Source organism: Mytilus galloprovincialis, chromosome 2 (genome assembly GCF_965363235.1).
Source record: "Mytilus galloprovincialis chromosome 2, xbMytGall1.hap1.1, whole genome shotgun sequence".
In the NCBI taxonomy this organism is placed as follows: domain Eukaryota; kingdom Metazoa; phylum Mollusca; class Bivalvia; order Mytilida; family Mytilidae; genus Mytilus; species Mytilus galloprovincialis.
The window spans coordinates 14,483,362-14,544,489 of NC_134839.1; the positions used below are offsets into that span (position 1 = coordinate 14,483,362).

At 33.2% G+C, this 61,128-nt stretch overlaps 1 pseudogene; it reads right to left on the bottom strand.

The window, feature by feature from the left end:
- Nucleotides 1–32,722: 32,722 nt before the first annotated feature.
- LOC143061993 (prostaglandin E2 receptor EP4 subtype-like) lies at nucleotides 32,723–38,854 on the bottom strand (annotated as a pseudogene).
- Nucleotides 38,855–61,128: the final 22,274 nt, after the last annotated feature.

Sequence of the window (61,128 nt, forward strand, 5' to 3'; positions counted from 1 at the left end):
TAATACTTGATGTATATTTAAAACAATGTTTTCTCATACATAAACTATTAACATAAAGCGTAAATACTTGTCTAACGAAAGAATTTATATGTTTACCTCCTCGAATTTCATTTTTGAAAAAACTAAAATATTACACATATTATGATAAAGTATTACTACTTTATATTCCATTTACTTTTGTTTAAATATATAGTTTTTACAGTAGTTAACAAGAATATAGTATACACTGTTTTACTATTGAACCTCTTCATCTATTGACGAGTTTACTATTTCATAATTTGATCGTTGGGATTCTGAAATCTTTGTCTACAAGAGGAAAACAACGAAACAACAGACACGCTGAAGTGAACAAAAACAAAAACGACAATGCAACACACATTGAAACCAACTGCTATTTTCCTGACTTGGTACAGGACATTTTAATACAAAAAATGGTGGGTTGAACCTGGTTTGTCGGCTAGCCAAACCTCCCGCTTTATGGTATTGTTAAATATAACACTAAAATGATAACATATGACAGGACTACAGTACAAATAAACACAAGAACATAACGGACGGTTATTGAAATTTTGGTCTAAACTAAGTCCTAGCTTATTAAAATCTTTCATTTTTACCTGCTCTGTTTATAAAATTGTTTTGTCTTGGGTACTGAATAAACGGGTACTGCTCAAAATACCTTTCATAAGAATGAGTATAAGCACATGGTTGATACACGCAATTATCGTGGTAATTAAATGCATATTACATTGAATACAGATACAGATAGAAGATGTATATAAAGCAACCATGGTTCAGGGGAAATAATAGCACAATAACATGCTGGGTCCTATGACAAAATATAATTTCAATCCTACAGCACACTTGATCTGATTGTTTGAACTTAGTGTATGAGTATTCAAGTAATTCTTGAAAAGAAAAAATACGATGATGTGAAGTGCAATATATACCTCGGTATATACATGCATCTGTTCAGTTGCATATGGTATCAATTTGGTATTTGTTGCTGCTGATTGTACGTCGGGTCCTACATGAGGAGAAGATATGCCTGCCCTTCCGGCGCACATGAGATCACCCCCAGTTTTTGGACGGGTTCGTTTTGCTTAGTCTTTAGTTTTCTATTTTGTGTTCTATTGTTTGTCTTTTTTAGCAATGGCGTTGTCGGTTTATTTTCGATGTACCAGTTTGAATGTCCCTCTGGTATCTTTCGCCTTTCTTTGCAAGGTTCTTGTAAAAATATATCTCCTTTTTCTACGGAAGAGCTGTGTGGATTGACAAACAGTAAAGTCAAACCAATATTCCTCTCCTTCAATATTTATTGTTGAAACCTTACAGTGATATTTCTATCCAGATCAGCATCAGCCTTACTTTACTGAGATGGAGATTGAAAAGTAAATAAATACTTTATTGAGTTACGGGTTCAGTAGAAAGAGTAGTTTGAGATTTGAGAAATGGTTGTATTAACATGAGCAAAACTACGGGTGCCACATGTAAAGCAGGATCTGCCTACCCTTCCAGAGCACCTGAGATCACCGCCAGTTTTTTGTGGTTCGTGTTGCTTTTCTTTAATTTCTATGTGTTGTTAACTATTATTTGTCTGATTGTCTTTTCGTTTTTAACCATGGCATTGTCAGTTTTTTTTATCTATGAGTTTGATTGTCCTTTATCAATTCTAATTTGAATGAAATCTTTTTTTTATTAATGGTTTATTTGATTTCAACCTGAAAAGTTTTGATGGAAAATTTGACATTGAACTTTTAAGAAGCAACCTCAAACATATTTTTTGTCCGAATGGGGAACATTATCGCTAAGGAAGAAAGGTTCCAAAGCTCTATATTTGTATAAAATGTATTTGATAAAGCGTTGCTGATACTGTATATGAAAGAACGTACTGAGACAAGATACCTAAATGGTTAAGATAAAGGCATTAATAACACTTTGCAAGTTTTTTACTGTAGTCGTATAATCATGACTTTGTTGATCGTGGTTGTATAAATATAGACCACTGATATCTTTCCGTATGTCGACGCAACATCCTGTTCATATTCTATGTTCTGGATTTCAGAGCACACCATGACATCCTTGTATTTCACGATTGTCGTCAATAATTGATGGTCAGCGTAAAAGTGCATCTCCGGTTTGTGTCCGGCTTTGTTTTGTTCAAAGTTTGAAAACAAATTTGCACACTCTTTTTTCTTTTTAGAAAAATGTGAAAAATTATTGTGTCTTTTATTATTATTTATTAATTAATTCTAAACTATTATATATCGACCGTTTTCACTACAGTTTACATACGGAATTGTAATTTTCTTTTGATTAATTGGAAATGAATAGGTTAAGATTTGAAATCATTAATCGAGAAGCAATTAAGAAAAAAGAAATGATTATTTCTCGACAAGTCATTCGTGTCTATCAAAGATTCAAATAGTAGTTTATTCGTTCACAAAGCTTAATGTGTATTTGTAAAACTAATTTTCCGCATCTGATAGCATTGTTAGATAAGGGTACTATGAAGCTTGACTATCTAGTCTCATTTCTGCTTTCATGAATCGACATTTTGATGTCTTTTAAATAAACATTTTTCAAAAGGAACACATTTTTTTTTAATTGTGACGCAACACAAAGATAAAACAAGACATATCCATCAACTTACTACAAAAAAAACCCACAAAAAATACTGTACTCCGTGGAAAATAAAAAAAGGAATGTCCCTTATCAAACACATCAAACGAATGGATAACAACTGTCCTTTTCCTGACTTGGTACAGGCTTTTTCTTATGTACAAAACATTCATATTCTTCCCATACTTAATTTTTTTGATTTTCAAATTCATATTACATCTAATGCACATGTTAAATTTTTGACAGAATTTAAAGTGATATTCTATCCAAATACATTTCTAGTTTGTATTGTATAAAATATTTCTGAGTGTAAGACTTAAGAATTACTTTCGCTACTGAATCATACTCATTATGCAAACTATGCCGATGATGTATACTTGCAAAGGAGATAGTAGTTACTAATCACTTCGTTTATTTATCTGATGGAGTCTTCATTATACCTGATATTCCGAGTAAAACTCGACATTATCGCAAGATCAAAACCATTAACCAAAGATATCATACTATAGTTTATTCATAAAAACAGTAAGATATGACTTTGTTAGTTATTCATTATTCTCAACCAAAGCAGAGTTTGGAAACAAACGTATTCATTTCGTTTGATGGTTTAATTTAAAAAAAATTCAAGGATTCACCTTTCAATACTAAATTTTAAAATAACAATTGTCATGTCAGCAAACTGTAAATATAGTGTTATGTACACACCACAGAATGCGACAAAAGCTAAGAACCATACAAAGTTTGGAACACATGCACACCGATAGACTGAAAAATAATGCGTCTTGGTGTTCGTCGTTGTTCTTGTTTGTCCGGCTTATAGATTTGTACGAACACAGTATCTTTGCATAATGATTGTAAACTATTAAATATTACCACAAGCTTCTAGCAAGTCTCTTACGATCAAATTATGTAATTATGTAAAAGCTGCATGGTATATTCAATCTAATATAGTCTCAAACCTTTATATGTCATTGTATTATACTATAATGTTCCCTGCTGTCTATTCATGTTGTATTTTATGTAATATATTTTGTTTATTTTGCCATATCATGTATATGCTTTTGCATTTAATTATTCATTCATTCATTCATTCATTCAAACGTTTAAAAAGGTGCTGACGAATTCCATCAAGACAATGTAAATTTCCGTGAGACCAATACCCATTACGTTTAGTAGATTCTATTGACACGACAAAGTGGTCAAGTTTAGCAAAGCGTGATTTGTGAACTATTATTGGTGATAAGATTTATGACTTCCCAATTGGTATACTGTGATAGATTGACCATTTACTTTATTCTTTTCAATAACATTGCTAACAAAAACAATCACAATTAGCCTAAGAAACAAATGCATTTGTCTTATTTGGGCAAAAACATTTGTGAAATATTCCGTTTGCGTACATGAATTTTGAGCTGATCAAATGAAGTTGTATGTCGTGCATATCTTGTTTGTTCTTATATCTTATAAGCTAGTACACGTGGTTGTGAGGGGAAGCATTTTTTGAAAGCAAGAGTTGTTCTTTAGCTGCAAGAAGCATCCATTTTAAAGAAATACAGCTTAAATTTTTTTATCCATGAGCATGAATTTGTATTTCAAGCTTAGGAATTAGGTAAAATCGACTATACTTTGAAATTTCGGATAGTCGACGCAAAAATGTAATATGGAAAGCTCAAAATCAGCGATAACCAATAATTGTTAATTATTGTTTTTAACTGCATGCCATTGTTAAAAACTTCTTACAAAACATTTGTTTATATACCATAAAATTCGATATCAGCACATTAAGTAATTGTTGTCTGATGTGGAAGCCTGTCAAATTTCAACTTTCGGTATATACTAGTCTAGCCTCTCTTTTAAATGTCAATCATATTTTCCCCCACATAAAACTGACTCTGAAAGAAATGTATAATAGAAATAAGATGTATTCAGATCATAAAATTTGACGTAACGGTTTAAAGTCACTGTTTAGTTCAGAATATGATGATCATCAGTACAGGTTGAATTCGGTTAATTACACGACGTTGTATAATATTAAATGATAGTTTTGTAATCATTAATCGTTCGTGGTATGCACTTTGACACGTTTTTCTCAGAAAAAAAGACTAAATAGTCGATCCGACCATTTATCATGCTGTTGAAAATTGCAACCATAGGCATGAAACAGTTACTTTAAAATATATACGTCTTATGGGTTAAACTGAACCATTAGATACTAAATTGGCAATTAAATTAACGCGCCATAAGGTTGTTTCGTCATACAAAAGTCTAAAGAAAAATTGCCAAATTTAAAAGAATAGATTTACATGTCAATTTGTGTTTTGTAGTCAATATCTTTTATATAGAAGCATCAATTATCAAGAAAATAAGTCTCTCGGATGCCATTGAAATTTCCTACCGTTTTGCTGGAAGACTTTCCGCCAATTTTAACATCGATACATTAAACCAAAATGTTTAATTCGAACATACATTTTGCTAAAGGATGCATTTGTTATACAACTCTGATATTGTCAAATGAATCGCATTATACTAGTATTGTTTACCTCTTTAAGGTTACCAACAAATGTTTCATGTGTTGATAATATTGTAAGAGTTTTGAACAAATAGCTTATTGAACGATAGCCTTAATTGATTTTCTATTTGGTTGACATTTTATACTTATCTAATTAGTTATCAAAGGTACCAGGGTTATAATTTAGTACGCCAGACGCGCGTTTCGTCTACACAAGACTGATCAGTGACGCTCATATCAAAATATTTATAAAGCAAGAACAAAGTTGGAGAGCATTGAGGATCCAAAATTCAAAAAAGTTGTGCCAAATACGGCTAAGGTAATCTATGCCTGGGATAAGAAAATCCTTAGTTTTTTCGAAAAATTCAAAGTTTTGTAAACAGGAAATTTATAAAAATGACACACTATTGATATTCATGTCAACACCGAAGTGACTCCTGGCTGGTTATACCCTCGAGGACGAAACGTCCACCAAAACAATCCTTATATGTGTTTTTTGGTTAGAATATAGTATAGAATTTCAAGGTAATTTCACATTAATTCTAAAAAAAACCCTGATAAATTTTGATCCCGTGAAAAATCGAAACAATGAAACAGAATATTTCAATTTAAAAAAAAGAATATGATTGACATTCGTTATTAACATTTTGAATATCTACCATTTTTGTATTGTCTTTTACTATATTGTGTTGTCCTTAAAGAATTTGAAATCTGCATAACATTGAAATTTATTTTTCTAATTATGATACCAAAATATATTTGATCAAACTACAAAAATCGTCTTGACCATGCATGTACATACCCCAGTATAACATTTATAGTAGGATATTAAGCAACAACCAATCAATCATTCAAACTAAAAATGATTTCTGCAAATCACCTAACTTAAAAGATCGTCAAGAAGCAAAAACAACTAGCATAAAAACAATAGACCGATATGAGAGTACTCGAAGTTATTGAAGCTAGTTTTATGCCAATTACTATAACTTATAAATAAGTTATCATTCTCCCAGACTACCGTTTTTTATTTACAGGGACTACATACTGTGAGAAGCTGTAAGCTTCCGTGAAGTAGGCGTAGTGAGTTATCGAACGGACACTTATTCGCGATCAAAGAAACAACATTGCTGGCGGATAGAAATGTGCGTTTTTTGTTTTCACTTAATAGAATGTACTTTAACTTAATTTTGTATTAATCGGATTTTTGACCATCACATGAGATCAATAAACTTTTGCTTAAAAACACACAATTTTGAATTTTTTTTATAGTATTCTATTCCTAGCGACATAATGATAGTTAGCGTTTTAATGTCATGCGTAAACATGGTACATATTGTGTTTAACGGCTTGTAGCAAAATAAATGTTAGGAGAAATACTAGTTTGTCGACTATATATTTTTATGAATGCAATCATAAAATTAAGAAAGGAAATGGGGAATGTGTCAAAGCGACAACAACCCGACCATAAGAGCAGACAACAGCCGAAGGCCACCAATGGGTCTTCAATGTAGCGAGAAACTCCCGCACCCATAGGCGTCCCTTAAAAAATATGTATACTAGTACAGTAATAATGGACGTCATACTAAACTCCGAATAATACACAAGAAACTAAAATTAAAAATCATACAAGACTAACAAAGGCCAGAGGCTCCTAACATGGGACAGGCGCTAACGTGCGGCGGGGTTAAACATGTTTATGAGATCTCAACCCTCCTCCTAAACCTCTAGCCAATGTAGAAAAGTAAACGCATAACAATACGCACATTAAAATTCAGTTCAAGAGAAGTCCGAGGCCGATGTCAGATGATGTAACAAAAGAAAATAAATAAAATGACAAGATTACATAAATAACAACAGTCTACTAGCAGTTAACTGACATGGCAGCTCCAGCAGACCTCAATTAAAACTGATTGAAAGATTATGTCATCATCATTTGAATAAAATCACAATCCCTCCCGTTAGGGGTCTAGTATCATACTATCATAAAATATATGAGAAGAACATAACCCGTGTCATGCCAACAACTGTTTTTTTTTTAAATAAATATTTTTAGTTCCGATGCAAAGACTCTATAAGTGAATCAATATTAAAGCCAAAATATGCAATACAACAGTATCGTAACTATATCCCTTCTTAATAAGTCTGTTTAAAGGTTTTGGAAGCTTTTGAGGTGAATACTGACATGTTTTGCTTTGTAAAGAATATTACCATAAAAGATTGGATGTGAAATACCTGAACGTATAAGATGTCTGCATGTTGAGTTTTATTTACGAATTATTTCCTTATACCGATGATAAAATTTAGTAAATGTTTTGACTAGTTTGTGATATCGAAAACCCTGGTATAATAATTTTTCAGTAATACATAAATTTCTCTCGCTAAAATCGAATGCGTTGTTACATACACGAGCGAATCGTACAAGTTGAGATATATAAACACCATAACATGGTGACAAGGGAACGTCACCATCTAACAGTTATCAAAGGTACCAGGATTATAATCTAGTACGCAAGACGCGCGTTTCGTCTACATAAGACTCATCAGTGACGCTCATATCAAAATATTTATAAAGCCAAACAAGTACAAAGTTGAAGAGCATTGAGGATCCAAAATTCCAAAAAGTTGTTCTAAATACGGCTAAGGTAATCTATGCTTGGGATAAGAAAATCCTTTGTTTTTCTAAAAATGGAAAACAAACGATAGGATATGAAAAATCATTCTTTTATCATACATTTTTGTATTAAGCTTCCCGTTAATGATATAGATATCAAGATCGAGGAAAGGGCAGTGGTCATTGTTAGTATTAGCTTTATTTAAAATAAGTTCAACAGGATAAATTTCTTTAGTACACATACTGATGTCGTCATTATTGGGAGCCAAAATATCATACAAATATCTAAAAGTATTGTTAAATTTTTGTATCAAATGTTGTTTCAATGGGTCTTTGCTAGTTTTTGTCATAAATTGTAACTCATAACAATACAAAAAACAGGTCAGCAATAAGTGGTACACAGTAAGTCCCAAATGGAATTCAAATAACTTGACGATATACGTTATCTCCAAAGCGAACAAAGATGTGATCAAGTAAAAATTCAAGCGCATATATAGTATCAAAGCCTGTCCAATTGACATAGTTCTTTTGTTTATTGCTACTAAAAAATGACTTGAAAGAGTTTGAATATATGTACTCGCATTCTGACTTTTTAAATGCCCAGTTAATTAGGGATGTGATGTTTTTCTGAATAAGAATATGAAGCAAAGTGGTATATAGGGTAGAAAAATCAAAACTTCGAACAGATTCAAAATCACCAATATATGCATGCAATTTATCAAGCACTTCCAACGAGCTTTTGACACTCCAAAAGTAATTAATTCCACTAATTTCAAAGGCCTTATTTGAACAATTTATTATCAGGTTTTTTATTGTACCAAGTGTACTAGTAAGCAGAATAGACAATTTAGTAGTGGCTTGAAGATGAAATAAATCTATATTTGTAAGGTTTGTTGTGTAGCTTCGGAAGCCAGTACATAGTTGGGACTTTCATTGTATTTGGTTCTGCTTGCAAAGAAGTACCTAAAAGTTTGTGTTTGTTACAGATGTTGTTTTCTGAAAATGAAGTCAGTTGGAATGTTGGTGAATTCGTTATTTCCTTTTACAGAACCTCAATATAAAATTTACGCCAAACAATAATGATATTATTAGCAGCTTGATCAGCCGGGACAAAAACAAATTCCTTGGCTAGTTCTGTTAGTTTTATTTGATACGCGAAATCATATTTCTTTTAGGTAGAAGAAACGAATTGCACTATAACCAAAAATATACAGAACAATAATAAAAACCTTGGCAACACAATACGAACCTTTTAACAGATTGCTCACGAATCCAGAAATCAGAAGAACCGACTGGATAAGGACACATTGGAAAGTCTGTGCAAATTAAGAGAGGATTTGAGAAAAAAATAAAAGGGAGAAAATATCAAGTTTCTTACAGCACATCGCAATTTGGCCACCATATATAATGTATTGGTCAGAAAATAGCGTTCATATTTGGCACGACCTTGCAAAAAATGGCGTCGTTCATTGGGATGCCACTTGAGGTATTTTAAGTCAAAGCGATGACCAATGGAAGTACTACTACTATGAGTTGGCGTGCTCGAATCCATTTCCATGACGACCATCAAAAATAGTACCAAGCACGATATACGCCTTCCATTCCACACCTTAAATTCGCATTTGGCTCTTTGATATTAGAAGATGTGAGAACCACACCAATACCACAGCAAGTTACCAGTGACAGAAGTCTGGTCTTCATACAGGCAGCACTGTCGCAGTTTAACAACGAAGATATTAATACTTTTAGAAGTCGATCATTTAGAATTATCAACGGGTGTGATAAAGATGGAGACTAAAATGGCATTTATCTCATTAATAAGTTCGTTCCAAAAAAGAAGTTGCTTTTGCTAACTACAAGTAAACTTTGAATTTTGAATGTACTGTCATTGTGTCTTGTTAAACTCGTCTTTACTGACATAAATAATAGAAAGAATTCATGCCATTTATTCATTTTTTTATCAAAGTAGTATACTAGAAAAATATGGAATATCTGGATATTCTACAAAAGAAAAGTTCATCACTTGGATTAGAAGATATGGATTTGATGAAAATGTGCACTGACAGCGAGTATACTACAGACACGGAAGCATTACAACTGTTTACAGAAGACCAGAACCTAGATTTTCTTACAGAAGAAGATTTTTAAAGTAGGTCAACACGAAACGAGTTTGCGTACTTGGCAGATTCTATTTTGACAGAAGTTAAAGCCGAGATCAACCAACAGTTCTTTATTGAAGTTCCAGAAAATAAGAGATATTTTCCAGTTCTATAGCTCAAAAGATACACTAGTTATACATGCCAACTTTACCATTGTGGTCAAATCTGTTACTAGGGGATTTGTCAAGGCATGGTACTTCAGCAATTCATTCAAGTTTTCGTCCACCTGTAATGCTTATTCGAGGAAATGCGATAATTGAAAAAAGGTTTCAAGTTCTAAAAGTCATACATCTGCATGGCAGGAACACAAGGTGAAAAAAATAAATCAAGGACCGACCGATCTACAAAAAACAACGTAGACGCGAGTTAGGACAAGAGAAAACCATCTACAAAACAGAACCAACTGATAAGATAATTCCAAAAAGCTCTTACGCAAAAGCAGATTAACATACTGATAGAAGGAAGCAAAGTGAAACCCAAGAAACATATTTAGAGTGTATTTCTTACTTACACAAACGGCTAAGCGAGCACATGTTTTGATCATTTGTTTCTGAAATACGTTTGCAAAGTTTTCATAAACTTTGTCAAACTATCATGCACTCGTTAAAAATGTGTCATGTCTACAGTTACAGTTTCTACAGTTTGTTAGTCCAAACGCTACATTTGTTTCTAACTTCAACCTTGGATATCAGTTAATTATAAGAAAACATTGGAACAATCTGCTAAAAGATAAACAATGCAGTGAAATCTTCATCCTAGTGCTTGTTAAAGAGGGACAAAAGATACCAGAGGGACAGTCAATCTCACAGATTGAAAATAAACTGACAATGCTATGGCTAAAAATAAATAAAAACAAAAAAAAAAAAACAGACAAATAATAGTACAGAATAATTACATAGCGTATAAACGTAACAAAAATATCAAAGAATAAGTTGGTAAATCAAGGTAGTAGATGCAGACATTAATGGTATTTTTCTCATTAATGGGATAGATAAAAAGCAGTTGACTTGGATAACTACAAGTCAAACTTTGAATTTGGAATGTACTATTATAGTGTCTTGTTAAACTCTTCTTTACTGACAGAAGTAATGGATATTCATGTCATTTATTATATTCTTTTATCGAGAGTAGTAGACCAGAAAAATATGGAATATCTGGATATTCTACAATAATTTTATTTTGGATGTAACGCGTCTTCTGATTGGCTGACGTTATTATGTTATCAGCCCATATACATAATTTAAGCATGTGACCGTGACGTCATCAACGTCTTTTTATGGTTTAATAAGGTTTAAAATGGAATTTAGAATTAAATTATAATTAAATTATAAGAAATGACTGTACTACTATAAAAAAAAAAAATGTGGTGCACACTGTTGAAATAACCCGCTACGCGCGTTATTCAGTGTGCACCACATTTTTTATGTTACTTCGAATAGACAGAAAAAATAGTACAGTCATTCCTTGAATAGACAATTCCATTACTTGGATTAGGATTTGATGAAAATGTGCACTGACGGCGAGTATATTACAGACAAGGAAATATTACAGCTGTTTACAGAAAACCAGAAGCCAGATTTTTCTTACTAAAGAAAATTTTTAAAGCAGGTCAACACGAAACGAGTTTGCGTACTTGGCAGATTCTATTTTGACCGAAGTTAAAGCCGAGATCAACCAACAGTTCTTTATTGAAGTTCCAGAAAACAGGAGATATTCTCCAGTTCTAGCTGAGAAGACACACAAGTTATACATTCCAACTTTACCATTGTAGTCAATTCTGATACAAGGGGGCTATGGATTTTTTTTTCTGGACAAACTTTTTTTTTCCAAAAAAATCCATAACCCCCCCCCAGAAAATCAAATGGTTGCTGCCTTATCAAGGCGCTGTACTTCAGAAGTTTATTTTAAGTCTTCGTCCTCCTGAAATGCTTGTTCGAGGAAATGCAAAAATTGAAAAAAGGTTTCGAAAAGACATTCTGCTGCATGGCAGCACCACGAAAAGATTAGATGAAATTTCAGTAAAAATCAGATTATAAAACTACTGTCCAGTTTTAAAATCTGTAACAAACAAAAAATCAAGGACTAACCGATCCACAAAAACATTAGAAGAAAGTTGGGGAAAGAGGGAACCATCTACAAAATAGAACACACTGATAGGAAAATTCTAAAAAGCTACTACACAAAAGCAAATTAATATGACAGTTGTGTGTGGACAAAACAAAGACATAAAAGGTTAAAATTTCACAAATAGGGGTACAGCAGTCAACATGGTGCACAAATCTTAATCACTAAAAAAATAAACAAATATGTCAATAAAGAAAAACAAAAAGACATATAATAGACAAAATAAAAACCGAAAGACAATAACACAAACAAATTACCATAGCACAATTACGGATTTATAAGTATTGATCCACTTCAAATGGCTATTACCATAAATAGACACAAATGAAAGAACACTAAACAAGTATTTTTTTCTAATATGACATTTATCTATGGCTTTGGAATCAAAGCGATAGAAAATGTAAAAAAGAAGATGTGATATGATTGCAAATGAGACAACTCTCCACATGAGACCAAATTAAACAGAGAAAAAAAAAACCAGCTATAAGTCACCGTACGGCTTTCAACCATGAGCAAAGCCCATACCGCATAGTCAGCTATAAAAAACCGAAATGACAAGGTAAGACAATTCAAATGAGAAAACTAACGGCTTAATTTATTTAAAAATTGAACAAAAAACATATATGCAACACATTAAAGAGGGACGAAAGATACCAGAGGGACAGTCAAACTCATAAATGGAAAATAAACTGACAACTCCATGGCAAAAAATGAAAAGGACAAACCGACACACAATAGTACACATGACACAACATAGAAAACTAAAGAATAAACAACACGAACCCCATAAACTAGAGGCTCTAAAAAGCCTGTGTCGCTCACCTTGGTCTTTGTGAATATTAAACAAAGGAAGCAGATGGATTCATGACAAAATTGTGTTTTGGTGATTGTGATGTGTTTAATTTATACATCTTACTTTACTAAACAGTTTTGCTGCTTACAATTATCTCTATCTATAATGAACTTGGCCCAGTAGTTTCAGTGGAAAATGTTAATAAAAATTTACAAATTTTATGAAAATTGTTAAAAATTTACTATAAAGGACAATAACTCCTTAGGGGGTCAATTGACCATTTCGGTCATGTTTGACTTATTTGTAAATCTTACTTTGCTGAACATTATTGCTGTTTACAGTTTATTTCTATCTATAATAATATTCAAGATAATAACCAAAAACAGCAAAATTTCCTTTACATTACCGATTCAGGGGCAGCAACCCAACAACGGAATGTCCGATTCATCTGAAAATTTAAGACCAATTCAAGCCAAAAACTGCATTTTACCCCTATGTTCTATTTTTAGCCATGGCGGCCATCTTGGTTGGTTGACCGGGTCACCGGACACATTTTTTAAACTCAACACCCAAATGATGATTGTGGCCAAGCTTGGATTAATTTGGCCAAGTAGTTTCAGAGGAGAAGATTTTTGTAAAAGATTACTAAGATTTACTCAATGGTTAAAATTGACTATAAAGGGCAAAAACTCCTAAAGGGGTCAACTGACCATTTCAGTCCTGTTGACTTATTTGTAAATCTTACTTTGCTGAACATTATTGCTGTTTACAGTTTATCTCTATCTATAATAATATTCAAGATAATAAACAAAAACAGTAAAATTCCAGAAAATTACCAATTCAGGGGCAGCAACCCAACAACGGGTTGTCCGATTCATCTGAAAATTTAAGGGCAGATAGATCTTGACCTGATCAACAATTTTACTTCACTTAGATTTGCTCTAAATGCTTTGGTTTTTGAGTTATAAGCCAAAAACTGCATTTTACCCCTATGTTCTATTTTTAGCCATGGCGGCCATCTTGGTTGGTTGACCAAGTCACCGGACACATTTTTTAAACTCGACACCCAAATGATGATTGTGGCCAAGCTTGGATTAAGAGCCAGTCTGTGATAAAACCATGCAAAATGGTCCAAATCCAAAATATTCCAATCAGACTGATATTTTGGATTTTAGATACCTTATATGTAATAACTATTTGTGCAAAATATTTTGAAAAAATATTCAGCCATTATTTGTGTATGCCGGACATTCGATAATTGTCCATTTCTGTACTGACAAATGGCCGTTTTAAGCGTATTTTAGAGTATTTTGACATGATTTTTTTTTCTTTTAGAAAAAATACAGCTTAATGATAACAAATATCTTAACAAACAACTTAAAATGAAAGGAAATCATGATAATTCAAAAAGTTGTGAGATTTCTCAATACCCCTACTGACAGGTTGAAACTGAATGGTTTTGAAAAAGTGCCGATTCAGCAAAATTTTTATATTTTGAAAGGCTTGAATCTTGTAAGATCATGTTTTATTTTCAATAAAATGTAATATTTCATGAAGCTTAATATATATTTATCTACAAAATGCAAGAAAATGGTGCTCGGCAAATGATACCTTCTACGATAAAATAATAATTAAAGATAGGCGTGATGGCCATTTTGCCGATTTTTAAATTTTTTTATCTGTTTCAATAGAAACTTTTCAAACGTATGTTATAGTCAAAATATAAGAAAAATAATGACTGAACTAATGTTTACTGGTTAAATTAATTGAATAAACCAAGTTTAACTTAGTTTAAATTAGAAAATATACTAAAGGAGTAAACCTGGGAAGACCGCTTTTTTGCATTTTTTGCCCATAAACTGAGCATTTTTACAATATGTTTAAATTATTAACTTATTCAAAAGAAAATTACTTTAGTAACTTAAAAATGGGCTGTTTTATTTACAATACTATGCACACTCATCAGGTAATATCATCATGAGTTCTTCACAATTTTAGCATTTTATAATAGTCTAGTTTTTAGACGCTTTTTGTCTAAATTCAAAGTGGCCACAATTGAGTTCAGTCTTAAATTTTTGAAACATGTTGTATTTGATAATGATTCATAAAACTGTTTAACATATAAGAGATAGAGACTTAACTTGAATGCAACCCCTTGCAATTTAGAGAAAAAAACTATCATAAAAGTACTAAAAATTCTAAGCACGTCTCCTTCAGATAAAATCTGGGTATTTTCGTTTCTAAAATAGTATGCAAATGAAGACAAAATTGTACAAACTACGCAGCCTTGTACATTCATGTTATTTATTTCCAGAAAAGAGGAAGATTTAATAGTTTTGTGCATTTCATAGAATTGTGCCTCTTACCTAGAAAAGTGCTATATTTTGTATATTGTGATAAAGCTTCATGTCAAATATAAAGAGACTACTCCTAGTAGTTCCTGATAAAACTGCAACTGAAATTTTGTGACGCTGACATGAACCAGTTAGTATCCCTATGTCAATTCTGGGAGAACAGTGGACATAACAGTAATGTTAAGTTCCTCCTAAAATTAAATCTCTAGCAATTTGAGGCTTGGAAATAAGATATGTAAAATACAGTTGGCCTATTACTACCAGCTGAGACAAACACAAATATTTCAAATTGCAATAAAATTTATTTCATAACCACATGTAATAACCAGATACTCTACAGGGCGCAGCTTTATACGACTCCAGCGGTCGAACTCTGAACAGTTGGGGCAAGTATGGACACAACATTTAGGCTTGATATAGCTCTGAATTTGGATTGTGATTAAATATTTGACACAACAGAAGGAGTGTGGTCTAAGAACTTAAACTTAAAAACTTAAAAAAAAAAATTTGACATTTACCTATTATGGTCCAATATCCAAAATCTTAATTCATGGTTAGATTCAGCATATCATAGAACCCCAAGAATTCAATATTTGATGAAATCAAATAATGTTCAATTTTAGACCCTTTAGACCTCAATGTGGACCAAATTGATAACCTGGCCCAAATATTAACAATCTAAATGCATGGTTAGATTCAGCATATTGAAGAACCCCATATATTCAATTTTGTTGAAATCAAACAAAGTTTAATTTTGGACCCCGATTTGGACCAACTTGAAAACTGGGCCCATAATAAAAAATCCTAGTACATTTTTAGATTCAGCATATCAAAGAACCCCAAAAATTAATTTTTTGTTAAAATCAAACTAAGTTTAATTTTGGACCCTTTGGACCTTAATGTAAACCAATTTGAAAACGACCAAAAATTAAGAATCTAAATTCACTGTTAGATTTGGCATATCAAAGAACCCCAATAATTCATTTTTTTTATGAAATCAAACAGTTTAATTTTGGACCCTTTTTGGCCCCTTATTCCTAAACTGTTGGGACCAAAACTCCTAAAATCAATCCAAACCTTTCTTTTGTGGTCATTAATGTTGTGTTATAATTTCATACATTTCTATTTACTTATACTAAAGTTATTGTGCAAAAACCAAGAAAAATGCTTTTTTAGGCCCTTTTTGGCCCCTAATTCCTAAACTGTTGGGACCAAAACTCCCAACATCAATCCCAACCTTTCTTTTATTGTCATAAACCTTGTGTTTAAATTTCATAGATTTCTATTTACTTATACTAAAGTTATAGTGGGAAAACCAAATGTCTTTGGACGACGACGACGATGACAACGAAAACGTCATACCAATATTTTTCAATTTTTGCGGTTGTATAAAAACAAATATACACAGATAAATGGTTAAACTGTTGAGCAGACATACAATTACCCAGCCATGTCCACTTGTATTTTTGTCCATCTGATGAGTTAAGCCTTTTTCAACTGATTTTTATAGTTCGTTCTTATGTTTGACTGTTATACCACTGTCCTAGGTTAGGGGGAGAGTTGGGATCCCGCTAACATGTTTAACCCTGCCACATCATTTATGTATGTGCTTGTCCCAAGTCAGGAGCCTATTATTCAGTGGTAGTTGTCTGTTTATGTGCAACATATTTGTTTTTCGTTCATTTTTTATATACATAAGGCCGTTAGTTTTCTAATTTGAATTGTTTTACATTGTCTTATCGGGGCCTTTTATAGCTGACTATGCGGTATTTGCTTTCCTCATTGTTGAAGGCCGTACAGTGACCTATAGTTGTTAATGTCTGTGCCATTTTGGTCTCTTAATTGTAGACAGTTGTCTCATTGGCAATCATACCACATCTTCATTTTTATATTGTCATTATAATGGTTAGATTTTACTGTTATATACATGTAATATTTTGGTGGTCTACCGTAAAGTAAAACGTGCAAAATGGTCTAAATACAAGTTTTTAGTCATGAATGAATATGATGAAGGTATTAGCAAAAAAGAGTAAAAGTTTGATAGATCTGAAAATATTTAACATAATAAAGTCATCAATATCTATTTAAACTAAATATTAAACAATTTTGCAGCATTAGAGTTGATTTTTTTTTTATAAAAACAAGCATTCTGTGAGTAATACATGGCAATACATAGTCCCCAACCCGTTACAAATTCATTGTAATGGAACAAAATTTTAATTTGATCTATAATTTGTCATGGTGTAAACTACAAAAAAATATCGAGACAAAATCTTCAAGAAAAACGACAAAACTTGTTGAATTCTGACTATCTAAGTGAATTTTCTATGTCCAAAGACCACAACTCTGCACGCAAATATCAGACTGGAACAAAATTGAATCATTCCGATTGAACAGAAATCTTCTAATGAATAAGTATTTCATCAAAAATTTAATTCTAGAGAAAGGGCTTCAACTGAACAAAGAGAAAAGCTTAAAGCGTGAATAATGAATTTGACCTGTAACTTGTCATAATAAATCACTAAACCAAATATCAAATCAAAATCTACAACCACAACAAAGTCTGATTTGCCGAACTGACAGATAGACAGACTGACAGACAGACAAACGGAGTGCAAACCTAAGTCTATTTAGACGTTAGCCGTTAAGGGACTAAAAATCAAAATCTCAAAGTATCAACAAACAGCAAAGAGATGTTCTTTGGAGAGGGAACATTCAAGATAATTTTGGAAAAGCTTTCGATTTTTGAAGAAGGGTCACCTCACATGTCTTTCTTTTATCTTGATTTAATCTGAGATATAAATCAAAAACTTTTATATGGCACATTATATATGCACATATAAACTTTTTGCGTAGAAAAAAAAGGCATTTTTTTACATACGCTCTAATAGACACAACTTTCTAATCTAGACACTCAATGAGTGATTGCCCCTATAATTGGTTGCATTCCAATCAAAAGAGGAAGATTTTTTGAAGTACAAGTATGTTGACAACTCTGTTTCATATAACAAGCTTTTTAAAAGACTGTCATCAATTGAAAGTATGTGAAAACCAGGTGCTCCGCAGGGCGCAGCTTTATACAACCGCAGTGGTTGGACCCTGAACAGTTGGGGCAAATTAAATATGGTCACAATGTTCAAGCTTGATGCTGTCTGAATTTGGATTGTGATCAAATTTTTGACAAAATAAAGGTTTTTGTTACAAAATAAATGTGGTCAAAGATCAACAAATCTATTTGCACAATACTGTGCAATTGAAGATTTCTTCTTGAAAATTTTCAAAATTTGAAATTTGAAAAATTTTGAAAAAAAAGAAATTCCTGAAAAATTGTTAACAAATCCCCCCAAACTTATTGAAACCCCCTTTAAGCAATAACCCTTAAATACAATCCCATCCTTTCCTTTATGGTATAGAACCTTGTATTACAATTACAGGGAGATCCATATATTTAAACCCAAGTTATTGTTTGAAAACTAGAAACATGCTTCTTTTTGGCCTCTTATTCCTACATATTTTGGGCAATTAATCCAAAACTAAATTCCAGCCTCCCCTTTGTTATATGGAGCATTGTGGTACAATTTGAGAGAGATCCATACAATTACACACAAGTTATTGTCTTGAAACTAGAAAAAATGCTTGTTTTTGGCCCCTTTTTTGGATCTTAATTCCTAACTTTTAACCCATAACCTATTTAAATGAATCAAAACCTTCTACTTGTGGTTTTAAACACTGTAATACAATATCAGAGCAATTGAAATACTTATACACAAGTTATTATCCTTAATCGTTAATAACTAAACGGTTGGGACCATCATCCCCAAAATCGATCCAAACCTTCCTTTTGTGGTATTGAACCTGAAAAAAAATAATAAAGATCTATACACTTAAACTAAAGTTATTGTCCGGATATAAGTCTACTTTGATCAGTTTTAGTTAAAATATTAAGGGGCAAAAACTATTACAATTAGTGCATTTTACAGATATTAGGGAGCATTTTTTTACCAATTTCCCAATATTTGCCAGGCTAAATTTTTTTACTTGTCTTAGAACTGATATGAACCTTTAAAAACATCCTAAAAGTTGAAAAAAATAAATATGATCTTGAGAGAAAACACCTACTGAGTACATGTACTACATGCAAGTTATCTAATACATCTGTTGCACGCACCTCTCTGGCAACCTGCCAAAAGGTAAAAAAATGTCAAAATGCATTTTTTCTTTTTTTTTTATAATGTTCTATGCAAAATATAACAAGATAATGCTATATTTAAGAGATATATCAATTATCCAGACCTTTAAAAAGTAGCTAAAAATGGTGGTTTTTTTTTGCATTTTTTTTTTAATAATTCCCAAATATGCAAATAAGGCTGTTAAATGGAAAATAGTGTGAATTAACAAAAAAATTTTTTTTTATCTTAACTCCTAAATACCCAAAGATTTTGGAAATATATATAATGTTGCCAAGTTGTAACTACCAATTTGGACGAAATTTGAGATTTTGCATGGTTTTATGGCAGACTGGCTCTTAATTTGTACTTTTTTAAAAAGTAGTTTCAGAGGAGAAGATTTTTGTAAAAGATTACTAAGATTTACTCAATGGTTAAAATTGACTATAAAGGGCAAAAACTCCTAAAGGGGTCAACTGACCATTTTAGTCATGTTGACTTATTTGTAAATCTTACTTTGCTGAACATTATTGCTGTTTACAGTTTATCTCTATCTATAATAATATTCAAGATAATAAACAAAAACAGTAAAATTTCCATAAAATTACCAATTCAGGGCAGCAACCCAACAATGGGTTGTCCGATTCATCTGAAAATTTAAGAGCAGATAGATCTTGACCTGATAAACAATTTTACTCCAGTTAGATTTGCTCTAAATGCTTTGGTTTTTGAGTTATAAGCCAAAAACTGCATTTTACCATGGCGGTCATCTTGGTTGATGACCAGGTCACCGGACACATTTTTTAAACTAGATACCCCAATGATGATTGTGGCAAAGTTTGGTTAAATTTGGCCCAGTAGTTTCAGAGGAGAAGATTTTTGTAAAAGTTAACGCCAGACGACGGACGCCAAGTGATGGGAAAAGCTCACTTGGCCCTTCGGGCTAGGTGAGCTAAAAACTAGGGGTGATCTCAGGTGCTCCGGAAGGGTAAGCAGATCCTGCTCCACATTAGGCTCCCGTCGTGTTGCCTTTGAGATAACAAATCCGGTAAATAGTCTTATTCGGTAGGTCACATTTATGAAAGGGAAGGCGATTGTAGTTACGACGTAAGGAACATATCCGATATCATTTGTGAAACGGTTATTCCATAATGGTCAACCAACTCGTGATGGCGTCCGTAAAATTTACGAAGAGATGATTTCAACTTCACCATTTGGAACTCTTGATTTAATAGCTTCTTTGTGAGCAACAAACCTAAACGACAACCACTAAATTAAAGGCTCCTGACTTAGGACAGGCACAAACATACAGAATGTGGCGGTGTTAAACATGCTAGTGGGATCCCAACCCTCTTCCTACCCTGGGACAGTGGTATAACAGTGAAACATTAGAACGAACTATCCAAATCAATTAAAAAAGGCTTAACTCTTAATGGGTATATTAATACCCACGCTACGTCAATTTTTAAAGACCCAAATGTTGCAAAACATTTGTCCAACTTCCATGACAAATATGTTGTTGCCCCTGCAGATAAAGTCCCAAACAATATCGTTTTAGTGTGTACATGTCATTACATAAACTGCTTGATAAATTAATTAGATATTGACAATTCACTTGGAAACTCAACATATACCCTCACGACACTTACCAAAGAGGAAATCCTGGATAACCATAGGTCTGGTCTATGCTCCTTTGGAAGTTCAACCAAAGATGAAGAACTGGATCTTCCATCACTGCATTGGAAACCTAAACTACGTAAGTGTCCTTACAAACAACGGTGTATTACTGGGTCTTCCAAGTGCTCCACGAAACGTCTTTCTAAATTATTAACATCTATTTTATCAGCAATCAAAGCCGGACTCCAAAGTTATTGCGAAACTGCCTTTTCCAAGGTAGCGTGATTCAGATGTGGATTCTAATAAAATCCAAAGATCTTTTAGAGTACATACAATCTAAGACTCTCTCATCTTGCAATAGTACTGAAACATTTGACTTTTCTACACTTTACACAAGTATTTCCCTTTCCAAACTAAAAGACAAATTGAAAGAGTTGGTATTACTTTGTTCCTTAAAAAAAATAGCGAACGTAGAAACAAGTATCTTGTCTTTGGGAGGTCCTACTTTGTAAAGAATCACTGATTCAAATAAAAAATTCTCTGAAACTGACATTATCAAGATGCTTGATTTCTTGATTGACAACCTAAGTGTTACCTTTGGAAGACGTGTTTTTCAACAGACTGTCGGAATAACAATGGGAACCAATTGTGCCCCTCTTCTTGTCGACTTGCCTCTTTATTATTAGGAGGCTGACTACATATAGGAATTTCTTATTAAGAAAGATAACAAGTTAGCAATATTCTTGAACTTTACGTTCCGCTATATAAATGATGTTCTCTCACTAAATAATTCAAAATTTGGTGACTATGTCGAACGAATCTATCCCATCAAACTGGAGAAAATGGATACTACAGGACTTACATCTAGAAATTGCCAATGAGGGTTGATTAAAAACAAAATTTTACGACAAAAGAGATGGTTTCAGCTTCCAAAATGTGAACTTTCCATTTCCATGTAGCAACATTCCAGCAGCACCTGCATACGGAGTATATATCTCCCAAATGATACGATATTCCAGGGCTTGTATTTCCTATCATGATTTTCTGGATAGAGGATTGCTACTCACAAAGAAGCTTTTAAACCAAGAGTTACACATGGTGAAGTTGAAATCATTCCTTCGTAAATTTTACGGACGCCATCACGAGTTGGTTGACCGTTATGGAATAACCGTTTCACATATGATATCGGACATGTTCCTTATGTCGTAGCTACAATACCCTTTCCCTTTTCACGAATGAGACCTACCGAATTAGACTATTTACCAGATTTGTAATAACATAAGCAACACGACGGGTGCCATACGTGGAGCAGGAACTGCTTACCCTTCCGGAGCAATGGGGTTCGTGTTGCTTAGTCTTTAGTTTTCTATGTTGTGTCTTCTGTACTATTATTTGTCTGTTTGTCCTTTTATTTTTAGCCATGGCGTTGTCAGTTTACTTTCTATCTATGAGTTTGACTCTCCCTCTGTTATCTTTCGTCCCTCTTTAAGTTTGTTTTTAATTTATTGATAACAAAATCAATATTTAAACCAATAAAAACAATATTCAATGATCTTTTTACAGTGTTGAATTGATAACCTTTTAGAATAAGTTTAACGGATAGACAAGTTTACAAGGATCGTTTGTAAATTTTCGGGCACGGTTAACAATAGTTATAAAAGGTACCAGGATTATAATATAGTACGCCAGACGCGCGTTTCGTCTACACAAGACTCATCAGTGACGCTCATATCAAAATATTTATAAATCCAAACAAGTACAAAGTTGAAGAGCTTTAGGATCCAAAATTCCAAAAAGTTGTGCCAAATAATGCTAAGGTAATCTATGCCTGGGATAAGAAAATCCTTAACAACATTTCCGTAAAAATGAGGATATGCTATCGTGTTAGAAATAAGTTTTCTACTGGTAAAAGTAAACTTAAAACCAAATCTTTATATTTATGGAAAAATTTAGTCAAGGTTTTAAGTAATTTATGGAAACGAAATCCCTGGCTTAATAATTTACGATTAATACATAGTTTACGTTCGTTAAAATCAAAACCGTCACAACAGACACGGGCATAGTGAACGAGCTGTGAAATATAAACACCGTAAGATGGTGCAAAAGGAACATCACAATCTAAAAATGGAAAATTAACAATAGGCGTCCCGTTTGTCGTAAATTTTAGTATGGAGTTTTCCGTTTCAGACCAATATATCTAAATCTAGGAAAGGACCGTTATTACCATTTTTGATTTATTTAAAGTAAGTTCCTTTTGGTAAATTTCAGCAGTATATTGAGAAAATTCTTAATTTAACGAAAAAGTATCATCAAGATAACGGTAAGTGTTGTTGCATTTATCAATTATTAACAATTTCGACGGGTCTTTACTGAGTTTGGTCATAAACTGTGATTTGCAGGTGAAGTTGGTATAATGCTACTTAGTTGTAAGAAATTCGTAATTTCAAAATCAAAATCATCTCTTGTCATAGATTCTGGTACTGAGATGGCAACTTATGTCCAATTCGAGGTATATGTCTAAAAATGAAGCAGAGGAAGCAGTGTATGTCGTTTCTTCAATATCTAGTTCTGAAGGATATATTAGTGAAACCAATCAGAACAGTTTGGATTGTTAAGGAAAAGTAAGCCATAAGTAAAATCCCAAAAATACTGAATTCCGAGAAAAATTCCAAAAGGAAAGGCCTTAACAAAGGCCAAAATCAAAAGCTCAAACACATCAAACGAATGGATAACAACTGTCGTATTTCTTATGTAAAAAATTGGTGGATTAAATCAGGTTTTATTGCTAGCTTAACCTCTCACTTGAATGACCGTCGCTTAAATTCTATAATATTGACAACGATGTATCATGATCAAAACAGACATAGGTATAAATGTCAAAAATAGGGGTACAGCAGTCAATATTGTGTTATTATCTCAATCATAAAAAAACAAATATATACCATTGCACAATAACGGAATGTATAAGTACAGAACCACGTCAATCACAAAAAGACTAACATATAAGCATAAGCAAAAAGGAAATATAAAAAGATTATTTTTATAAACAATGACTGGATGAATAATACATAAATGATTGAACTAATTTTTATTCTAAATTGAATACAAAATGAATATTCAAAATAATTAAAGCGAAGACAGTGTTTACTTTTTATCTTTATGTTAACTTTGTTCAGAGAAACATTTTGAGTGCACAGAGAAATATATGTAAACCCTTAGAAATACGTTATTGCTTGATTAGTGTACTTTAAAAATAAAGTACGTGGTAAATTAAATCAATGTACTGTAATGTAGATAAATGTTGAAATTCCACTTTACAATCAAAAGAAAACATCGACAGCTTGCGTCATATTCGTGCTGTCTTGTTTTTAAAAGCTATCATGATTTGTGTATGTATGTCACTACATTGTACGAATGCTAAGTAATACGAAACTCTGCTGAATTTGTTATATATACTTAGAATATAAAAAGAAACAAGACATATACCTGCTCTGTCTTTTTTCAAGTTTAAAAAAATGGTTTTTAATCTTCTTCAAATGTACAAACACAGGCATTTGTTTCTAATATATTGAAAAATGAATGCAGTAAAAAAGATGAAAATAAATTACATGAAATTAAACCGAATTAAGGTAAACCTTTCAATAATTTTATGTGCAGAAAAGATCAGTGTGTTATTTCTAGATGTCGTATTGATCATAAAAAATGAAGATGAACCACAATGTGTACTTTTCAACTGCAAGTACACTATTAAACATGTTTTAATTAATTGTAATGACTTTGCTAATATTCGTAAGACGCATTTCAATGTCAATAATATGTATGATATATTTAATAATGTTCCGTTTACAAATAATATTTGCATTTTTAAAAGAAATTGGAATTTTTTATAGAATATAAAAATGTTATTATATTTAAACCGTTTTTAATTTTTATCACGTTATCTTACTGTTGATTTTCATTTGTAAATAATCAATTTGCTAAGTCTAGAATTTTAGTATATTGAAGGACTTTTTGTCTTATTGTAAAAATATGCTTTAAATTGTAAAAATATTCGAATTAGCTCTCGCCGCGATATAGCCTTGTTGTGCTAATGCGGCGTAAAGCAACCAACAATCAATCAATCTATCCATAGGAAGACCCACTATCAACGTATGTTTACGAGAAGGTACCCAACTACTTTTTCACCTCTCCGCTTAAAACCTTTATTTCTCTGTCAATTCAGTCTCAAATTTTTTGTTCCATACACCTGTAACCGGAGAGCATGTATCTACTCTACAAATTTACATCGTCACCACCGGGATTAGAACCGCTGTCGCCTGTGTGACAGCTAGTGCTTTGCAATAAGAAAATTCCGAAGAAAACTAGAAAATTTAACGTCACAATTAATTACCGATGCATTCAAAAATCGTTTCAATTATGGCATTCCTTTGAAAATAAGTCAGAGAAATGAATTTTGTGTACGTTGCAAAAACAATTGATGATACATTTACACTATCTGCATCACGCAAATTTACAAATATAGCGTTACCATTCGTATCAATTAAGAACCTGGTGGACATACGATAAAGCGATACCAATTAATGACATTACCTATTAATTAATATACATATATCAAGTCTACCCAACCGGAAGCAGTATCTCTCAATTACATAGCATTTACGTATTTGTCTTCTCATTATCACATAAACTGATCCAACCACTTCCGATCATAATACAGATATGGTATAATTGTTTGTTTTGGTTCTGTTCAGAAGAAGGAACTCTAAAGACATTCTTCCTATATAATCAATGTTTATCATCACTGCACTTGGTTACATTTACGTCAAGATACACACAGAAAACGATAAACAATTAATTGAGAAATAATTCCCATTGTGGAGAAGATCCTTTGAAACCTTGTTAGTTCGCCTAGCATAAAATAAATACGTAACGCACCCAGCATTCAGTTGGAAAAATGACAACGCTCTCAATTGAAACCAAGGTCTTTGACAGAGAAGGATAACAATATATTGCATCAGCGCTTCGTAGATGGGTAAAAATTACCATCCTGTCCATTATAACATATTAACAATTGACTTAAGCATCAATTGGGAAACATTAATTGTCGAAATGCGCATCTGGAGCCAAAAACAGTAATGTAGTTATAACAGAAACGAATAGACTGAAAGAACAAATTCAACCTGTATTGAAACATTATATCATATACAAATTTTTCAAGAACAACTTTTATTTTTTTCTGCTTTTTACGAATAAGGAAGCAAGTTAAGACAAACTTCACAAATAATACATAATGGTCTTAAAGTATAGATTATGGGTACAAATGTACCGACGTTGTTTATCATCTTTAATTATAATGTGTTATTCTTTTGTGTGTCTTTATAAATATTACTTTGTGATATTGTTCTATATTATACTTTTTGTATTCTTGTCTTTTATTTTTACTAACGTGCTTTGTCTATATTTCTTGATGTGTTTCTTTGTTACATGTGACGTGGCTCTGTACTTATACATTATGTTATTGTGCTATGGTTAATGTTTGTGTCCTTGTCTTTTCATTTTTAGCCAATGTTCTTTGTATATATGCCTATTAATGTTTCTTTGTTACATAATTGTTTTGTTTGTATAGTGCTAAAGATTATAACACTATGATGACTGTTGTGCTCTTTTATTGTAATCTTTACCTATTATATAACTGTTTGTTTTGTTCACCAACCTCTGTCAATATAATAGAATTGTATGCAACTATCATACAAGTTAGAGCTTTAGCTAACTATAAAACCATGTTTAATCCACCATTTTCTCCATAAGAAAATGCCTGAACCAAGGCAGTAATATGACAGTTGTTATCCGTTCGTTTGATGTGTTTTGAGTTTTTGATTCGGGACTTTCCGTTTTGCATTTTCCTCGGAATTCAGTTTATTCGTATTTTAGTTTCAGACTTAATGTTTACATTGGAGAGGCACAATCAAAAGAACACTCAATGGTTCAATGTAGAGCACGCCAATCAAACTTTACATATACGTTTGGAATACGAAAATCAAACAACGTGATTGTGTATAAAAAGAAAATATTTTATGATTGATCCACCAAAATTCAAGTGAAATGGATGTAAGCATTTATAGGCAAATGTACGACTTTCAACATTGAGAAATACATTGTGCTAGTAATAGAGAACACAAATTCATCTCTTTAACTGTCTAAACATTACTCTAGAACTCTGCTCATTTCGTAAACTCTTCATAATTATAATAATAACGGCAAACAAAGGCAACAGTAGTATACCGCTGTTCAAAACTCATAAATCCATGGACAAAAAACAAAATCGGGGTAACAAACTAAAACGGAGGGAAACGCATTAAATATAAGATAACAACGACACAACATTAAAATGTAACACACACACAGAAGCGGACTAAGCTCTAGACAAAATCCTATGAGAATAACAAATATAATATCAAAACCAAATACATGAATTTTGGATAGATAAGTACCGTGACACGAAATGTGATTATATTCCGAAATCTAAGATTCATTTATTGAGAGTACACTATTCTATGAGACCTCTCTTTGGATCCTCAAATATTGGCTAAAATTTATGTCATATTAATTTTACAATGACACAAATGACGAGAAATACATTTAAGAAAATGCACCATCAGTGAATGCCTAAAATGTGTTTAAAAAACAACAAACAATATAAAGAGAACAGATTCGACAAAAATAAAAACATTACTATTGTAGTGAAATGTGGCAGATACATATACACGTAGCTCTGATTTTGCGCATCGCTATTTCATTGAATCTAACAAATATATATTGTATCACCTTAAATCAGTGCTATTTATAATTTTGAAAACGGAATACAAATTTATTAATAGTAAAAAATCAAATACTATTAAATTTCTATTTGAAAAAAAAGAGTGAAGATTTCATCTGAATACAAGGTGGTCGTAGATGTCATAATCAAACACCTTGGATACATACTGATTGTCTTTACTGATATTTGAAAGTTATTGCCAGTGTTATCATCATTAGATAAGAAAATTGGCAATATTTCTTTAAAACCGGAATTTGTGAATGAAAAAAAGTCATTATCAAATAAATACATCGTAAATAATTCATTGAAAAAAAATACTAAAAAGCTGTGTAAACATTTTGGATGTCTACTTTTCCCTAGGTTAATAATCGATTGTCTCGGTTTTGTTTGGAGTGCACATGGTCGGTCGAGGAGAAGTGGGTACTTGTGTAATCATGTCCCCATATTGTGTTAAATCACGATTCTCGAAACATCACAGAACGATTGCACACACATTAAAGTTGTGTACCTACTTTTTACAATTTAAGAGGTACACATTGTAGCGGTTTTGTCTCTCTTCATATTTATATATTTTATATTTCCAGAAATTTCCAGTGGTAACCGTTCTACATTCTTAAAAGGGTATAGCTACAATTAAGATAAAAAAAAAAAAAGAGAAAAAGTTAAAATGAGGCATAGCTCTAAAACAGTTAGTGAGAATCTGCAAAAATTGAAACTCTGTTGTGGTTTGAATCATTGTATAATAGTCCCTTAACACATTGGATGAGGCAAACTTTAGTAAGAGTGTGGAAACGAACAAAATTGCAATTTTCTAAGTTGTAAATGGGCATAACTCTAGAACGATAATTAACTCATTGTCCACATTCGAATGAGGGTTTTCGTTCTCAGCATTATGTCCGAGTTTCATAAAAATTGGGTTTAGGAAAACTTGGGTAGAGAAGGGAAACTAAGATATAGGACGAACATGACGGTCTATGAGTTTGAATGTCCCTCTGGTATCTTTTGCTCCAATTAAAAGAGTATTACTCATTTCCCCCCATTAGCTACGACGGGGCATAAAAATAAGTTCTTAACATGGCTGACATATCATGGTCCTGAAGGATAATTATTCGAACTCGTTTAATTGCGTAAGCATGCAACCTTTATTTGACCCTTAGAAGATATGTTGTGATTTTAGTCATCTTGACCAGTGATTGATTGTAATGGATGTAAACTAAAAAAACACCCAAAACACTAACAGGGAAAGCAGCAGTAGGAAGCCCGATTGATGATACATGTGACCCGCAACAAATAAAAAGGTGTACATGTTATGAGAATAATCTATATGTATTTTATGTATGAAATTGGATCAAAGAGAGAGAAAAAAATAACATTATAATGTTGCACGGAAACGTGCTTACCTTTGTTTTATATTTTAAGGATTAAGTACCCATGTGTTGATTCAATGCTAAACATATGGAAATTTTATAGAAAATCCACAGCCTTTATCCTTGTACTCTCATATTGGGCAATTTGATGACTGATAGATAGGATTATTGCATGCAGTGCTAGCATTGATTTCCGTAAAACAAGTTTATTAAATGTAGTGTTTTGGAATTTACAGGTTGCTTAGAACTTTTTGTAAAACATAAACACAAGCACATCATAGAAAATCAAGTGAGTAATTTATGTTTCAAATTTTTTTAACAAAAATGTCTGTATTGAAGGCTGTTGATTTTCTATAAAAATCTTGATTTATTTGCCACAAAGTCCTCTTTTTCTATTAAGCCCCAGTCCCACTAGACCACGATCGCACCACGCTCAATAAATTTAGATCGTGGTGAGGTCGCGGTATGAACGGCATGAATATGTTAATTTTCGTTGTTTTCACGATGCTACTACGTCCTAATTACGCTTCTACAACGATCCCGCTACGATTAAACCACGTTCTCATCGCGCTTATTCTGCGACCTCACTACTGAGGCCCCTCATGGGGGGGTCCTAGTAATCACATAATCACCATTTTTTTGCCAATATAATCACATAATCATTAAATATTGCTTATCTTTAGTAATCAAATAATCATAAACTAAAAATACAGTCCTAGGTAATCAAATAATCATGAAATATTTGGCTTAATAATCAAATAATCATTAAAAAAACGGCCAAGTAATCACATAATCAAAAACCCCATGAGGGCCCTCGCTACTCTTACAAAGATCTTTCTACGCTCTTCACGCTCTCACTACGACCATACCACGAGTTATCCGATTGCAATACGATCTTACTGCGATTATAGCACGTTCTTACCACGATTATACTACGTTCATACCGCGATCTTTCTACGTTATCAGCAATACCGTCAATATCGTGTTTCATATCAATATAGTTCCATTCTTTCTATTTCTGATTAAAACGGGGATTTCTCGGAAACAATACATTCATGCTACCAAAATCTACTAGAACACGTAGACGTGGTGGTAGGGGTTGATGTAGAGGCAGAGGGAGCAAAGTATAAACGCCATACTAAACTCCAAGAAACTAAAATTAAAAATAGTACAAGACTCCTGACTTGGGACAGGCGCAACATTAGAGGGGTTAAACATGTTTGTGAGATCCAACCCTCCCCCATACCTCTAGCCAATCAATGAAGAAAAGTAAACGCATAACAATACGCACATTAAAATTCAGTTCAAGAGAAGTCCGAGTCTGATGTCAGAAGATGTGACTAAAGAAAATATTAAACAAAATGACAATAATACATAAATAACAACAGACTACTAGCAGTTAACTGACATGCCAGCTCCAGACTCCAATTAAACTGATACTATACACATAAGTAGTATAATACTTGTCATGAAGAGATGACCAATCAAACTTAAATTACAACCTATTGCTGGTCCATAAAACTCAAATGACGATATTTTAGTGAACGATAGCAGAGATGACACAGATGTGTCAATATATATAGGAAGATGTGGTTTGAGTGTCAATGAGACAACTCTCCATCAACGTAATAATCTATAAAAGTAAACCATTATAGGCCAAGGTACGGCCTTCAATACGGAGCCTTGGCTCATACCGAACAGCACGCTATAAAGGGCTCCAAAAAATACTAATGTTAAGCAATTTAAACGGGAAGAACCAACGGTCTAATCTATATAAAAACGAGAAGCATGGTAGAGGCGTTAGAGCAAATGGATAAATACATTCAGACAAACAAAATCTAGGGAGTTTTTTATATATTTTATGTGAAAATGACAATAGAAATGATGGTCGTAGTGTGAACGTAGTAAGGTCGTAAGAAGAGCGTGATGAGGACGGCAAGGGCGTGCTAGAATCGTACTATGGTCTTGAACAGCGTGGTGTAAACGTGGTATAGTCGTAGTGGAAGCGTAGTTGGGTCGCGGTGACAACGTGATGGTCGTAGTAAGGTCGTCATAACGTCGCTGTGAGATCGTAGCGCTGTCTCTCCGAATAGAATCACGCTTTCGCTACGCTCTCGCTACGATTGTACAGCGACCTTTGCGATCTTACTACGACCTTAGTGCGCTCTCACTACGCTTCTACTACGACCTGATTTCGCCACGACCGCACCACGATTGTTTTGAACATGTTCAAAGTTGTCCACGCTCGTCACGATCTTGAAGACCTCACCACGACCGTGGTACGACCTTACTGCGACCTACACGATCGTACCACGATCATCAATATTTGCATTTTTTTCACAGATCGTAGTGCGATCGTGGCCTAGTGGGACTAGGGTATTAAATGCAATGAAACAGTAAAAATAATGCTTGGCAGCAAGTTTCCTCTTAGAATATGTACATAATGGCCTATCTCTATTATTCATTATATCTGTACTTTTGATACAATTGAAGTTTGAAAAGTTCGTACAAAAATGGCTACAGAAGGGATCATAAACCTTAAATTATGATTACGGGGTCACGCTTTCATCGACATTTTTGTGGATCATGTCGACGGTTAATAATTAAGATGGCGTCGAAACAGTAATACACAGGAAGAGTTGATATTCATAATGATTCCATACAATATGCCCTTTTAAGGTTCTAAATATGTTACGATAGTTGTGAATTACGTTTCATTACATAAATAATCAAATCCAAGAGTTTGAATCCATTTGGTATGCAAGAATTAAGCAACAAATGCCCCTTTCTAAAACATTCCGTCTATTTCAACCATCTGCCCTACTTTTAAATGACAGTATTTGGAAAAGAAAAAAAAATTAAACGAGGCGTTATATAGTATATTATGTTTACTTCAATATTAGACACTTATATTCGAGAACACATATAGCTTTTAATAAAACATTTAATACACACAGTTTACGTACAATTTTCTTAACCGGTAGTCTTAACAAATATGTACTAGACTGTATAGTGTTGTTGTTTGTGCATTAGTTAATTGCTTTGCACTTGTCTAATGTATATGTTGAAATATATGGGCATTTTTCTCCTTTCAATTTGGTTTTCAAACAACGATAGAAAATAACGAAATAACGAGAAATGCCGCCAACATATCTAACGTCATCAACAACAGAACTTCAAGTGTTTGCCAACAGCTTAATTTAAACATTGTTGAACCAAAAGAACGTTGTTTTTTTTAAACAGAAATATAACTCCTGTATCATATCTATCGTGGTGCTTCTTTTAAATTGGACGCATAAGAGCACAAAACACGTAATAAACTTAACTGAACTACGAGGAATTTAATAATTAACAAAATGATTAATATAGATTAACAAGTACAAAATTGATAAATTGTTTCATCAATTTAAGAGAAAAGGCAACATGCAATACAGTACCGAATTATCATAGTTTTTTTCCTTTAATTTGGAAGCAAAAATGCAAAAAGGCATATGATAAACTAACATGAACTATGAAGAATTTAATAACTAACAATGATTTATACAGATACACAAGTACAAAATTGATACTCTATAATTGTCCTATCTCTATAAGAAAAAATCTGAAATTCCATACATATTCAATGTCAATGTTTTTGCATTTTATTTGGTTTTATTTATATTCAATGTCAATATTTTTGCATTTTATTTGGTTTTATTTTAATAGTGTCTGTCATTTGTTAAAACATTCACACTCGCCTGTTGCATACATTTTGCTAATGATTTACTATTATTATGTGCTTTTCTTCCGCATTTAGGAAAAAGAAGCATTACAGTATTTAAATATGATTTTTTTATGTAACTGAATTTATCAACTTCTGTTGATTGAACAATTAGAGGCGTTAATGGCATCTTCGGAAACTATTTTTAATATTGTTCTTCTGACATCTGGTGGTGTCACTGATGTTATTATTGATAGTCGTAGATCAGAGAGGGACCGTTTGGCGTCCATATTGTTCAAATTAACATGAGGATCACATAAACAATCAAAACAGAACGAACAAAAAGACTGTTCATAATTGTGACTCCTTGTTGCTTTCTGAAAAACGGGTGGAATGATGTCATTATTGTCACGCTTTTTAAAACAGCTAATAACTTTCCATAAAAGTTCTCTTCTTAATAGAATATAAACCCATGGATCTAATATTTGGTTAACAGATGCTAGACGGATAACCGTGAAATCTGATACATAGTTTCGGGGATAGGCTTCATTTTGATTAATCAGAATCTTTATCTACAAAAGAAAACCAATTAGTTAAGATCATCAATACTATTGATTGTTACAAATGCAATACAGTGTGTTACATAATAGTTTAGTTGGAATATTGAAATAGTATAGGTATAGTAAAAGGTGATAAATAGTAGAGTTGTATGTCTCCCAATATGCATAGATAGTGAATGTACAACTGACAAAGAGGGTCTGTAAGAAAGAACATGATGATACATTAAATAAAGGCAACAATAGTATACCGCTATTCGAAATTCATAAATCCATTGGGAAAAAAGCAAATCCGGGTTACAAACTGAAACTGAGGGCATCATATCAAATTTAAGATGAGAAATATGACACAACAGAAACACAACAATAAAATGTAACACACACAGAAACGAACTATAATATATATCAATGGTCATTTACAATAACTTCAACAGTACCAATTCTACTGAACTACATTACGACAACACATTATACTTTTTCTTCACTGGAGCTCAAGGACGAAATATTTGAAAATCCGAAACAAAGCCAAACCCGATATGAATTTTATTGACCCGATAAATTCCGTATTAGGACAATTGAACACTGTGTAACGAATTTATCATGATTTTGTTATATTACACATAATTATATTCAAATTCAATTATAGGACAATATCAACCAAATATATTATAGATATTTAATCTGAAACTGAGAAAAATTTAAAACATTAGAACTATAAAGCATCTAAAATTTTATTACTTTTATTAAGTCAATGGTATAAGGGTTATAATTCCAATTGACGTAATAAATAAGGGAGATAATTCAAATTGACGTGATAAAAAATTGTACTGAAATTTATAAGGACAATATCAGCCAATCAAATTGCTAGAAATTACTCTAAATCAGGATAAATATATATATAAGTACGTCTGCACCAGTGACAACTCTACAACAGATTTATCCATCGGATCACCAGCAGTGATGTCGATAGACGAGTTGTATATATCAATGTATATAGTATATACAACTCGTCTAAACATCAACTCAACAATGTTAGATCGAACGCAATTTTTTGTTCTTCCCTCGCCGGGATTCGAACCCATGCTACTGAGATATCGTGACACCGAATCGTCTGCATTGTAGCCGTCCCGCTAGACCTCACGACCACGTGGGGTTCTTAAAAATGAAGCTTTCGGTGGCCGGGAGTTACCTTTCCACGTCAGTTTAAATCTAGCGTTGTACTACAGTACATGATATATAAGGCATGAAGATGTTATTCTTACAGATCAGCTAAATTATCCATAGTAAAGGATCCTACAAATTAATTTAAGATACAGTCATAGAAAAAAAATATATTGATAAGTACGTCTGCGCCAGTGACAACTTTACAGATTTATCCATTGGATCACCAGCAGTGATGGTGATACATGGCTGTGTACATTATGTATATACAACTCGTCTAAACATCAACCCAACAATGTAAGATCTGTAAATTTACTTTATCAATTTTTTTGTTCTTCCCTCGCCGGGATTCGAACCCATGCTACTGAGATATCGTGACACCAAATCGCCTGCACTGTAGCCGTCCCGCTAGACCATACGACCACCTGGTCTTCTTAAAAATGAACCTTTCCAGGTCAGTTTTAATCTAGTGTCGTACTACAGTACATGATATATAAGGCATTAAGATGGTATTCTTACAGATCAGCTAAATTATCGATAGTAAAGGATCCTACAAATTAATGAAAGATACAGTCACATATAGTATATATATATTTGAGTGGTCATATTGGAACACAATACAACCATGTACACTTTTCAGTTCTCTAAAGATGAACAAGTTTTCATAAGAGTAAAAAGTATAATAAAATAATCTAATCTTTATTTAGTTTAATGTTTAAAGCAAATATGATATAGAGTTAAGGAGATGTGGTATAATTGCCAATGGGACAAGTATCAAACAGTCTGAGAGTTCAAATAAAGTCCATGTAGCAATTATATGTCACTATATGACCTTCAACAATGAGAGAACCCCATAATATATATACGACCTTAAAAGACACCGACGTGCAAAATGTGAAAACAATTCAAACGACATAATTCCTAATGTATTTATTGTCATTCAACGACAAACAAATTTGTTTTCGTCTTCTAATATGATGGAGGATATTTGCAGTTAGTTATATCTGCACAGTCGATTTTGATATTTTAGTTAACTAAACTATAATGCTGTACATGCAGATGGTTTTGTTGCTTTAAATAATCATTTGTTTTGGAAGACATGATGAGATCCTAATTACATAAAGTTTTAGTGCTCATTTAATTCTTTAATTTTGTGTAAGTAAGCTGCTTACTATGCATACCTTCTTAATACATTAAATAGTCTTTTATATCTCATAATGTTTGTTTTGTATGCGTGTATTTCATTATGTTATGTGTTTTTTGTCTGAAATGTTCATTTTACAGATAATTGTGTTACAAATGTATGTGGTCGATTGAAAAGCTCTTCAGAGATTATGTTATTAGTAAATGATCCGCATCGACTTCATTGACAAAATTTTGACTATATCCAAGTTAACAATATTGAGGGGGGTCAATGTTTTATGCCTCATTCACACGTACATTTAATTCGAATTGACTGTGAAGCGCATTCGAATAACGTGTGAACGCAGCATAATTTAGAGAAAAAAAAACAGGAAAAAAATCTTCCTATAACCTCAAAAACGACTACGATACGATATCCTTAAAAACTCTTTTCATGCTTTTGAATTATGTAATTAATCGCGTTGCATGTCTATTTTGAGTTGTACATGTGATACCATACTGTGCGAACGGAATAAAGTACATTTATTATGAATTAAAGATTATAATCAATTATTAAATAACAGCAATAATCATCAATTATTATAACTTGATCATATATGATGTTAATTGAAATGGCCCATTCCCTGTACATGTTCTCTAAATATCTAAGCTTAATAAGTAATTAACAAAGACGTGAATACATTTTCTATCTGACAGTTAGCTTAACAATTGCATATTTGCCGTTTTACCTTGGTATCTACGATGGTTAGTTCAAAGCTTCTGTATTTCAATTGCACATTCATTATGATAAAGAAATTAAATAAACAAAGAACACATAATTCTGACAATATAGATTATCATATTCTCAGGTAAATATGTTCACTCAGTTTGAAAATGACGGTTACTCAAATGTACGTTAATATGATTAAGTTAATTAATTGTCGTTTAACGTCCAGTAGCAAATATTACATTCATATTCAGAAAAAGAAGGGTTCATGTGAAATTACTGCTGTTTGACAGATATACTGCTCGAAGCATGTACGTGCTATGTTAGTCTTGTTAGACACGCACTCAACAAGACTGCGTCCAAACTTTACATGTTAACAATCACCTAAAACCTTTTAATATTTAATTTAAAGATTTTCTTTGAAAGTACTAAATGAACCCTTATCTTAAATCGGTAATCACATTCGTTCAATATTGTGGCTTTAGAATGTTAGTTTTGGTACTATTCCATTAAATACTTTTTTTACAGATTTTATCTATACATCATTCCCGCTTTATAACAGACCGTTCGTTAACTGTCGATACATAACTTTTCTTATTATAAAATATTTACACTTAATCACTTCTGTTTGTACTTGTTTTGATACTTGTACATGTAATTGTTTCATTGGCCATCCTTCTAATATTGACTGTCTTGCATTACACAGACATTTAATTTAATGAACCAAGCAGTCTTTCGTCGTATTCATATATATTCGAAATTTTAGCAGATAAATACAATAACAAATGTTTTGACTTTTTGGTCCTAAATCGGTCAGGAGCCTGTAACTCAGTGGTTGTCGTTTGTTAATGTGTTACGTATTTGTTTTTCTGTATGAACATAAAAGAGGGACGAAAGATAGTCAAAATGATAAATCAAAATAAACTGACAACGCCTGGCTGAAAATGAAAAAGACAAACAATAGAACACATGACACAACATAGAAACCCAAAAAGAATAATTAACACGAACCCCACCAAAACTAAATTAGCCGTTAGTTTTCTCGCTTGAATGGTTTTACATTTGTCGGTTCGGGGCCTTTTATAGATGACTATGCGATATGAGCTTTGTTCATTGTTGAAGGCAGTACGGTTACTTATAGTTGTTACTATCTGTGCCGTTTGGTCTCTGGTGGAGAGTTATCTCATTGGCAATCATACCACATCTTCTTTGTTATATTGGTGTGCACTGAAATATCAGTCATATGACCCCTTTTTTTTCCTATTCGAACCACTTGGATATGTTTTTCACCTCTTGATGTGTTACATTGAAAAATAAATAAATGGTTTCAAATGTCTATAGTTGGATGATTTCTTTTTGATTTACTTATAAACATGTGATATTCGGAAAAAAAGCACGTTACCCTTAACAATGATGATTTCCATTGAGGTTTTTAGAACTTACCATAAGAGGAATGCAACAGGTACTTAATACAACAATTATTCCGCCAAGTTCATACAACATTTTAGATTCGAACAACCCATGTTACCCCCACCCCCCGCCCCCTAAATGATGATGTCAACTGAGGCTTTCAAAACTTACCATATAAGATGAGTGCAACAGGTACTTATTACAACAGCTATCTCGGAGGGTTCAGACAACATTTTAGATTCGAACAACCCATGTTACCTCCCCCTAATGATGATGTCCACTGAGGCTTTTAAAACTTACCATAAGAGGAATGTAACAGGTACTAAATGCTACAGTTATCCCTGCAAGCTGAGACAACATTTGACATTCAGTGTATTTGTGAGATTTGCGACACTTTCTACAACTTTGTCTGCATCCCTTTAAAGCATCATTATTCCGACATCTATTCAATAATGTGCATAGCGCTGTCAAATTGAAACAAGTCGTTATAGATATAATCAAAATTGCAAAAATCGCATAGAAATAGTTAAACGCTTTATTCACTGGATTAGTGTTGTAATAATCAAAGAAACACCACGTGTTTTGATACTGCAACACCGTCTTTCCGAATCCTAAAAATGGAAATGATGCAATGAATGACGCTAAAGCCTAACAAAACGTAAGTATCAATGTAGCGTGCTTAGGTGATGACCGTGCTCGATAAAAACATGGAAATCGTATACAAAGAACACGTTCAACGGACATACTGCAAATAATAAACATGGTAGCATAACCGGCAAATATCATAACATAACCAAAATAGTAACACATTGTCTTTCCGACAATCCATTCATTGCCACTTGCATACACTGCAATTACCACAGGTGACGTTAACGATGTCCCAACTAAATCCGTAACGTTAATCCGGCTACCAGACGGTAAAATATTGTCTTTTCATGTTCCGATGAAGAATAAATCAACACTATGAGAGCTAACATATTTCCTAGAAGACCAGATGCAAACATTAAAGCCGAGACTAACCCGGTGTTTTCTCGGAAGCTAGGGTCGCGGTTTGTACCATTTACACTAAACGGTGCATAGTCAGATGTCGATGGCATGCCGCTGCTATTACCCATTTTAAACTAAGCGGGGAACATTATCAAAGATTAGCCAGAGATAATTGTTTTCTGTCATACGTTATGATTAATATGCTGATACACAGACTCAAGGGATTTACAATGCCATCTTCTACTCGATATTTAGTCTAAACGCTTATACAAATTTGAATTAAGTCGTTAACATAACAAATAATGACAGTTTTTAACGCTCTTGAAACACATGAAACGTTTTTTGTAAAGTAAGATCCTATTGGAGCATCTATTAAACATGCAAACACAAAAAATACATGTTAAACATTTGTTAATTGATTACGTAAGTTAATAATCATAAGAATAAGGAAGGTCATATAATTTTGCTGAATATCTCAGTCACGTTTTTTTTTAGATCATGTGCATATTGTAAGCATTCGAATGTTTACATTCTACTATTAATAATAACACTTAAAATGACATTTGAAATAAATCGTCAAGGAACAACACATAAGACAGACAGGACCTTTTTTCGGGACGTCGGGATCGGGTGTTTTTAAATTCGGGATTTCGGGATTGATCCTTTCGGGATCCGGAAATTCTTTTTTCGAATTTCGGGATGTCGGGATTGTTATTTCTTTAAATTCGGGAACTTGGGATTTCATGTTTTAAGCCCGGGATTTTGGGATCAGGGCCCCTCCGATCCCGTCTCATTTATGTTATATAAGTTTGTCGTTGTTTTTTTTACCAACCTTGTTTAATTTTGGAACCTGCAAAGCGTTGCTAATTTTAATCACAAGATCCCATGCTGAATAGAAACGGAAATAAGGTATAAATCCCAATCGGAAAATGGCAATTATTTGATTGCTGTATCCATGTCGTTCATTAATAAATACTAGAACGCACCCGCGAAATCGCGGGCATATACAGCTTGAAAACTGTTGTAGGATGATTTTTTTTGTATAAGATATTATGTATGGAGAATTTCATAAAAGGTATCAAAAGCCCTCTCCCTTTTTCCAAAGTCCGATATTTGTTTCCTTTCTGTTAAATTCAATTACTTTCGTGTTTTTTGCCTCAGACCACAATTATTCTTCTCCTTTGCTACAATGCTTCTTTTGGTAAAAGTCAAATCAAATTAAAAATTTGCACCGTTTCAAACATGAAAAAAATGTAACTGCTTATATAAAGACCATTATTAGTCTAATAAAATATGCTTCTAGGACAATCTATCAGTGTCTATTCTTTTGAGAGCCTTATTAACATACCAATAGTAGGATATGAATCGTGTATAAATGACTAAGACCGACTTAGGCTAATTTGAGGGGTGGTCAGAGGGGTCCTGATCCCGAAATCCCGGGCTTAAAATCATGAAATCCCGAGATGCAGAATTTAAAGAAATTCATATCCCGAAATCCCGAAATCGAAAAATATATTCCCGGATTCCGTAAGGATCAATCCCCAAATCCCGGGCTTAAAAACACCCGATCCCGACGCCCCGAAAAAGGTCCTGCCTCCCTCTTATCTCTACCTTACTTTAATTTTTGCCAAATCACTATTTTCTCTTTCAACCATAAATTTTTATGCCCCATTTATGGGCATTATGTTTTCTAGTCTGTGCATCCGTGCGTTCGTTCGTTCGTTCGGTCGGTCGTCCGTCCGTCCGTATGTCCTGCTTCAGGTTAATGTTTATGTTCGAGGTAGTTTTAGATGAATTTGAGCATGATTTACTTATTAATATATATGCAAGTGGCATGACCCCTTAAATAGTAAACATTTCAAAGAAAACAGAAGACAGAATCAGGGACTTTCTATACTAACATAGAAAGTCCCTGACAGAATACAGAGAGTCTCTAGCTATATATTAAAGTAGTATAATCGTAGTTTACATGTAGATAAACGCCGAAAATAATTCTCCTCTCTAAGGAGGTATAATAATTGTGGTTCTTGCGATCTAAATACCATGATATAGAGAACGCTCGGAATGGCTTATTTATTTTTCATTTTTGTTATCTTTCATACGATTGGTTGTACTTGTGTCACATGTTTTACTTATTTTAATATATATGTAACTGGTATGACCTCTTAGATAGTAAACGTTAACATTTCAAAGAAAACAGTAGACAGAATACAGAGTCTCTATATATTGAAGTAGTATAATCGTAGTTTCCATGTAGATAAACGCGAAAATTAATTGTCCTCTATAAGGAGGTATAATAGTTGTGGTTCTTGCGATTTAAACACCATGATATTGAGAACGCTCTTATTGGCTTATTTATTTTTCATTTTTGTTATCTATCATATTATTGGTTGTTTCAAACCGGAAGTCTTGTCAATGACTAAAATTCAGTCTAATGACGGAATCATATCCGGACTCCTTTTTTGTCGTTTTTCTCCCAAAATAACTCAATCTGAATAATCATAAGAATGGATGACAAATGCAACTATGCATGTTACCTATAGGACACAGAGGCATGGTGATTGATTTATTGTAGAAGGAAGAGAAGCGACACACAAAATGAGGTCTTCTCGTTTAAAAGTATAGATTTCATGTATGTTAAGTGGCTGGTGTCTTCCTCCATCTTGGATTTTGAAAAAGTCGATAACTTTAATGATTAATGAAATGTGTTTGATTGGAAGCAACAACTACATTTTACATACTCGTGGCAAATATAAACATTGCAAACATAATCTTAGTTAGTTTGCCGACAGACCGTCATGCTCGATGGACGCCAGATTGTATTATAAATATTTACAAATATTATCATTATTATTACAATTACAATGCATATTCAAACATCATACAATTCAAATGTACGTATTATCTTAAATACACCAAAACCAAACTTCCGACTAAATGCACCCCTTCATAGACGGTCAGGGCCGGCCAGGAACAACTAGAGATAAAACGATATAATCGACCAAAATTCTCTAGAAACCTGTGTCAGTGGATGCCAAGTGCGCAATCCCGTCTCCAGGGCTAGGTGCTCTGACCTACACCTTAAACATGTGTGTACTCGCAAATTGAATGCAGTAAAAATATCAACGTATATACATGTACATCAAAAATTAAAGTTGAGTGTTCACTCGTTGCACGACAGCTAGTAAGTGACCCTATGCTTTACTACCAGAACGTATACCCATTGTTCACTATGTGTGACCCTATTATATATTCATAAGACCTGTACCCGTCAATACAATATTTTCCCGCTGTACTAAACGAAACGCGGGAAAACACAAGTATAAAGCCTCGGTCACACCTTACCGGATAAGACGAACGGACGCCTAACGGATGAAAATAAAAGTTGTCCGTTGACAAAATTGTTATCCGTTGGGCGTCCGTTGATGTACTGACCAACTAAAACGGACGCCTAACGAATGCATAACGGACATGCAACGGACGAGAAACGGAGACGTAACGGACAGAACGGATGTCGAACGTACATCCAACGGACGAGTACCGCATAAAACGGACACCTAACGGAAGCGTACCGGATAAAACGGATAAACAAGATATACGAAAAAATTAAAGGCGACAATAATAATACATGTCAATCGCATTAATATTGAAAATGTTCTAGTTAAGTAATTAAGTAAGTTGATTTTATTTCGAGTCGGCATATATATACATAATAACAGACAAAACATGAGCTCTGATGAACTTTTTAACCGACTATCACATAAAAAATCATGCAAATCCTACCAAACAAAACTGAAAAAACATGCAATATAATGAAAGCAAATCTATTTGTCAAAGTTCTGTGTAACTGGTTTTTGTTTGTTCTTCAAAATGCCGCTAAAGGGTAGTGTCTGACCTGAATAAGTTTAACAGCTGATTGATTGTGAAGATGTGCCCTTACTCTAAGATCGATTATGAATAATAAGAATTCATGAACCTTAAGAAATATTTTTGGCATTTCTGACGAGAAATTTTCAATTGCCATCAATTTTATCCGTTTCAGATCCGTTCATCATCCGTTATGTCCGTTATACGTCCGTTAGAAGTCCGTTTCTCATCCGTTTTATCCGTTAGACGTCCGTTAGAAGTCCGTTGGTGAATTTATCTGCCAGACCTCCAACGGATGTATAACGGACACGTAACGGATACAAAACGGAAACGAAACGGACGAGTACCGTACAAAACGGACGCCTAACGGACGTCTAACGGACGTTCAACGGACATTTTATCCGTTAGACGTCCGTTCAAAGTTTTGAACATGCTCAAAATTTTCTACCGGACAGAACGGACGTCGACGGATAAAACGGACGCTTAACGGACATGCAACGGATAAAACGGACGCTTAACGGACATGCAACGGATATGGACGGACGTCTAACGGATTGAAAAAAAGTTATCCGTTAGGCGTCCGTTCGAGCTATCCGGTAAGGTGTGACCGAGGCTTTAATAACTACATACTCGTCGCAAATATAAACAACGCAAACATAATCTTAGTTTGCCGACAGCCCGTCATGCTCGATAGAAAAACACAAAGAACAGGAATTAGTAACGTTACAGTCCCAGTGTTTGTGGCACTTTAAGCCTCTTTTCAATGGAGTCCACAATATAACTATCTCTACTTTTCTTAGTTTTCCACCTCCCGTGTCTTTTCAAATATCTACTATCGTTAGCAACATTATTTGCGGCTGCGGTTGCCCCACCAGAACGAAGAGTATGTAAACCAAAATTTAAATTATCAGAGACTGATTTACGTCTAGAAATAATGTTCTCTCTAGCTGACGTGTAACTAAGCTTTTTATTTTTGTAAATTAATTTACAAATATTCCCTGATCTAAAAACAGGTCTGAACAAAAACATTTCTGACCCCTCAACAAAGCCTGCTAACCGAACATATTTCAAATACATATTAAAAGGACAAGCCACTGAAAAACCCTTGGAAAAACTTCATGTCCTTGCCTATATTGGTCAGTCTTGCTTTTGTTTAAATACAAAACTAGAAAATCTTTAACTTTAACATTGCTAAAAAGTAAAGAGCTTAATTCACCATATCTTAGAAAACCTGCAAACCCTTATAAAGCCATAGTTAAATCCCTTAAAATCAACAAATCTTCTGAATCTGAATATTTTTCACAAAGTTGTATCAACATATCAGTAGTAACCGGTTCTTTTTTAGTAAATGTTTTGTAAGCCGTACGTTTTGCAGCTTGTTGTATGGAAGAAACAAATGGGTTTTCTGTAGGATCAGTCAAACCATTGATCTCGTGTGCCCATTTAATCCCGTACATAGCATTGTCAATTGGGTGAAAAGTCGAACCTTGATCAAGCAAATGAGTAAAATAAAGTGCGATATGAATAGGTTGGGCTGGCAAAGCAGCAAAACCTAGCTTAGGTATATACTGCTCCCAACGTCTAAATGCGTAAAAATAAGATTTAATAGTATTGTCACTTCTGCTTCCTAGCAGTAACTTGCACATCTTAGGGTATAGCTGGTATAAAGGACTGTCTGTTGTATTTCCACTCTAGAAAACAGCTGCCTCTACATGCTCATTAATCTTAAAACCTATTGTAAATATAAAAATAACAAATCAAAATATTATTCTCAATGCAACAAGTCTAATTTTATTTGATTGTTTGCCAAATAAATCATTTTGACCTCTTCCTTTCTTAATCAAATTATATCCATGTAAATATTTGTAATCAACTACAAAATTTTGAAATTTTGTGTAGTATGTTAACATACACCAGTACGGTGCTGACCTCTACTCCGGTACAAATAAAGTACCTTCACGTCCATCTGCTTTGTCCTTTTACAACTGTTTTTTATAGTTCGTTCTTATGTGGTACTATTATACCACTGTTCCAGGTTGGGGGAGGGTTGGGATCCCTCTAACATGTTTAACCTGCCACATTATTTATGTATGTGCCTGTCCCAAGTCAGGAGCCTGTAATTCAGTGGTTGTCGTTTGTTTATGTGTTACATATTTGTTTTTCGTTCATTTTTTTTTACATAAATAAGGCCGTTAGTTTTCTCGTTTGAATTGTTTTACATTGTCTTATCGGGGCCTTTTATAGCAGACTATGCGGTATGGGCTTTGCTCATTGTTAAAGGCCGTACGGTGATCTATAGTTGTTAATGTCTGTGTCATTTTGGTCTTTTGTGGATAGTTGTCCAGTTCTGTTTAAAGGCATCTATGCCTGATGTACCTTTACCGTAAAACTTAAAATTAAATATTTTGAATTTTGTGTTGTAATCGCATGCAAAACGGTCACATGTGAAAATACCCAATAAATCATTTAAATATTCAAAAACCCATGACTGGATACCCCAGTCATCACAATCTGACTGTTTTACTTAATTTATGAGCTTTAGTATTCGATTCTCTAAGAATCCAGTCACATGACATGTCAATTGAATATTTACTACATGTATCATGTACAGACATAGCTTTTTCTTGTAAATAGGGTTTTTTACTTCCTACTTTAAGGATGTGCGATACATTTTTGTTATCTGTGTACATTTTATCAGATTTTCCCTGTATCCTACTGACAAAGTTCTTAAAAACTCTGTCTACCGCTTCTAACTCTTCCAAGTTGGAACTCTGTTTCGTTTCAAAAATGGACCAACTACCAAACATATTTGGTTCATCTGATTCGTCTGCCGAATCAAAGGTCAAATAACCACCATAGCCTACATCCGAGGGATCACAAAACATCCTTCAATTTTACGACTCTTTTTCCTCTTAATTGTATTAAACCATCAATCAAATTCCAATCAAAACCGAGCCACGTAAATTTTGTGCCGGTTCCAAAATACATTTTTGGTGTGCTATGACAAAACCAAAACTTTCAAGATCAGACTTGATCTCTTTACTTGCTTTCCAACATTCAGAATAGGTTTTACCTCCACCTAGACCATCATCTAGATACATTACTATTTTGAAACCGTAGTTTCTCCGATACTTAACAAGTTCTCTCATGACTTTGGAAAAAATGAATCCACTTGTTGACAGACCAAAAGGTAATACATTAAACACGTAGTACTTATTTTCCCACTTAAAACCTAAATATGTTCTATCTGAAAAACAAATTCCACGTGATGATAGGCACTTTTCAAATCATATGAAAAACAAGTCACCTTTATTAAAGATTTGTCGAGCTGTGCTAGCATCTTCATATTTATAACGAAATTTGAAAAGATGCGGATTGATGTGTCTTGCATCAAGAACTAATCGAATTTTATCTTTTTTTATTTCCTACCACTGTTAAAGGATTAACGACATGTGGAATATAATAAGACTCGCTTATGCATTTTTTCTGTAATAACTTGTTTATTCCCCTAAAACCAATTGAGGATTATCCTTCGCTGACCTATTGTTTTCAAGGTCAACCTTACCTGGTATTACCATGAACGGTATTTTATATCCGTTTTTTATAACATCTAAAATATATTCACTTGTGCCTATTGGTAACCATTTTGTAATGTGAGTTCTCAATCTACCTGCCGGCGATGTAATGTTTACATTTGAGATGTCAATTTCATTGTTTTGGTTGTTCATTTCATAACAAAGGGGTTGTCTCAAAGCATTTGTGTTGTATATATATCTCTACTATTACTGTCATTAATATAAAACAGAAAATCAGTACTTATCTTATCACTTGGTCGACTCTGACTTGCATTTCGTGTCACCTCTGGACTTCGCCAGTGACCCGTCTTGTTGCAGTTCAAACATTTCCCTTGTCTGTCGATATGGGATGTTCTTGTTGGAATAGTGTACGGAGCTGGTGATCTAGAAGCTGGTGAACAGGAAGCTGGTTTCCTTTTTAACTTTTCTTTCTTTATTTTCGCCTCCGCTCTTGTTTGGGCTTTGTACATTCGTTTCTCGTCCTCTGAATTTTGAGCTAACGGATTAGTGGTATATTCTGCAACAACTATCCAACCTGCTTCTGATGAGTCCGCTAGCTTTATTAACTTTTGTCTGTCTCTAATCAAACTCATACCTTCTGTTATCTTGTCCTTGGCCGACTAGATATTGTCCTTTGTGAGATGTTCCTGATTTAGTTCACTGTTAGCTTCCTTGAACTTCATCAAAAACTTTACTGTTATGTTTGTGTTGTTCCTCGTCTCCCCTTTTCTTGAACTTGTAATTATCGGACAACGTCTCGTCTAGCTTTGCCAATTGGGATTCCGCTAACGCCTTTTGAGTAGACTGGAAATTTTTGTTGAAATATTCCAGGCGGTTATCCAGAAGGGTGGCCATGCTATCCAATATTGTTGTCTGGGTGGTCTGCAATGCAGCTTGAACTTCATTTTGTATTTCGGATCGAATTTCGGCGTCCATCTTAAGTTGAGTGTTCAGTCGTTGCACGACAGCTAGAAAGTGGCCCTATGCTTTACTACCAGAAAGTATACCCATTGGTCACTATGTGTGACCCTATTATATATTCATACGACTTCTTCAAATGAAATATTTGACATGTATAGTCTATATCCAAGTAAACAATACTTATTGATGTCTAATTGAGAGAAGAAAAAAGATCTTCCAAAATTCTAAAAAAACAACTACGATACGATCTCCTAAAAATATCATTTCATGATTTTGAATTGTGTAATAAATCGCGTTTCAGGTCTATTTTGAGTTGTACATGTGACACCATACTGTGCAAACGGAATAAACATTGATTATGAATTACTGATTATAATCAATTATTTAGTGACAGCAATAATCATCAATTATTATAACTTGATCATATATGATGTTAATTGAAGTGGCCCATTCCCTGTACATGTTCTCTAAATATCTAAGCTTAATAAGTAATTAACAAAGACGTTAATTTATTTATTATCTGACTATTAGCTAAACAGTTGCATATTGGCCGTTTTACCTCTGTAAAGATAAGATGTATTTTATTCTCATGCAAGTTACATGTTCACTCAGTTTGAACATGTCAGTTAATTACTCAATATGTTTCTTAGTTTATCTATTTCCATAGGCAGTTTCGGGGGATGAGGGGCCCGCCCCTCCCCTTTAGTGGGAAAATTAAGTTGATTATAAAAGGAATCACTGAAGCAAGAATGAATCGCCCAAACCCCGTTAAGTATTCCCCATATAAAAAAATATCCGCCACTGCTTAGTTTCAGTGACTTTATAGCTATTCAGCTAGATATAGTAGTTATAGTAACTGTTATTCTACATATGAGCCTAAATATGATTAAACTTAGCCTAAGTTATTATCGTTTAACGTCCAGTAGCAAATATTACATTTATATTCAGGAAAAGAAGGGCGTCATGTGAATTGTACTTTGACTGCTGTTTGACAGACATACTGTTCTTGGCTTTTACGTGATACGTAAATCACATGTAGAGCAGGATCTGCCTACCATTCCGGGGCACCTGATATCACTCCCAGTTTTTAATGGGGTTCATATTACTTAGTCAGTTGTCTATGTTGTGACTATTTTTGTGTTGTCTTTTTCATTTTTAGCCGTGGCGTTGTCAGATTATTTTCGATCTATAAGTTTAACTTTTGGTATCTTTCTCCTCTTTTATTTGTTAGACATGCACTCCAAAAGACTGAGTCGAACTTTTACGTGTTTAAAAATATCATCTAAAACCTTTTAATAATTAATTTAAAGATTTGGTTTGAAAGTACTAAACGAATCCTTATCTTATATCGGTAATCACATTCGTTTAACATTGTGGCTTTAGAATGTTCGTTTTAGTACGTTTCCATCACATACTTTTTTAACAGATTTTATCCATACATCATCCCGGGTTTTTTACGTTTGTGGTCTGTTAATTGTCGATACGTAAATTTTGATAATGCACGATGTACAAAACTTTTCTAATGATAAAATATTTACACTTAATCACTTCTGTTTGTACTTGTTTCGATACTAGTACATGTAGTTATTTCATTGGCCATCCTTATAACAATGACTGTCCTGCAGGAACCATACATTAAATTCAATGAACTAAGCAGTCATTGGTCATATTAATTTATATTTATAAATTCAGTTTTTCGGTATGGAACTCGACAAGCTGATATTTTAAACTGAGGCCGAAACAGAAACTTATACCAGGATTATATATGTGAATGTCAGTTACGTGTTTTCATCAATGACGTTTGAATTAAATTTAAAGTCGACGAGCATAGTGGGACTAAATTTTCGAATTTTTTAGTATCAAATTAAAGAGGCATAAAGAGTTTATGTGCACTGAAATATCACTAAACCGTTTTTTATAGTAATTGCGACTTTTTTCCTTTCTATTCGAACCACTTGAATATGTTGCTGACCTCTTGATGTATTATATTGAAAATCATGCATGGTTCTGATCGATATGGTGGCATGATTCCGTTTTTATTTACTTTTTAAACATGTGATATTCGAACAATCCGCGTTGTCTCCCAATAATGATGTAGTCAACTGAGGCTTTCAAAACTTACCATTAGAGGAAAGCAACACGTACTTAATACAACAACTATCCCAGCAAGTACAGACAACATTTTAGATTCGAATAACCCATGTTACCTCCCCCCCTAATGATGATGTCCACTGAGGTTTTTAAAACTTACCATAAGAGGAACGTAACAGGTACTAAATACTACAGTTATCCCTGCAAGCTGAGACAACATTTGACATTCAGTGTATTTGTGAGATTTGCTACACTTTCTAAAACTTTGTCTGCATCCCTTTAAAGAATCATTATTCCGACATCTATTCAATAATGTACATAACGCTGTCAAGTTGAAACAAGTCGTTATAGATATAATCAAAATTGCAAAAATCGCATAGAAATAGTTAAACGCTTTATTCACTGGATTTGTGTTATAATAATCAAAGAAACACCACGTGTTTGGATACTGTAACACCGTCTTTCCGAATCCTAAAAATGGAAATGATGCAATGAATGACGCTAAAGCCCAACAAAACGTAAGTATCACTGTAGCGTGTTTAGGTGATGATCGTGTTCGATAAAAACAAGGATATCGTATACAAAGAACTCGTTCAACGGACATACTGCAAATAATTAACATTGTCGCATAACCGGCAAATATCATAACATATCCAAAATAGTAACACATTGTTTTTCCGCCAATCCATTCATTGCCACTTGCATACACTGCAATTACCACAGGTGACGTTAACGATGTCCCAACTAAATCCGTGACGGTTAATCCGGCTACCAGACGGTAAAATATTGTCTTTTTATGTTCCGATGAAGAATAAATCAACACTATGAAAGCTAGCATATTTCCCAAAACACCAGATGCAAACATTAAAGCCGAGACTAAGCCGGTGTTTTCTTGGAAGCTAGGGTCGAGGTTTGTACCATTTACACTAAACGGTGCATAGTCAGACGAAGATGGCATACCGCTGCTATTACCCATGTTGAACTAAGCGGGGAAGATTATCAAAGATCAGTAAGAGATAATTGTTTTCTGTCATACGTTATGATTAATATGCTGATACACAGACTCAAGGGATTTACAATGCCATCTTCTTAGTGTTAAATACAAAATGTCAATCCCAATTAGACATACTTGCCAAATTTTAAATATGAAAGTCATTATTCATACTCGATATTTAGTAATTATGAAGACAGATTTAGTCTAAACGCTTGTGCAAATTTGAATTTAGTCGTTTACATAACAAATAATGTCAATTGTTAACGCTCTTAAAACACATGAAACGTTATTTGTAAAGTAAGATCCTACTAGAGCATCTGTTAAACAAGAAAACATAAACAATACATGTTAAACAAATTTGTTAATTGATTATGTAAGTTAATAATCATAAGAATAAAGAAGGTCATATAGTTTTGCTGAATATCTCACGTTTATTAGATCATATGCATATTGTAAGCATTCGAATGTTTGCATTTTACTATTAATAATAACACTTACAATGGCATTTGAAATAAATCGTCAAGACTTAAGGACCAACATATAAGAGAGGCAGGACCTTTTTCGGGACGTCGGGATCGGGTGCTTTTTTTTCGAATTTCGGGATGTCGGGATTTTTATTTCTTTAAATTCGGGACCTCGGGATTATGTTTTGAAGCCCGGGATTTCGGGAACAGGGCGGGCCCTCCGACCCCGTCTCATTTATGTTATATAAGTTTGGTTTTTTTTACCAACCTTGTTTAATTTTGGAACCTGCAGAGCGTTGCTAATTTTAATCACGAGGTCCCATGCTGAATAGAAACGGAAATAAGGTATAAATCCGAATCGGAAAAATTGGAATGGCATTTATTTGATTGCTGTATTGATGACGTTCATTAATAAATATTTCATGTATGTTAAGGGAAAACGGTACTATTTATTCTGCCATAGGCGACAATGTTAACATTTTCTAAATTTACCACTTTTTAAGATAAAAACCTGGATAAAACAGTTATATGTTGTGTTAGTACTTTATTACTCTGTTTTAAAAATTAAAGCCAAATAGTATCATGACCAACTTCCAACGGAGCTTGTTTATGTTATCCATGCCCACCGTCATTTTGCACCAAATTTATGAAATTTTGCAAGTCTTTTCGAATAATTCTCTAGAAAATATTTCAATAGGTTTTAAAATTTATATTGTAAATATACACACTGCAGTTATTCATAGATAAATAAAAAATATATTGTACCCTTACATCCAATCACACCGCTCCTAATTTGACTTCCTTCACCTGCCTTGGGTATACAAAAGGCCAACCTAATGCTGGGAAAATTAAATACTACCGTTTTCCCTATACTGTGACATAAAGATATAAAGAATTCTTATGACATTATTAATGCAATACTGGGGTATTGTGAAAACCTTGGCTATAATAATTACTTGTATGACCCCAGTACTTAAAGAAACATAGATCATTTTATGTCCCCACCCCTACATGCTGGTTTACCTCATTCTCTACTTCTTTCAGAAAAGCCTTAATAAACAACCTGTATCCAATCATATCTTATCTTATTTAAAAAGAATGATAAATAGTTCCATTTAAACAGATAAAATTGACAGTTCCATTCAATTTGTATTCATTTTATCAAAAATTTACAAGAAATGCACAAATTCAAGATTTTTCATACTAATCTCCATTCCATGCTTTAGTATATGCCATATTGTGGTTGAAATTTTTAGAGCTTGTTATAAAATCTATTATTCTGTCTTGAGATGATGAAAACAAAGATATTAGACACTTTAAACATTAAATATGCAAACTAATCAGCTGTAAAGTTGCCTTTGTTGCCTGTATTAATCAATGAAAAAGCTGAATTATGTCCCTTGGGAGTATTAATTTCCAACAAAAGTCCTTTCAAACAGTAGGAAAGGAAAAATTATTTATGTCTGATATAATAAAAGAAAGAAACTACAAAATGAAGCACTTTTGAAATATTTGCTGCATGCATTATCAAGAATGTGAACAATTCTTTACACAGGAGAGTATAAATTCTATGTAAATTTAGCCTCAAGTGGGCCTCTTTTTTTCTTAGATGAACAATTCTAACACTGAAAATGCTTTCAATGTGACCAAATATTGCCTAATTCCATAAACAGTACAAACTAAACCAGACAATTTCCCATTTTAATAGATTATGTTTACAGAAATACCCAAGTTACACTTTTAGGGAATTACGCAGCAAAAAAGGCAAACATTTCAGTAAAAAATATTTGTCGCGACTTAAATTGTGGTGTTTCCAATCGAAAAAATCATTGCGAAAGGTGAAATCAAATACAAAGGAACTATAATATGGTGCATTTTACACAATATAGTTAATATTGACATCCTAGAATAAAGTTTTATATCATTACCAATCAATTTGACCTATCATGATGACTCAGCACTTTTCTCAACACAGTATTGTTCTTTGTGAAAAATTTCTATTCTTTGTGATAAAAATCAAATGTACTAATCAAAACCTTCAAAATAGTATAAAAGAATTGCAGTTTGAGTGACTTTGATTTCCCTTGCTATCTTCAGTATAGGGAAAACGGTACTATTTATTCTGCCATAGGCGACAATGTTAACATTTTCTAAATTTACCACTTTTTAAGATAAAAACCTGGATAAAACAGTTATATGTTGTGTTAGTACTTTATTACTCTGTTTTAAAAATTAAAGCCAAATAGTATCATGACCAACTTCCAACGGAGCTTGTTTATGTTATCCATGCCCACCGTCATTTTGCACCAAATTTATGAAATTTTGCAAGTCTTTTCGAATAATTCTCTAGAAAATATTTCAATAGGTTTTAAAATTTATATTGTAAATATACACACTGCAGTTATTCATAGATAAATAAAAAATATATTGTACCCTTACATCCAATCACACCGCTCCTAATTTGACTTCCTTCACCTGCCTTGGGTATACAAAAGGCCAACCTAATGCTGGGAAAATTAAATACTACCGTTTTCCCTTAAGCGGCTGGTGTCTTCCTCCATCTTGGATTTTGAAAAAGCAGATAACAATCAGTCTAGATCTTTAATGATTAATGAAATGTGCAGATTTTCAAGAGAAGTATGTTATTTTATGTATTAGACTGTTCGTTTTAATGTAATATAGAAAATATGTGATTTATCATATTTATGGCTGTGTTGGACAAAAAACAAACAGATTTTTTTTATCTGATTCACTTTTTTCAACTTCGCCACATAAGGGTGGTAACTGAGATATAAGGGGATATTTATAATAAATTGTGTTGGGATTTGACCTTTTTTTTTGTGTAGCAAAACCAGGGGGGCTGAAATGAAACCATATTATTAGAGCTATCTTCTCATATTTTATCTTGAAATTCTATTGTGTAGTTTTCTTTTTATCACAGAAAATTGGGCCTTCCATGCATGCATAATTCATACCAAATCTGACAATTTTGTGCAACCCGTAGCATGAAAAAAAAAAACCCGGGTGATTCATACTTGAAGGGCTGAAAATTTGGACAAGCTAAACAAAGTCTTTTATAGTAAGAGTTTACTTCTGGAACAGAGATATGAATGACCTGATTTCTTTACCAGTCATCCAGAGAAATTTTTAGGAAATCATTTTCTTTCCAAACTATTCCGGAAATAATCCAAATTTAGACTGTATGCTACAGTAACATTGTACCTTTAGGACAAATTTTATTCTTTTATCCAAGATTTTTGTAGACTGATAATTTTAGAAGCGACAAACAAAACATGTCTCTTCATTTAGTAATATAAGTCCTTTTCCTAAGGCTCTATTTTTTTTTTCTAAAGCGATCACATCTATTATTCCCAAAGATAATTTTATATTTTTAAAAACTTGATACATACTGCATTGACGAAAAAAAAAGTATATAAGTTCATTTGATGATGTTAACAAATTAGATGTTAACAATAGTAAAATACAATGATAGTTTGCCAGCCCAGCATCAACTTGATTCATATCTTAGTCTGTTATTAAGTTATAATTGAAGACGCATTGCACGTTATTCGAGAACATGAAGGGGTCACCGATTTATCCACTTTGAGAAAACTTGAGGAACCCATTGAATACTAGATTTAGAGCCATTCAAAGTCATATAAAGGATTGCACAATTTTTTTGTCCGCTTGAGTGTAACATGTGTCGTAAAAGTTCAATGACCGAGCACGGTACACAAGGAAGTTTTTTTTTTTTAATTTTGTCTTCTACGTACTTAATTTAATTAATCCGGGTTTAAAACTGTCTGGCATAAACATGATAGAAATTTGCACAAAAACAAAAATAACCGGATTTGTACTACAGCAATAAACGAAATACAAATATTGCAGACAGCAACCGCTGATTTAATTAACTTTTTAGTCGGAACTGTATTGATATTTTACCAGGAATATCATCCATACTATCAATTTCAATACTGTTGAAGATTTTCATTGAAACTTGAAGATATGGTATGATTACCAATGAGACGACTCTCAACATTAGAAAAAATGACACAGAAACTAAAAAATATATAGTCACCGTACGGCCTACAACAATGAGTAAACTAATACTGCCTAGTCAGCTAAAAAGGCCTCGAAATTACATATGTGAAACAAATCAAACGAGAAAACTATCGGCCTGATTTATGTACAAAATATTGAACGTAGAACAAATAGTATATACAGCAACAAACGACAACCACTGAATTACAGGCGTCTGACTTGGTTCAGGCACACACAGAATGTGCCGAATTAAACTAGTTTGCTTGCGTCAAAACTTCCCAAAAAACCTGGGACAGTGGTGAACTGACGACACAACATAAGAACAAACTGTGCAAAACAATGAACCAAAAACAAATATGAGAAACAGCAAAAAAAAAAAAAAAGACAAAAAGACAACCACTCAAATAAAAGAACAAAACTATAAAAATCTGTTGAAAAAGGCGGAACTCATCAGATGTTTAGAATTTCAGTCATGACGGACTAATTGTTCGTCATGACTGTTATTTAGCAAGAATTAAGTAAGAGATTAGAACTTCAGAACTCGTACATCTATTTTAATATTAAAAAAACCCTGAGGAAATCGTATAAGCCTAATACTGGAAGAAAGTGTGAGCGTCTTTTCTCGTATATTTATCATCGCAGTGCAAATAACTTATTCACCTCTGTATATATATTATGTAATTACATTTAATAAACATTCGGTTGTTCATTCATACAATGTACATAAATAAGTACGTATATATATACATCCCCATTTCGATTCTTAATTTTATATGGGGTTAGTACTGTATAACCATGCACGTGTTTTCCGATGAAGAACGTAAGCAGAAAGTCAAATGCTTTGAATTGTTTAATATAATCAAAGTTTAATGTGTCGGCAAGGTAATTAACTTTATCATCCTTTACTACAAAAAAATAGCTGATCTGAAAAGTACACCATCTACTTGCTACTATACATCATGTACTTTTTGACAATTCTAGATAAAGCCGACGATAACAGGTATTACATCGAACACCGTAAGCTATATTTTAATGTAGCATAGGTGGTCCAGTGGTCTAAGGCGGCACAAGTGGTGTTGCCTCGATGTCACAGACGCAAAGGTCCGATTCCCGTTAAGGGAAGAACAAAAATTTGTTCAAACAAATTTGAAGATCTAACATTGTTGGGTTAAATATAAATTGGTGGCCTGATACAGTCATTCTCCAGCGGCTCTAAAAATGTTCTGCTCATCATCCCGAGCGACCGCCTATTATATGTTCGATTTATTTATTTAATTCCTGAACATGCCTGAAATACTTGCCACTGAACCAGTCCCCTAACATAATCATAACGCCGAACTTCTTGCTGACAGCACTTTACCTGCTTTGAAACATAATTTTTAAAACAACGTAGAAGTAAGTATGTCTAATCTTAGACAGTGTGTATAATAATTGATTAAAAATAAACATTTTTCTCTGCCATGTGTAAATAACATTTAGTAAGTTTTTGTGCATTTTTCTAGATTAACCTTAATCAGGAACGCTCAAACCCACACATTTAAACGTCAATGATATATAAGAACATAAAACATGAGCAACTTTGTTGTCAGAAGGACTCTTCTAATCCTTCTAATGTCAACTTTGCCTGATGGATTCTTAGTCTTGAGTTTTTTCATAATTATTAATGTATCCCCGGAGAATTTTAGAAAAAGTGATGATATAATCTCGCATCAACATATTATTGAAAATCATTATAAAAAGGTGCTTGATATTATTGAAGACTGAACTCATTTGGTGATATTAAATAATAATTCTTAGTCAGCGTTTCTAAGATAATCACGAAATACTTGTATCATAGTGAAAACATTTAAGGAATGATTAATATTTTTTCTGTCTATGAAGAAATAACATAAAAAATGTGGTGCACACTGAATAACGCGCGTAGCGGGTTATTTAACAGTGTGCACCACATTTTTTATGTTATTTCGAATAGACAGAAAAAACATTACAGTCATTTCTTATAATTTAATTCTAAATTCCATTTTAAACCGTAGAAAACCATGAAAAAACGTTGATGACGTCACCGTCACATGACTAAATTATGTCTATGGGCTCATAACAAAATAACGTCAGCCAATCAGAAGACGCGTTACATCCAAAATTAAATTATATACAAATAAGAAGCAATGCCATGATTGTCAATGAGATGTTGTAACCTCACAACATATAAAATCCTTTCAAATGCATTGACCTATAATGGTTTACTTTTATAAATTGTTATTTGGATGGAGAGTCGTCTCATTGGCACTCACACCACATCTTCCTATATCTATATAAAAGGTTGGCTTATCAGATCGCACAATAATTTCTTTATTAACAAAATGACTAAATATATAAAAAGAGATATGGTATTATTGCTAATGAAACAACTCTCCACAAGAGGCCAAATGACACAGAAATTAACAACTATTTATCACCGTAAGGCCTTCAACGATGAGCAAAGCCCATACCGCATAGTCAGCTATTATAAATGGCCCCGAAATGACAATGTAATACACTTAAAACGAGAAAACTATCGGCCTAGTTTAAGTACAAAAAATGAACGAAAAACAAATTTGTAACACATAAACAAACGATTACCACTGCATTAGAGGCTCTTTTCTTGGGACAGTCACATACATACAGAATGTGGCGAGGTTAAGGATTACGTACCCTTGTGTTGATTCAATGCTAAACATATGAAAATTTTATAGAAAATCCACAGCATTTGCCCTTTTTATACTCTCATATTTAGCAATTCAGCACATGATAGATAGAGGATCATTGCATGCAGTGCTAGCAATGATTTCGTAATATTTTTTTTTTATATAAATTTAGATATTGGTTAAGGTTTATGACCCCTTCTGTAGCCATGTAATAACGAAATTTTAAAACTGAAATTGTATCAAAACAGTAAAGATGATGAATAATAGATATGGACCATTGTACACATATACTAGGGGGAAAATTAGTGCAAAGGATTATTATTCATTGTTTCATTGCATTTCATAGAAAAATGGGATGTTGTGGCAAATAAGGGAGCTACCATTTGATTTTTATGGGGGCTAGGATGAAAAATTTTGTCCTGCATTTTTTTTTAGTTGTAATCTCTGTCCTGCCTTTTTATTTTTCACTCTATTCGGTCCTGCTTTTTTTTTTTTTTTTTATATAGTTTATCCTGACTTTTTTAACATAAATTGTCATCCTGACTTTTTTTTTGCAAGTGTCTCATCCTGCCTTTTTTTTTTTACTCAAAACTCCTGTCCTGCCTATTTTTTTCAAATTTCATCCAAGCCCCCCCCCCCCCCCCCCTCCTCCCCTAAAAATCAAATGGTAGCTCCCTAAATCAAAGATTTATAGAAAATCCACAGACTTTAATACAGAAAATTTTGGTATAAATTTCAGAACATAGAATACTTACTTGTTATTCTATGATATGCTAGCGTTTGTTGTTTGCAAAAAGTCCTATACAACCTTTAAATTACAAAATACCTCGTGCTGAGTGACGAAAGTCGAGCCTACCCTAAAAGGTGTACTTGAATTGGCCCATATATTTATTTTGATTTCACCAATATCTAAATTTATAAACTTATTTAAAGAAAATGATTGCTAGCACTGCATGCAATAATCCTCTATCTATCAAGCATCGAATTGCCAAATATGAGAGTACAAGGGGAAAGGCTGTGGATATTCTCTAAAATTTCCATATGTTTAGCATTGAGTCAACACAAGGGTACATAATCCTTAAAACAAATATAAATATAGACCAATTCAAGTACACCTTCTAGGGTGCACTTGACTTTAGTGACTCAGCACGAGGTATTTTGGATTTTATAGTAAGTGAGTAATCTATGTTTAAAATTTTAAAACGAAAATCTTGGTTTTATAGTCTGTGAATTTTCTATAAAAATGTGGTTTTATATGCCACAAAATCCCCTTTTCTATTAAATGCAATGAAACAATTAATAGTCATGCTTTGCACGAAGATTCCCCTTGGTATATGTACAAAATGGTCCATCTATATTATTCATTTTTTTTTATACAATTCAGATTGATTTTTTTTTACCTTCATGGCTACAGAAGGGGTCACCAACCTTAAACATGTTAGCGGTATCCCACCCCTCCCCTAACCTTGGACAGTGGTGGAATAGTACAACATAAGAACGAACTATAAAAATCAGTTGAAAAAGGCTTAACTCAAAGACACAAAGTTACGATCATTTTACTTGTATAAAAGTCATTACAGTTCCAATTAATATCAGAAACATGTACATGCCTATACATACGAATCGTGAGCGTTATAATGAAATTCAATGCATTGATTAAACAATGCGTTTCATCATTATGAGTTTTATTGCACGAATTCATTACAATAAACCAGAGTCGCGTGGCATGAAACTGGACAGTTTTGTTTAGTAAGTACGTGATTTGTGTGAAGAAGCAATACACAATGTCTGTCTTTTCAATTATTTTAGGGATTTTAGTTTTGTCATATAAATGCATGTACAAGTAAAAAATATAAATACGAGAAAATTTGTATGACGTTATTACTATGAATGCCATGATCTGGAAAGAATACACGAAAGAACTACTGTAACATCTGATATTTATGGTTTCATTTCATTTTGCATATATACTTTCGTTCAGGAATATTGGGGTATAAAATAAGTGCTGAAGTTTTCAAAGTTTCGGAAGACAAACATTATCCTTATACTGAGAAATAGAAAAGAAAAAGTAAAATTGGGTCGCTGTACTCATTTACTGGATACCGTACATGTACATTGTAAAATTCAACTATATGATTTAGTAAAGTTTATCCTTTTTATATGCTAGTTTAACGAAAGCTTATTGGTCCAAAGGTCATTTCCACAACATGCACAAAATTAGTTGTTTAATAAGGATATTTGTGGTACGGTTTCAGAAGAAATACTAAGTTGGCAGATTACATCATTTTTGTTAGTCACCTCTCTTTAATCTTTGACAGCGGCTCTACAGAACACTTCAAACAAAATTTAAATGAAACATACCAGTCCTTCCGATAGTAACATTAAAGTGTTGTAGCTTAAACGGCAACACTTTAACATATATTAAAACTAGGCAACCTCTTCAAAGTCGATGGACCATGACTATGGAGTTGGTTTTATGGACATGTATGAAATGTGCCATTTTTAATACAACGTATACTTACATGTATTACTTGTATCATTGGCTTAACATTAGTGGTTCACCTTGAACTGACATAATCACATAATTGTAAACAATGCCAAAATGTCAAGATTAATTTATTAAGACTCAGAAGCCGAAGAAAATCATCTCTGGAAATGTGATGTGACAATGCTCATAAAAATTTACTAGATAACAAATCGGGGTTCACCTGAAACTGACCTTATCATATTTCTAGGGATATTATTACACCATAATCAATAACAGTACGCGATAGTCTCGCTTTGGTGAATGACATGAGCGAGACAAAATATAAGTCGAAAAAGTCTTTATTTTCGTTTTTTTTATAAACAATAAAAAAATAGATAAAAAAGTCTTTATTAGGAATGTCGTTAAGGGAGCAACAATTTGACTTTAAAAGAAGGAGGGTGATGATTTTTTTGTCGGACTACAATATAATGATTATTACGGTGAGGTTGAATCCACTGATATTTATTCATCATCCACACATGAACTTGTCTCCATTTTTTTTATATCTATCTAACCTAAATTGAGAATGGAAATGGGGAATGTGCCAAAGAGACAACAACCCGACCATTGAAAAAACAACAGCAGAAGGTCACCAACAGATCTTCAATGTAGCGACAAATTCCCGCACCCGGAGGCGTCCTTCAGCTGGCCCCTAAACAAATATATACTAGTTCAGTGATAATGAACGCCATACTAATTTCCAAATTGTACACAAGAAACTGTATAGAGATATGATTTTATTTCTGAGACAAGTGCTTGTGAACATCCTACAGAACTTGCGGTCATCCGATGTTCAATACTTCAGTACTTTGTCCCAAGTCACTAGTGGGAGCCCCTGATAAGAACTCAATTTTTATGATTTGATTTCATTTGATTTTTGGTGTTTAACGCCACTTTTAAGCACCGCATTTAGGCTATTTCGAGGCGGCCAGTTGTTATTGGTTTAGGAAGTCGGAGTGCCCGGAGAAAATCACCGATCTTCGATAGGAAACCTGACATTCCTAGTCAAAAAAGATTGGAGTCGAGTGCACCGCACGAACGGGGTTCGAACTCACAACCTCAGTGTTGACTGGCTAGTGATAACTATTTAGACCACTCGGCCAACGAGGCCCGTCAATTTTTTTGTGCAGATGGTGTATCAAATTAATTTCCTTTGTTTTTATA